Genomic DNA, 65,037 nt, shown 5'->3' on the forward strand with positions numbered 1-65,037 from the left:
TAGAAGAAGGCTTTAAGTAACCTACGCTTGGAATATCTTGTAGAGCAGGATATAGAATCAATGGAGACATGAAGGCATAAAGTGAATTTTGAAGTAGAACCAAACATAGACATGAGCTAAGCTAACTCAGAACACATGAAACTGATATTATTATTAAACCTGGACACAACGAAAAACTAAATCTGACCTGTAGTAAAGGATTAAGCATTATCCTGGAAAAATATAATACCTTCAAAAGTATAAACTGATTTTTGTACAAGTTCTGACGAGAAATACACTAAAAAATTTGAAAACTCAACATTTCATTGAGTTAGCAAGTCTATGTACAGATGTTGTATGAACATTATTGTGTAACAAAACTGAGTACTATCTAAATTTATAATGAGTTTCAAAGTATTGCCAAGCACTTTCTATTCTGAAGAGCAGAAAGCTGTGTAACTCTAATAAATACTACAGTAAGTTTGAGTGGTGATTCTGTTGGTGTTTTTAAAGAATTGAAATTAAGGGTTGATTTATGAGGTTACTTTGGAAAGTTTGTATAGTGTCATTGCTATAGCCAGTGCTGAAGCCTACAGAAAGATTTAAAGATATGTAATGTACGCTCTCTGCTTTTAAGGAAGAAGGTACACTGATGATCACTTCCTTACACTACTAAAAGACACAAGTCCTACATTCAACATTTTCTTCCAAAAGCTTTTCTCTTGCTAAGGAGCTAAATGTTGTATGGTTTGTACATATAAACTGTCTTCCAAATAAAAATCCGGCACCGTCTCTGATGGGAATGGAGCTGAACATTTAAAATTTTATCTGTAAAACATGAAAGAAACAAATAAAGACTGACAATGCATTTCTTCGACTCATTATACACACCACTCAAAACATGTTTTATACTGTGTAATATATTCCAAACAATTGGTGAAATATTTAGTAAAATATGTTTTGTTATGCACACTGAAAATGTACTGCTTTCTATAGAAACTAAATGGTATTCTGACACATATGAAAGGGAATGACAGAGAAAGTCTAATCAGTTCATTTTAATGTTAGGATATCTTCTAGAGCTTAGTATGATAGAGTGTTTAATATTAAGGGCTGAGTAAGAGAAATAACATTTCATTTCACTGCTAGGATACATCTGGGTTCATCTATATCTTTTGGTTATCTTTAATTTTATACAGGCTGGTATATGTTGACAATATACATACCTTTTGTTTGACAATGGTTCTTGGATAATGCACGTATCTGGAGCAAACTACTGTGTGAAATTTAAAAAATTTCACTAGCTTTACATTCGTGCACTTATAACGTTTCCTGTACATGTGCCATTAAGTAAGACTTTGCCGCTCATGTTAGCTAGACAACTGAAGGTACTTTTAAATTCGGGGATTGACTTCTGTTTTCCTTGGTGTCCTGTGACTCAATTTACATGACAAAGTGACTGTTACTTAAAGAATCTGATTTTATGTGAAACTCCAAGTGCTGGTATAACTGCAGTTCATAAAAGAAGCACTGTTAGGTTCAAAGTGTACTGTAAGGAAGCTAAGTGTAGATAATCATCCTGTGCAGAAAATAGAGTCAATGTAAACATGAAAGCCTAAAGTTAATTTTCAAGTAGAACCAAACATACACTTTAGCGAAAATATTTAGAACACTTAAAACTGATACTATTTAATCCCGGGTACAATGAAAACTGAATCTGACATGTAATAATGCATTAAACATCGTCCCCAAAGCTATAATATCCTCAGATGTAAGAACTGATCTATGTACAACTTCTAACGATAACTATATTCACAGTTATTTGAAATTTCTTCATTTCAATCAGTTAGAGAGGCTATGTTCAGAGGCTGTAGGTACATTACTGTGTAACAAAACTGAGTACTCTCTCAATTCCTATGAACATCAAATTATTTCCAAGTGCTGCTTTTTTTGAAGAGCAGACAAGTGTGTAACTCTAGTAAATACTACAGTAAATTTGGGTGTTGATTTTGTGGGTGTTTGTAAAGTACTGAAAGAAAGGGTTGATATGCATGGTCACCTTTGATGTAATGTATAGTGTGGTTATTGTATACTGTGCTGATACCTACAGAAGGGTTTAAAAATATTGTAAGTTTGTTCTGTTCTTTAATATAAGATGGGACACTGATGATCTGTTCTTTTTATTAGTAATACAGACGCAGGTCTTACCTGCAATGTTCCCTTCAAAACGCTGTTCATTTACTCAGGAGCAACATCTTGTATGGGTTGAACTTATACATTGCCACCCAAATTGCAACACGGCCCTGTTTCTAATAGGACCGTAGTTGAACATCTTGATTTCCATGTAAAAACATGAAAGGAACCATCTGATGAATATTGACAATGCATTTCAAAGACTCATTATACACATCACTCAAAGCATACTTTTTACTGTGTAATGTTTTCTAAGAATTTGCTGAAATTTTTGGCAAGGTATGTTTGCCAAACTGAAAGCATACTGCTTTCTATATGAACGAAGTGGTATTCTGACACTTCTAAAAGGGAATGACACAGAAAGTCTAATGTGTTCACATTAATGTCAGAATATCTTTTGGATCTTAGTATGATACATAGTTTAATATTAAGGGCTGAGTAACAGAAATTATAGAGAAACATTTCCATTCAGAGCTGGGATACATCTGGGTTCTTCTACATGTTCTAGTTATCTGGAATTTTATACAGGCTGTTATTACATGGCAATATACATAATGGTTGAGTGACAATAGTACTATGATATGCACGTATCTTGAGCATAGTAGTGTTTGAAATTGCAAAATAACTCTAGTTTTAAACTTTGTGCACTAGTAACGTTTCCTGTTAATGTGCAATTAAGTAGGACTTGCTGCACAGCACATGTTAGCTATATGGTTGAAGGTACTTTTAAATTCCGGGTTCACTTCTGTTTTCCTCAGGATTCTGTAACTCTATTTACACAATGAGTTCACTCTTACTTGAGGAATCTGATTTTATATTGAACTCAGTTTGCTGGTAAAATTGCAGTGCATAAATGAAGCACTGTTAGGTTAGAAGAAGACTTTCTGTAACCTAAGCTTGGAATATCTTCTAGAGCAGGATATAGAAACAATGGAGACATGAAGGCATAAAGTGAATTTTGAAGTAGAACCAAACATAAACAAGAGCGAAGCTAACTCAGAACACTTGAAACTGGATTTTAATAACCCGGATACAACGAAAAACTAAATTTGACCTGTATTAAAGGGTTAGGCATTATCCTGGAATGATATAATACCTTCACAAGTATGAACTGATCTCTGTACAAGTTCTGACTGGAAATATACTCAAAGATTTGAAATCTCACCATTGCATTGAGTTCGTGAGTCTATGTACAGATGGTGTATGGTGTATGAACATTACTGTGTAACAAAACTGAGTTCTATTGAAATTTCTAATGAGTTTCAAAGTATTGCCAAGCCCTGTGTATCCTTAAGAGCAGAAAGCTGTGTAAATCTAATAAATACTACAGAAAGTTTGAGTGGTGATTTTGTTGGTGCTTTTAAATAATTGAAATTAAGGGTTGATATATGCAATTATTTTGGAAAGTTTGTATAGTGTCATTGCTATAGACAGTGCTAAAGCCTACAGAAGGGTTTGAAGATATGTTATATATGCTCTCTGCTCTTATGGAAGAAGGTACACTGATGATCACTTCTTTCACTACTAAAAATTACAAGTCTTACCTGCAATATTTCCTTCCAAAAGCTCTTGTCGTACTAAGGATCTAATTCTTGTATGATATGGGTTGTACGTATAAATTGTCTTCCAAATGAAAACTCTGCACTGTCTTTGATAGGAATAGAGCTGAATGTTTTTCATTTTATCGGTAAAATATGAAAGAAACAATTAAATGAAGATTGACAATGCATTTCAACAACTCATTATACACATTACTCAAAGCATACTTTATACTATGTAATATATTCCAAACAATTGCTGGAATTTTTAGTAAGGTATGTTTTGTTATGCACACTGAAAATGTACTGCTTTTTATAGGAGCGGAATGGTATTCCGACACATACGAAACAGAATGACAAAGAAAGTCTAATGAGTTCACATTAATGTTAAGATATCTCCTAGAGCTTAGTATGATAGAGTGTTTAATATTATGAGAAACAACATTTCATTTCAGTGCTAGGATACATCTGGGTTCACAGACCATCTTTGAAATTCATCATTTGTAAATATAAATGTTTTAGGGAACCTAGTGCTTAATGCTTTGATTGAGTCATTGTTTTGCTTTACAAAAGTTAAATGACTCTATTAACAAGTGAGCTCAGTGGGGAGTTTAAGTCATACTAGCCATTAAACACTTGTTTGGTAAATTATAGATATTGACAACAAAATCCTAAGATCAATTATTTTGTACCCGATGTGTAGTGGCATGGTGGATAAAGCATTGACCTGGAATGCTGAGGTTGGTAGTTTGAAACCCCAGGCTTGCCTGGTCAAGTCACATATGAGAAGCAACTACTACGAGTTGATGCTTCCCACTCCTCTCCTCCATCTCTCTCTTCTCTCTCTAAAATTAATAAATAAAATCTTTTAAAAATTCAATAATTTTGTTCTAATTTTCTTTTCTCTCCTTGCCCACTAGATGGTGGAATGGAGCCACTCTAGACCCTGCTAGTTCAGAGGCAGCGCTTCTTACGTAGATTTTAAAAGGTCAAGCCACATTTTTGTTTTGGTTCCTTCCAGATTTTTCTCTCATATAATGTAAAAGAGCGGTAAACACTGTATATGCAAATTTTAGGATAACTTCTAGTATATTACCAGGGTCATTTTGACTGGGGAGCTGGAGCTGCCTTAAAGAAGCCTCTTGTTCGCTGCCTAAGGGCCTGAGCCTGGAGCTTTCTCCTCTTTCTCTGCAGGAACCCTGGGCAGTTCCACTGTGCTAACATGAGTGAAAGTACATGAGCCAGGTACTGTGCTAGGAGCTCCAACTCACTGAATTTGTACAAGGAGGCTTGTATAAAAGGTGTCACCTCCCTTTTGTCAAGTACCAGATGAAGAATTTAAGGCACGTTCAGAGTAGGTTATTTGTCCAAAAGGACAGATCTAGGCTTGTACATGGATCTCTAGAACCTCAAGCACTTTCACTTAGCCACTGTGCCACAGCCACCTAAACGACTGCTCTCTGGTGGGCATTAGACCACAGGGCTAATTTCTGCGGAATCTGTCCATAACAACCTAGATCTCGGGAAAGAAGTTTGCAAAGAACTGGATTCTGACTCTAACCACAGTTAACCTATCCTCAGTTGATCCTCAGATAATATCAGAACCCTGATCGATGACTTAATGGCAACTTTGTGAAACTCTGAAGAGGGCTTGGTGAATTTGACAGAACCTAGCTCCTGATGGGAAAATCTGGATACTTGGTCACTTGATGTCCCCTGGTTAGATGCTCAATCTCTACCAGGACCCAATAGCACATGAGAATATCTTTTCTAAATGATCTCTGCTACAGGTGGCACAGGTTTATGTCATTACCACAGGGCAGTGATTTTAAACCATAGATTTGTATCATTACCATAGGGCAGCAATTTTTTTTTTTTTTTTTTTTTTTTTTTTTTTTTTACAGAGGCAGAGATAGACAGGGACAGACAGACAGGAACAGAGAGAGATGAGAAGCATCAACCATCAGTTTCTCGTTGCGTGTTCTTAGTTGTTCATTGATTGCTTTCTCACATGTGCCTTGACCGCGGGCCTTCAGCAGACCGAGTAACCCCCTGCTGGAGCCAGCGACCTTGGGTCTAAGCTGGTGAGCTCTTTGCTCAAGCCAGATGAGCCCGCGCTCAAGCTGGCGACCTTGGGGTCTCGAACCTGGGTCCTTCCGCATCCCAGTCCGATGCTCTATCCACTGCGCCACCACCTGGTCAGGCTAGGGCAGCAATTTTGAACCAGTGTGCCACATGAATTTTTAAAACATGCACTACCTGACCATTTAGTCAAGGATACTGACCTCTTTCCTCTGAGGTTGTCAAATTAAAAAATGACAACAGCCAACACAACAATAGCCACCAGGTATGAGTGAATCAAAAGTATACCTATTTTTTTGTCAGATAAGCAAAAAAAAAAAATTGTTTTGGTGTGCTGCAGAATTTTAATAATTAGTTTATATGTGCCTCAAGATAAAAAAGGTTAAATATATCTGCCACAGGGGTTTGTGTTGTGATTCTGCTTTTCTCCACATGACATCTTTTCCCACCACAGACAACTCTAATACCATGGAGTCGCCTGGTTGTACAGCTCTGGTTGGATTGCCCAAGTGTCAGCAATCCTTGCAGCTCAGCCTAGATCAGGGGTCGGGAACCTTTTTGGCTGAGAGAGCCATGAATGCCACATATTTTAAAATGTAATTCCGAGAGAGCCATACAATATGTTTAACACTAAATACAAGTAAATATGTGCATTTTATTTAAGACCAACACTTTTTTTTTTTTTTGTATTTCTCTGAAGCCGGAAATGGGGAGAGACAGTGAGACAGACTCCCGCATGCGCCTGACCGGGATCCACCTGGCACGCCCACCAGGGGCGACGCTCTGCCTACCAGGGGGCAATGCTCTGCCGTGACCAGAACCACTCTAGAGCCTGGGGCAGAGGCCAAGGAGCCATCCTCAGCGCCCGGGCCATCTTTGCTCCAATGGAGCCTTGGCTGCGGGAGGGGAAGAGAGAGACAGAGAGGAAGGGGGGGTGGAGAAGTAAATGGGCGCTTCTCCTATGTGCCCTGGCCAGGAATCGAACCCGGGTCCCCCGCACGCCAGGCCGACGCTCTACCGCTGAGCCAACTGGCCAGGGCTGTAAGACCAACACTTTTAAAGTACAATAAGTCTCTGGATTCTTTTTAATAACGTTGTTATGCTGTTGCTAACCAATGATGAATAAAGTACTTCTTACCATTAATGCGACTTCTGGTGCTGCATGGTTTTGCTGATGGCTTTCTAGTCTGGTTGATATGTGGTGAGGTTAAGCTTCATGCAGGCATTGAGACTTCCATCCGTTAAATGTGATCATAGGTTGGTCTTAACGTTCTTTAGATGTGAGAAAGGCTGCTCACATGCGTACGTAGAACCAAACATTGTCAGTACAGCAATACTGACATGCTGCAGTGTGTGGTATGTGATGGGAAGTGTGTTCCAAGTTTTAACAATCAGCTGGTCCATGGATTGAAGTTTTTTCATTTCTCCCCACTTGTGTTTGCTCACCAACTCTGCTTGCTGTCGTGCAAGTCTTTCCAAATCTTCATTCAGTGACTTGAACTTATTCACCCACATGTCTGACGCCTTCAGGTCAGCAGCTTGTAGCTCAAAATCTCTGACAGAGACATCGGGGATGTAACTCAGGTTGGCTCTGTTCACTGCACACTCATGTGGATGGGTGATGAACTTAAAAAGACGAGTGCGCTCATGAAATTCTCCGAAGCGTGCTTTGAATGACTGCAGATTAGATGTGAAGCCCACTAGCTGCTGGAGATCAAGGTGTTGAACATGGTCACTTGCTGTGCATGCATCTTTAAACTCGCCCAGTTTTTCAAAGTGTAGTAAACAACCTGTTTCAATGTTGGTGATGAAGAGTTCCAGCTTGTTCTCAAATGCAAACACTGCTTGTTGAAGGGACAAGACTATTTCCAATGTCTTGCATTTTCACGTTGAGCTGGTTCAGATGTTCAGTCATGTCCATGAGATAGTAGAACTTCAGGAGCCACTCAGTGTTAGCTAAATCAGGATGCTAGATGTTTCTCATTTCAAGAAAAGTCCAGATTTTGCTCAGACAAGCTGCGAAACGGCTGAGCACCTTCCCTCTTGACAATCAACACACATTGCTGTGCAGAAGCAGATCAGGATAATATTCCCAACTTCATGCAGCAGTGTTTTAAACTGGCGATCATTTAAAGCTCAGGCAACAATAAAGTTGACCACCCGAATGACCAGCAACATCACGTCACCAAGCTGCTCGCCACACATCTGAGCACAAAGTGCCTCCTAATTAGGATGCAGTAGAAACTTAGGATGGGTCTCTTTTCATGTTCATGAAGAAGCACTATGAATCCTCTGTTTTTCCCCATCATGCACGGAGCACCATCAGTACACACCGAAATAAGTTTATCCATCAGTAGATTTTTTTTCTTTAGCAAACTCAGTGAAAGACTTGAATAAACCCTCCCCTCTTGTTGTCTCTTTCATAGGCAAAACAGCAAGACTTTCCTCACGTAGTGTGTCACCAACAGCATACCTTGCAATCATGCTGAACTGGGATAAATGGCTTACGTTTGTTGACTCATCCAAAGCGAGAGAAAAGAATGGTGCTGCATTTATGTCCTTCACTTGTTTTGCCTCAATTTGATTTGCCATCATGGTGGCACGATTGTGAACAGTTCTTGCCGACAGAGGCATGCATTTTATTCATTTGATTATCTTGTCTTAATCCGAAAAGTTGTCAAAAAGTTCATTGGCAACATCAAGCATGAATGTTTTGGCATACTCCCCATCTGTGAATGGCTTTCCATTTCTCACAATTGCTAAAGCATCAGAAAAGCTAGTGAATTCCAGTCACCTTGTTGGGTCCAAACACGGAGTTGCTGTTGACTAGCTTGCACTCTGCACAGTAGCTCTTGACATGCTTTCTTCCTGCTGTCCCCTGCTGGATATTTCAATGCAAATGTAGTATGGCATGTATTGAAGTGCTGCTTTATATTTGACCGTTTCATCGATGCAATTTTATCATTGCATAATAGACACACTGCAGAACCTGCTCTCTCCACAAAGGCGAATTCCTCTGTTCATTCCTGCTGAAAAGTACATTCCTCTTCACTTTTTTTTTTCTTTTAGCCATCTTCTTTGTCAAAGGGTTTCTGCAATTAGCTAGCTGACTACTTGATTAAAAGGAGGGAAGTTTACTTCCTGACCTCACAATGACCCGTGTATGTTACACATTATCCAATAAAAATTTGGTGTTGTCCCGGAGGACAGCTGTGATTGGCTCCAGCCACCCGCAACCATGAACATGAGCGGTAGGAAATGGATGGATTGTAATACATGAGAATGCTTTATATTTTTAACATTATTATTTTATTTATTAAAGATTTGTCTGCGAGCTACACCTGGCTCGCAAGCCATAGGTTTCCAACCCCTGGCCTAGATTGACTACATTAGTCTTTTCTGCTGACAGTTTTCCTTGTCATTCAGTAAATAAGTGAGAATAGTATTTCTAACTATAAAATATGGTTTCTCCAGAATCCACAAGGCCTGCCAGGCATTGTGCTTAGTTGGGTGAGATATGAGATAATATTGATAATTTGTCTGAATTAGGTGGGGATGGGAGAATATGTCTCAACTTGCCCCCCAGCCATTGAACCCCTGAGAACTTCACTGATGTGGTAGTCCCCTGAACCCTTATTTAGCCTTTTTTCTGCCCTCTGGAATGCATGTGTCTTACCCAGTCCTCCAATGTATTTGCCACTTCTTTTTCATATGACCATAAATTTAGTAGACCATGTGGTCTTCTGCAGAATATCTGGATGATCTGGGTCTTTAAGACTATACTATAGCAGAGAAAAGATTTAACCTAGTTCAGGAACAACAGTGAATGTAAATTGTGTCCTGTCCTATGTGAATTTAAACTACTTTGGTCCCCCTTCCTAATGAGGGTGGAAAATAATACATTTATCAGATTGATGGATACTATGTATCCAAAGCCATTTTAATCTGACTTAACAAAGATACCATACCTGCTTCACAGCTGCAATGGGGAGGCTACTACTTAGTTGAATTCACGGAAATATACTGTTACCTTCCAGAGTACATACAGTTTTTGTTAGGGCCATATTGGTGAATGAAGTAGGCATACGGTGAGAATGACCATTCCTGCCTACTTTAGGTATTTAAGGGTGACACTAATATTTATCATTCCCCTCCATATGGCATTGTTTTTGATTTACCATCTTGGCTGTGGAGGATAGGGTGGTTTTACAGGTTTCTTCTTGGCTTTCTCCATTATGATAACCCTTGGCCTGCAGGTCAAGGAACGAAAGAGTGTTCTGCCAATACCCTAAGTATGGCCATTCCTATTATTCATTAGGAACCAGGGAAATAACCAGAAGATGAGCTGTGGAGCCAGTGGACCTACCATGTGCCAGATTTGGACCAGAACTTTTTTATTACCCAAAACCTTATCTACCCACTCCAACAGGGAAATGCTTTGGTTCCCTGGATATCTCAAATTAAAACCTTTTATCCATCCAATAGACCTTGCAGGGTTTGTATTTCTCTCTCTTAATGAGTTAGTGGCTTTGGGGAAAAACTGAGGAAATCATTACCTTATACTTTTGCCATGATGTTTGCAGGGTCATTTGGTCATTTTTCATGAGAACCCAAACTTCACTACTCAATGAGATTTGTGTTGGAAAACTGGCTCAGATCTGAAAACTTAGAAAATAATCATGATCTTTTATTATTGAGGCTGAGATACGCCTCCCGATCATCACTGATTTATTTTGGTTGCATAGATTGAGCAACATACTTGTTAGATGCCTATCAAGCATGTCTTCAGGATGCTGTGCAATACTAAGCACTTTCTTAGCTCTCTGTGAGTCAGACCTCCCTGACTACCTCTGACTTTGCCACTCAGTGACAACTGTGCCTAGCTTGCTTTTCAGAGCTCAGCATTGCCATCTGGCTTCTATTACTTTGGAATTCTATTGTTCCCGTTGCTATCAGAAAACCCTGCTATGATCCAACATCTCCTACTAGCAGCCTTGGCCTATAGAGGACCATCCAACACTGAGTTTCTTAAAAATGCTGGAGACCCCTCATCAGCACATTCCTTAACACTTTGGACAAAACACTATATGCTGAGAGTTGGCTAATAGTTTTTTGGCCCTACTTCTCTGAGTCCTTTTATTTCCCACTTCTCTGAGTATTTTGACTTCTTCCTCCAATGTTTGCCACCATAGTTCTGACATTTTTACTTAATGTGGGCCATTGCTTTTTCCAAGCTTCCAAGGGCCAGCCAAACACTATCACCCAGAGTCTTTGCCAAGACATTAAATCCAGTGTCATTGGTCAATTTTCTCTTGTCCAATTTTATATTCTATCCCTGTTCATCCAGCATAGTCCTGGATATGCTCTTCTGCTTTGCCAGTTCATGTTGCGCAGCCCTGCAGTTCCTTCAGCATATATTCCTTTCCACCTTTTAGCCGACCCAGACTTTCTCCAGCTGCACTGTGACATAACCCTGGCTATCATTCTGGTGGAGAATGGGCGATAAGTGGAGATATGTATTGTCTTGGAACACAAAGACCTCTACATCATCAAGCTTAAACATACACCCCAAGAGACAATCATCCGCCTTTAACAGAAAAGAATGGGTTGCTTCTGTACATCAACAAGGTTCAGGGAAAAGGGGAAATTTAAGATTTTCAAATGCATTGATCCAGATAACCCAATTTTGAGCCTCAACATTTCTCCTCCCTCTTTTTCCCCAATCAGTGCTTTGACCTTGGCATAGCAGACTTGGTGGGGTTGAGAACTTAACCTTCTCTATAACTGACTTTCTTGTTCTCTGGCTACAGGATGTTTGAATCATTTTATATGCTGCCAAAGAGACCCTCTGGTTTCCACACTTGGATTAATACTGGCAATTAATCAACCTCAGTTTCACTGTCTTTAATGTATTCCTTTCTTTCTGAATTAATTAGTCCACCCCCCCCACCCCACCCCACACACACACACAAATGGCCATCCAATTCCAAAGTTCTTATAATTACTATTTCCTAAAACCCCTGAGATATTGCATTGGTTGGTGCTTTCCCTTCCACAGGCATCCCATTTTATTTTGCCACTGGTGAAAGCCTGAACAACTGCCATAGGTTCTGGTTACCAGCAGCTGGCAGGTGACCCAACTTTAAAATTTCATCTTAAGAATCTTTTTCTAGGACCATTTCTTGTACAAATCCTCATTGGTTGAATTCCTTAGGAGACAGATTCTGAGACTTTTGTGCAGGGTTTTTATTGGGTGGTACTCTCGGATGGGGTTATACTGTGATACAAGGGCAACAGAAATCTAGAGCCCACCGCACCTGTACATTATTACCAATCCTTTATTTTGTGTGTGTGTGAGAGACAGAGACAGACAGAGAGATAGGCACAGACACATGGGAAGGGGGAGAGATGAGAAGTATCAATTCTTTGTTGTGGCACATTAGTTGTTCATATTGATTGCTTTCTCATGTGCCTTGACTGTGGGACTACAGCAGACCAAGTGACCCCTTGCTCAAGCCAGCAATCTCGGACTCAAGGAAGCGACCATGGGGTCATGTTTATGATCCCATGCTCAAGCCAGCGACCCCGCGCTCAAGTTAGTGAGCCCCATTCAAGCCCAGGAGCTCAGGTTTTGAACCTGGGGTCCTCTGCGACCCAGTCCCAAGTGCCACTGCCAGGTCAGGCAGTCCTTTAACTTTCATTAACCATCTGCACCACCACATTTCAGAGCAGGGCAGGACTGTACTTGCATGACAAAGTCCTTCCTCTCACTGACGAGCAGACACTACAAGAGGCATAAGCCATGCACTCGAAAGGGGAAGGAAAGGCATTGCCTTCAGCCGCTTCTGCTCTTAACACGCTGCGACCACGAAGCCAAAGGAAGAATAGGTATCCTCAGAGCGTCCTCTCCTGGCAAAGATCGACCCCACCTTCCATTACCATTCTTGAGTCGAAGCAGGTTGAAAGCCGAATTGTGATCCTTCAGAAATGCCAGCGAGGCGCCCCACTGGTTTGAAGTTCACAGTGAAGTACAGGTTCTGCAGATTCAAACCCACTAAGGGAATGGGCCTTCTGAGACCTTTACTGGACCGCGGGGTTCCGGAGGCCTGCAAACCCCTCCCCCACCATCATCGCGGGCAAGAGGCCGCCGCGCCCTCCCCCCACGTTCGCCGAGCAGGCCGAGTGCGGGGTGCCCGCATCGCCTCGGTACGGTCGCGGCCATATACCCCTGCCCTGCAATCTGCAGTGGGAGGAATGCACGGGGTCAGGGTGGAACTATAGTTACACCTCCTCAGTCACTCCCGTTCAATCTACGCAGCCCTAAAAGCCTGTGTGTCTTCTCTCTTTAGATAAAGCACTACCGGGTTCCCTAACGGGGAGCGGGAGCGCGCGGCCCGGAAGTGACGCGCACGCACGCCGCGTACTCCCGCCCCGCCCTCCGCCTGCTGTTCCGTGGCGGGAACTGAGGCCGTGGTGTTGGTTACGTTGGCTCTTGTCAGCCTGTCGGATCGCTCGGGCTTCCCTGATTCTGGTATTTTCAGGTCGGGGAACTGAGCGAAGACTTCGATACCGCCTCGCCCTTGCACCGTTCCGGAAGCCCCAGGAACGAGCCGGCGGCGCGTCCTCGCTCCGGAGACAGCGGCCGAAAGGCCCCAGCAGTGTCCGGGAACGCGCGCGAGAAGCCGGGGATAACAGGTGACCAGCCGGAGAAGTTGCGAAGGTTGCTTTGCCTTCCTGTGCCGCTGCGCCCGGGCTGCCCCCGGGCTGTCCCCGCGCTGCCCCCGGGCTGTCCCCGCCCGCGTCGTGGCGCGCACCGGGCTGGACCCGCGCTCCGGCCTAGCTGCCTCCACCCCCTGGAGAAAGGGCCCAGTACCGCGGTTTTCGGAGCCCTGCCATGGCTCTGTAGTACTGTTTAGCAGCCTGTGGCAGGGGGTGTAATCCAACACGTTAAAAACCGTGGCAGTTTACAGGTGCTAACAGTTTCTTTTGTTTATTAAGTATTACACGGATGCCAAGCGGAGAACTATGTGTTTGCACAGTTCTTTTAGTTGCCTTAAAGAGTAGGCCTTGGAGCATCTAGCATGTACCAGTCAGGGCACTAGGCCTTGGGGTATAGCACTGAAAAACAGACTTGTCAGTAACGCTGGGAATGTTCAGACAAGCTCCTGATGCTTTTCTATCCCTGAAAACAGCCGTCTGTTTACCCGAGTGTTTAATAGTGGTTATCTTCTGGATGAGATTTTGTTTGAATTTTTAAGCTCAGACATTTCTTCAGTGTTTTGATTTTTTCCAAATGAGTAAAAACAGTTACATTCTTTTCTTTTTTAAATGTTTATTTTATTTTTATTTTTTATTTTTTTGCATTTTTCTGAGGCTGGAAACAGGGAGAGACAGTCAGACAGTTTCCCGCATGCGCCCGACCGGGATCCACCCGGCACGCCCACCAGGGGGCGATGCTCTGCCCCTCCGGGGTGTCGCCATGTTGCGACCAGAGCCACTCTAGTGCCTGGGGCAGAGGCCAAGGAGCCATCCCCAGCGCCCGGGCCATCTTTGCTCCAATGGAGCCTTGGCTGCGGGAGGGGAAGAGAGAGACAGAGAGGAAGGCCCGGCGGCGGGGTGGAGAAGCAAATGGGCGCTTCTCCTATGTGCCCTGGCCGGGAATCGAACCCGGGTCCTCCGCACGCCAGGCCGACGCTCTACCACTGAGCCAACCGGCCAGGGCTAAATGTTTATTTTATTGATTTGAGAGAGAGAGAGACAGGAACATCAGTCTGCTCCTGTACACGCCCTGACAGGAGATCAAACCAGCAACCTCTGCGTTTCCAAAGGATGCTCGAACCTACTAAGCTATGCGGTCAGGGCAACGGCTACTTTCATTTTAACAATAGAGCCCCTCTCCATACAGACTAGCCCCAGAAAAAAGCCTCTGAATTCAATAATTGGTTCTGCCAGTAAAACAGGCCCTTGAGTTGTGCTCTAGCCCTCCCACCCCCCCAAAAAATGGAGGTTCTCATTTGTGGTCCTAGCACTTCTAATGGTCGAGTCTGAGGAACACTTAATCCCGTAGCTCAAATGAAAGAGGCTGTAGAAGTCTGTGTAGAGCAGGGGTCGGGAACCTATGGCTCGTGAGCCAGATGTGGCTCTTTTTATGGCTGCATCTGGCCAGCAGACAAATCTTTAATAAAAAAAATAATGTTAAAAATCTAAAACAGTCTCATGTATTACAATCCATTCATTTCGTACCGCTCATGTTCATGGTTGCGGGTGGCTGGAGCCAATCACAGCTGTCCCCTGAGACAACACCTAATTTTTATTGGATAATGCGTAAGGTACACAGGTCGTTGTATGGCTCTCATGGAATTACATTTTAAAATATGTGGTGTTCATGGCTCTCTCAGCCAAAAAGGTTCCCGACCCCTGGAGAGTTTGACCATTAATGAGTTCATATTTATCAAAAAGTTTGGAACTCTTAATAAGTTATCAGACATAAGATTTATCTTTATTCTTTAACTCCCTCATTATAAATAGATTCTCAGTTCTTGAAACACTGTCTTGGCTGGTTGGCTCAGTGGTAGAGCGTCAGCCTGGCGTGCAGGAGTCCCGGGTTCGATGCCCGGCCAGGGCACACAGGAGAAGCGCCCATCTGCTTCTCCACCCCCCTCTCCTTCCTCTCTGTCTCTCTCTTCCCCTCCCGCAGCCAAGGCTCCATTGGAGCAAAGTTGGCCCGGGCGCTGGGGATGGCTCCTTGGCCTCTGCCTCAGGCGCTAGAGTGGCTCTGGTCGCGACAGAGCGACGCCCCAGATGGGCAGAGCATCGCCCCCTGGTGGGCGTGCCGGGTGGATCCCGGTCGGGCGCATGCGGGAGTCTGTCTGACTGCCTCCCCGTTTCCAGCTTCAAAAAAAAAAAAAAAAAGAAAGAAAGAAACACTGTCTTTTATGTCCTTGCAGCCTTCAGTTCATTGCATTTAGAGGGTGCTAGGTCATGGAGTGTTGTCCTTTATTTAGTAAGTGATTATTGAATATTTTTGCACGAGGTTAAGTGTGCTTTCAGTCTGTACTTTCCCATAATGGTTTCAAAAGAATTTTTCTTTTTTTGTCTTGCACTTGGTCAGGGTGAAGCAACAACCATGCAGGCATTTCTAAAAGGCACATCTATCAGTACCAAACCACCACTGACCAAGGATCGAGGGGTAGCTGCCACTGCTGGAAGCAGTGGAGAGAACAAGAAAGCCAAACCTGTTCCATGGGTGGAAAAATAGTAAGAATTCTGTTTTTGTTGAAATTGTTAACAAATTACATCTCTAATTTGTTCAGATCACTTTTTTTAACCTAAGCAGGATTGCTTTGCTTTTAGATCAGTGGTTCTCAAAGTGTGCGCCGGGGCGCACTGGTGCGCCCTGTGGTATTCCAGAGAAATATGTGCCTGTTGGGGACCAAAAATCCAACGGGGTTTTTGGAGTTTAGATTTTTGGGGGATAGAGGTGTGGGGAATTGGCTGTAAGCTGACAGTCTGCCCAACCCCCCACCTCACTTGCCTGATTAGGTTGCAAAAGGCTGTTAAACTGTGGTGCTGGATTGTTTACACTACCCCCCATGTTCCCCGGAAAGACTGGAGGCAAGTTTCTTCTATCCTTTGTTTGGTGTAAAGTTAAGAATGATATGTGTGGTGGGGGTTTTCTGCACTCAACACAAGAGTAAAAAGAGAGGAATTATTCAGTGTAATGATGAGGAAATGAGTTTCCCTTTCAAATATATGCCCGAACATTGAAGAAATCACTAGGACACATCAGGCTTGTGTTTCTCATAAACACAAGAATGAAAAAACACATTTGCACCAGGACCTGCCAAATTTATTAAATCTAACTAAGAATGTATCTGTATATATAAAAAGATAACTTTTTTGTCTTTTTTTTATTTTGTAATCCCTCTTTTTTACGAATCCTAAAAAGCATAACTCAAAAAATGTAACAAAAATGTTTTTTAATGTCAGAATAAATTTAATTTTGTCGTATTTATTTCATTTAATTGCCATAAAAGCACACTTGGACTTTTTTTTCTTCAATATTTGACTTAATTATTATAACGTATTTCTCAGAAATTTGTATATAGTGCGTCTACAATGATTTGAAGGATTTTAAATGTGCCCTGACATCAAAAAATTTGAGAAACACTGGTTTAGATGTTGAAAAGCTCCCAATTATGTAAGTCATAGAACCTTGGAGCTGAAAAAAGACCCTAGAATGATCTTGTTTAATTCCTTTATTTTATAGATGAACTAAGGTCTTCTCTATAACTCAGTTCTGTGGTTTTAGGGGCTGGGATATACATTGAAAAAAACAAAATTTTTATAAGCTGGCTCATGGTCAGGAATTCTACTTAAATCCAAATAATCAGTTCCCCTTGCACTACTGATAGGTTGAAATTGTTGAGTTTTTGTTTTTTAGACATTTTGGCAAAAATAACGAAGTGGCACTTAAATTTCAATTAGCTAAAATGGTATTATGACAAGTAGTAATTATAACACCAAGTATAGCCTCAGTTATTACTAATGGTTTGTAGATTACTTACTAAGGCCAAATAAGGCCCTCATGTTTTGTTTGGAATCAACAATTTTTTTTATTTTTTATTCTTTTCCAAGTGAAAGGAGGGGATATAGAGAGATAGACTCTCGCATGTGCCCAACCAGGATCCACCTGGCACCCCCCATCTGGGGCTGATGCTCTGCCTGTGTGGGCCCATGTTCACAATTGAGCTGTTTTTAGTGCCTGAGGCGGAGACTCCATGAATCATCCTCAGCACCTGGGGCCAACACGCTTGAACCAATTGAGCCATGGCTGTGGGAAGGGAAGAGAGATAGAGAAGGGGGAGGGGTGGAGAAGCAAATGGCTGTTTCTCCGGTGTTCTGTGACTGGGAATCAAACCTGGAATATCTGTCTGCACACCGGGCTGACATTCTCTACCACTGAGTCAACTAGCCAGGACCTACCAATCATTCTTTTAAGAATAGCAAGTTTCACATAAAAATCTAGGTTTTTTAAAATAAAAAGTGTATTATACAAGATGGGAAAATCTAGATTTTTCAGCTTCTCAGGAGATTAAGCAACACTAGATGCAAATTCTCACTTGACAAGAGTTAGATGGACTTGAATACTATTTCTCACTTTGGAAAGGTCTTATGTTCCTTAATTCACCATAGTCCCTGTTTTCTCTTGCCTTACACTCCATCTTCTTCATTCTTGTTCATCTGCTGGGCCTCTGCAGGTATTTGAATATGAAACTGGTTTATCATCTACTCTGGTTTTCCTAGAAAACATTCTCTGACATGAAATTCATGCCTGGCACTGACCCAGTTAATTAGAAAAATATGATTCAGAAAGAATTTTTGATGAGTTAACTAAGCACAAAGCCTCATTTTAGGGTTGGGAGTATAACTGTTCTAGCTTTCCTCTTTTGTTTTTTTATGACAGAGAGAGACAGAGAGAGGGACAGATAGGGGAAGACAGACAGGAAGGGAGAGATGAGAAGCATCAGTTCTTCATTGCTTCTCCTTAGTTGTTCATTGATTGCCTTGTCATATGTGCCCTGACGAGGGGCTACAGCAGAGCGAGTGACCCCTTGCTCAAGCCAGCAATCTTGGACTCAAGACAGCAGCGCCCATGAAGTCATGTCTATGATCCCACACTCAAGCCAGTGACACTGTGCTCAAGCTGGTGAGTCCAAAGGTCACTGGCTTGAAGCCCAAGGCACTGACTTGAGCAAGGGGTCACTGGCTCAGCTGGAGCCCTCTGGTCAAGGCACATATGAGAAAGCAATCAGTGAACAACTGAAGTGTGCCACAACTATAAGCTGATGCTCCTCATCTCTCCCTTCCTGTCTGACTGTCCCTCCTCTCTCTCTGTCTCTTATGCTAAAATAAAATAAAATCCTTTTGCTTAATTTTTGTGAGTATAACAGATGCAAACTGGAAAAGTGAAAAACACTCTTAGAATGTTTTTACTTAAGGTAAATACAAATGGGATTTCCACCTACTTCCAATTTTGACAGCTTCTCATTTTATTACCAGTATATGAGAATTGTTGGTATTTTAGCAAAAAGAATACTTGGAGACTTTTCTGTGGCTATTTATTATAATATACTAAATAACCTTTGGTTGTAACCTTTTTTTCCCAGTCGCCCAAAATGTGTGGATGAAGTCGCTTTCCAGGAAGAAGTGGTTGCAGTGCTGAAAAAGTCTTTAGATGGAGCTGATGTGAGTAGCAGATAATATTTAATGTCACTAGGAAATTTAAGACTTAATTTATTCACTCTTTTCCTTTATAACCTCCTGCCCCCATTAAACACTATACTATGTATACAGTAGGCTCTTGATAACTATTTATACAGTGGACAATTAGTTCAACAAATACAGGGTGGAACAAAAGTAGGTTTATAGTTGTTCGTGTGGAAAATAATACAATAATTAATAAATAATAATAAAAGAATAAATGCTGTGTTTCACTCTTTCACAGCTGTAAACCTACTCTTGCCCCACCCTGTTATTATGGAGCATCTCCTATGCTGTCCTATGACGTTGTTATATAGTACTTAAGTATAGACCATTGAGCAAGACATAATGGGTCCCATTGCTCCTGAGCTTTTATTTTGGTGGGGAATGACAGAATAAACATGTAAGCCAAATAAATAAAAGAATTCTAGATGACAATATGTGTTACAAAGAAGAATCAGAGAGCCCTGGCCATATAGTTCAGATGGTTAGAGTGTCATCCTGCAGCATAGAGGTTGCCAGTTCAATTCCCGGTCAGGGCACATAAAGGAACAGATTGATGTTTCTGTCTCTCTTTTCTTTCCCCTCTCTAAAATCAATAAAAGAAGCATGAAAAAATTTTAGAGAAGAGTCAGAGATTCTTTGAAAGTATAATTTCTCTAATAGTTACAAAATTGTCACAGGGATATAAAGTACATCATAGTGAATATAGTCAGTAATAATACTATGGTGCCATATGGGTTCTACACTTATGAGGGGGTGTATCACTTTATAAATTGTATAAATGTCTAATTACAATGCCATATACCTGAAACTAATATTAAATAATATTAAATGTCAACTATAATTGAAAAATGTAAAAAGTAATAAATTTTAAAAAGGTTTAATTTCTCACCTAATTGTAGGGTTTGATTTGAACTACAGTACAAAAAGAAATTGAGCATTTACTTCTGCTTTTAGCACTGTGTCTCCTGCTATGATGAGTGGAATAACATATCCTTAAGTGACATGCATTTTAGATTATTCAGAGACAAAATAAACCCATATAAAGAATTGGCCATTTAAAATTGTATATGATAAAGTGCTTTAAGAACTTAGTGAAGGAAGGGGAAAAGTTGCAGATGAAAGTTATAGTTGGTTTTTGCTTTATTCCCAAAATTTGCTTCTTTCCCTTAACCTAGCTGTTTTGAATGCGAGGTTCTTTTGTTTTTTTTGCTGCCATTGTTCTCTTCCTGGAATTACAGTACAACAACACATATTTTGAAAGAAGTTACATTTATAAAACTATTTAAAATCTTTTTACCAGTATTTGATGGATATGATCCACATATTTACCTTTTAATCATATACTAGTATATGATTCTAATTGCTTACTGATATTTATACATATTAAAGAACAGGTGTACTTTAATTGCTAGTGTTCTCAAGTCTAATCTAGTAGGATTATGCTTCAGTTCTTGACTTCATACCATTTAATTTACAAGGCTGAATTAAGAACTTAACCACTTTTTTACTATTTTGTGGGGTGTTTTTTTTTCAGACTAAATTGGTAAAACTTAAAGATGAGGTAATTTTTTTTAATTCTATAGAGTAAAGGAAAATAGTTAATTCCTCATTTACTTTAAAAGGTTTTAAAGTAGAATTATAATGAGTTTTTTTCCAGAAATCAATTTTAAGAACTGATACTCCACATAGAATTCTTTTCCCCCCATGTTTATACAGCATAACGATTTAACTTACATATATCTTGATATGATTACTATAAGTTTGGTTAGTATCCATCTTCTCATGTAGATATATATAAAAAAAATATTTTTCTCCTTGTGATGAGAACTTAGGATCTACTCTCAACAACTTTCATATATATTATACAGCAGTGCTAACTAGTCATGTTGTTCATTACATCCCTAGTACTTATTTTATAGTTGAAAGTTTATATACCATTTGACCACCTTTCTTCAGTTTCCTCTCCCCCAATCCTCTGCCACTTTTCTTTTTTTATTTTTTTAAGAGAGAGAGAGAGAGAGAGACAGAAAGAAAGGGAGAGAGATGAGAAGTATCAACTCGTAGTTATAGCACTTTAGTTGTTCATTGCTTCTCATATGTGCTTGACTAGGGGACTCCAGCCAAGCCAGTGACTGGCTGCTTCAAGCCAGTGATCATAGGCCATGTCAATGGTCCCACACTCAAGCCAACAACCTTTTGCTCAAGCTGGTGAGCTTGTGTTCAAGCTGGATGAACCCACACTCAAGCTGGCAACCTTGGAGTTTTGAACCTGGGATTTCAGCGTCCAGGTCGATGCTCTATCCACTGCACCACCACTGGTCAGACCTCTTTTCTTTATTAGTATTTTTTTTTGCATTCCACATTTAAGTGAGATCATACAGTATTTTTTCTTCTCTGACTTATTTCACTTAGCATGATTCCCTCAAGGTTAATCCATGTTGTCAAAAATGGCAGGATTTCCTAGTATTTTCTGGCTGAATAAAATTACATTGTGTATGTTAAATTTTAATTAAATTTATTGAGGTAACATTGATAACATCATATAAATTTCAGGTGTACAACATTATAATTCAATGTTTGTATACTTTGTTTTGTGCCTACCACCCAGTCTAGTTTTTTTCCATTACCATATATCTGATCCCCTTTACCCAATTTTTTGTTCCCCCAACACCCTTCCCCTCTGGTAATCACCATTCTGTTGTATGTATCTATGAGTTTGTTTTATTTGTTACTTTTTGTTTTATACTCCACATGGGTGAAATCGTACGGTTTTTGTTCTTTTAATCTAGCTTATTTAACTTAGTATAATACTTTCAAGATCCATCCATATCGCAAATGGCAGCATCTCATCTTTTTCTTTCTTTTTTTTATACCTAAGTATTTTGTTGTACACATATACCACATCTTTATCCAGTCATCTGTCAATAAACTCGTGGTTTTCATGTCTTGACTATTGTAGGTAGTGCTGCAGTGAACATAGGAGTGGCTGTATCTTTACAAATACATGTTTTTATATTTTCAGGGTAAATATCCAGAAGAATTGCTGGATCATGTGGTAGTTTTAAAATATTTTTTATTTACTTACTTTAGAGAGAGGAGAGAGAAAGAGAAGGGGAAGGAGGAGTGGGAAGCATCCACTCATAGTTGCTTCCTATATATACCTTGGCTGAGCAACCTCAGTATTCCAGGTCAATACTTTACACTGTGCCTCCACCAGAAGAATAATGAATAAGTTATTCTTAATTTTTTAAAGAACCACCATGCTGTTTCCCACAGTGGCTGTACCAATATACATTTCTACCAGCAGTGTATAAAGGCGCCACTTGTTATTTCTTATTTTTTATAGTAGCCATTCTAACAGATGTGAGGTGATCTCACTGTGGTTTTAATTTGTATTTCTCTAATAGCTAATAAGGCACATACAGTTCTTGAATGCACCATATATATCAGACTGTTATATAATGTATGGTTTAATCATTTTACCATGTTTTAAAGAATTTAAATTATATGATAGTTACCTGATGAAGCATTATAAGTATTGATTAAGGTATGCACATATCAAAGTAATAGTTATAACTTGGCCTGGGCTAAGTGGCTCAATGGATAAAACAGTGACCCAGTGTGCCAAAGGTCAGGGGTTTGACCCCCCAGTAAGGGCATGTATAAGAAGCAATCAATGAGTACACAACTAAATGGAACTAAGTGAAACAGTGAGTTGATACTTTCTCTCTTTCCTTCTCTCAAATCAATGGAAAAATTAATAAAAGAGTAATTAACTTTAAAAACAAAGGAGCCTAAGAATGTTTTCTTACTTTGTTTTTTTTAACTATTGGTTACCATTTTAATAGTAACAGTCTTCTAGTATATTTGTCTACATATGGCCATACCACCCTGAATGTGCCCGATTTTGTCTAATTAATATATCTATATGTTGATTTATTTATTTGGCATATATTGAGTACTGTACAAGATGCTGAGAATACAGATGTGAAAAGAACAAATGTGGTTCTTGACCTTAAGCATCTAGTAAGGTAGACAGGTATTTCACAATTAAACTCAACAGTTAAGTAAATAATAACTAATTGCTAACTGCATCTAGTACAATAAAGACTGAGGAGAAATTAACAGAGGAGACCCACTTTAGATTGAGTGGTCAGGGAAGGCTTCTGACACAAAATGCAGTAGGAGTTGCCTGGGCAGAATAAAGGAGTCAGACGCTATCTTGTGGGGGACAGCCTATGTGCTGGCCATAAAGTGCTTAGGTATTGGGAGGTCATGGTAAATGGGAGCCAGCCTAGAAGGTAAGAGAAATGGTGAGCAGATCATGGATGTCCTTGTAGGTTATGGTAAGCAGTTGATTTGTCTGTCTTTGTTTTTCCACAGAGTATGGCACCAGCTAATAGTTTTAAGTAGCAAGCAGAGTGACAATGATTTGGGTGAAGAGTGAATGGATGAAAAGGGGTGAAAGGTGGGGGTTAGGCAGGAGTGGAAGCAAATAAACTACTCTCTAATTTCCTATGTGCAATTATTTTCCTACATTAAAAGACTTAATGAATGTACAGTTTTGTAAGGGAGGTATTTAGGATTTAGTACATTTATTAACCTATACTACAAATCATTTGCCTGCTTGATAAGGAGCCAAACTAGCTGGACTTAAAGTGTAGAAGAGGATAACTAGTAATTTATTCTTATCCTTTCTTTAATGAATTCTCAAAATATGCAGGCATCCTACAGGGCACATGATCATTATGTGGAGTTCTACTTGGCATTAAGAGATGTTTAGTTTTTTTTAAATGTTTCCATTCTTCAGCTCATTCAAAGCCCTATTAGGTCTTTTCACTCCTTTTTCTCAGTAATGACCAAATTCAGTTACTCCTGTGTTCTGTTTCCTCTTTGAAACAATTGCTAATCTTTATAAAATATAGAATCTTATCCAATCCTGAGCAAAGGGGTGGGTTAGGGAACTGACAGAAGTCTGGATTCCCTTCAGAAATAAAAGGTTTCTAGTTCAGCTTTGAAAACTTCATCTAAACAGATTAAGTATAGAGCAATCATAAATATATAATTAAGCTTAAGATATTAGAAAGACATGTTGGGGGAAAAGTCACTAGTTGTGAAAAAAGCAAGAGTTAGAGCTATTAATATTATGATACCAGTTATATTAAGTCTGTGTCTTAACATATATGTACCCTCTCTATTGGGGAAATTATTACATTGTTCCATAGACATTTTCAGTCATTTTCATGTATTTGTGCCAAAAGTATAATTTTAAAAAAATGAAATTTAACTTCTACAGCTCCCTAATCTCCTGTTTTATGGGCCACCTGGAACTGGAAAAACATCCACTATTTTGGCAGCAGCTAGGGAACTCTTTGGGTAAGTTGAAATCTCTCTTTTTAGACATGGCACTGAAAATCTCTGCTCCTGCTTTTCTTTATTTAAAAATTTGCACTGGAAAAAAGATTTGCATTTGGTTTCTCTGTGAAATTGCTTTTGTTTCTGAACTTTTTATTAATCCAGTGGTTCTATTTCCAGTCCCTCCCCTTCAATAAATTAGCTTGCCTGCATGTTTTTAACCTTTATTCTGAACTTTATTCAAATATTTTAATGTACTAGACACAGGGAGTCTCGTGATTCTTTTATTTTTAATCACTTTTTTAAATTATGGTTTTGGACCCAGAGAACTCAGCCTGTAGTCATGTCTCCAGTCATGTTAATAGTTTCATCCCACTTTCTTAATGATTTCATTCACATCTGTGTCGTGTGATCGAATCTGTTGTGTCTGATGCTACTGACTTGGACCACCTCTTCTAGAGTTCTTTCTTGCACTGGCTTTCCTAGGCCGTGCCTCTGGAGTGGCAGGCCAGCTCCTTGCCTTCAGGCATCTTAAGTGCAAGCAGTATGTGGTAGCTGATGAAGTATGATTCCGGGTACAGCAGAAAATCTCTATGAGCCGCCTTACTAGAGTCCACTTCCTAGATTCTGTCTTGGCTTAGCCAACCATACTCTAGGAGCCCTTAACTAGGAAAAAATATAAGACTGGGTTGATACCCAAGCAACATGCTCCAGTATAGCAAAGGTATCTTGAATTTATCCAGAATTTTTATATTAGGGTATGACCAAAGGGTACATCGGAAATCTTACAAATGAAAGTAATTAGATAGATGCCTATGGAACCACTGAATATGTGAAAAAAATCAAAAGTCTTATCTTCTGTGAACTTAATATTGTATTTATTTGAGAGCAACTTTCGTTTCTTAAGAAAATTATAAAAGTTTTTTTACAATTCTACAACTCCTCAGATCCAAACTGAACCAGCCTTAGCAATGTACTCATAATGAAATTAAGTAGTTTATTATTATTCTAGAGTAGGTCAGTCTAAATTATATAACTCTTAAAATATCCCTTAGACAAGAATACATGTCCTTATAGAACTAAAATAACTTATTTTAACTATAAATTTCACATTTAATAATATATGTGGTTTTAAAATAGAAAATATATACACAGAGCTTCCTAAATGTTTATGCCCCTAGAAAATAATAAAGCCTGACCAGGTGGTGGTTTAATGGATAGAGGGTCAGCCTGGGACGCTGAGGACCCAGGTTCGAAACCCTGAGGTTGCTGGCTTGAGCGCAGGCTCACCAGCTTGACCGCAGGGTCACTGACTTGAGTGTGGGACCATAGACATAACCTCATGGTCCCTAGCTTGAGTCCAAAGGTCACTGGCTTGGCTAAAGCTCTCCTGTCAAGGCATGCATGAGAAAGCAATCAACGAACTACTAAAGTGCCACAGTTATTAGTTGATGCTTCTCTTCTCTCTCCCTTCCTGTCTTGTCTGTCCCTGTTTCTGTTTCTCTCTCTCTCTCTTTCTCTCAAGAAAAATATATAGAGAGAAAATAATAAATACATATCTAAATCTTGCTTTTTTGCCCTGGCTAGTTGGCTCAGTGGTAGAGCGTCGGCCTGGCGTGTGGAAGTCCTCAGTTCAATTCCTGGTCAGGGCACCCAGGAGAAGCACCCATTTGCTTCTCCACCCCTCCCCCTCTCCTTCCTCACTGTCTCTCTCTTCCCCTCCCACAGCCAAGGCTCCATGGGAGCAAAGTTGGCCCAGGCACTAAGGACGGCTTCATGGCCTCCGCCTCAGGCGCTAGAATGGCTCTGTTGCAACAGAGCAACACCTCTCATGGGCAGAGCATCGCCCTCTGGTAGGCATGCCATGCTGGGTGGATCCCGGTCAGGCGCATGCAGGAATCTGTCTGACTGCCTCCTAACTTCAGAAAAATACAAAAAATAATAATAATAATAAATCTTGGGTTTTTTTTTTTAGTTTAAAAATATGTATAAATATGTAGGGAAATGGAAGTTTTCAAAATAGTGCTTTGGGTGTGCCAGTTTTAATTATTTTTTGATTTCCCTACAGTGAGCTACTTTTAATAATTTTCTTTAAAACCCACTTTAAAAAAAAATCTTCATGTTTTAATCTAGTAATTTTCCTTATGGCAAGGTACCCTATGGAAATAATTCAGAATATGCTATATTGACGTATTATTTAAAATTGTAACATACTTAAAACTATCTAAATGTCTAACAACGGAAGGATGTTAAATAAATTAAGTAAATGATGGTACAGTAGTAGTGTGGAATGTCATATAGCTATTAAAATGGTATTTCTGGAGGTTCTGATGACATAGCAAGATGATTAAGATACAATATTAAGTGGAAAATTGATTTAAAATTTTATACATTATATAATATCATCTACCTTTTTTTTTTTAAAGCATGATAAAAAGCCAAAATGTTAATTGCATGTCTCTGCAAAAAAAAATACAGAAATGATTGTGTACCTTCTGTCCATATTGTTTAGTTTGTGGATTTTAAACAACTGCAAAGCATGCAAATGTAAAATGTGGTTAAACCTATTATTGATATGCTCTGTGATGTTTCATATTTGCTTTATTTTGGTATAGGCATGAACTTTATCGATTAAGAGTTCTTGAGTTAAATGCATCTGATGAACGTGGAATACAAGTAGTCAGAGAGAAAGTGAAGAATTTTGCTCAATTAACTGTATCAGGAAGTCGTTCAGAGTAAGTAAGCTACCTTTACTTCTGCATACCATGTCATTGTATTTGTGTAAAATACATATTTCTGCAAAGTTCACAACTTTTTTCATGTTAGATCTTATTTTTATCTAAATTATTTAAAGCCAGAAATGGCCCTGGCTGGTTGGCTCAACAGTATAGTGTTGGCCCGGTGTGTGGAAGTCCTAGGTTCAATTCCCAGTCAGGGCACACAGGAAAAGTGCCCATCTGCTTCTCCACTTCTCCTACTTCTCTTTCTCTCTCTCTCTCTCCTCCCGTGGTTTAAGCAAATTGGCCCTGGATTCTAAGGATGGCTCCATAGCCTTGGTCTCAGGTGCTAAAATAGCTCAGTTGCCAAGCAATGGAGCAGCAGCCTCAGATGGACAGAGCATCGGCCTGTAGGGGCCTTGCTGGGTGAATCCTGGTCGGGGAGCATGTGTGAGTCTGCCTCTGCCTCCCCCCGCCTCTCACTTATTTAAAAAAAAAATACAAAACAAAACAAAAAAAGGCAAAAATTATCTTTCCATTGTAACTAATTTTGTTGAGCTGTAAAGGGTTTTCCACTGATCTTTTGTGTATGGAGTATTAATTAACCAAATTGATAATTTATTGGTATATACATAAAAAAAATCTTGACTTCTGCAGTTGTGTTTTTTTTAAATCAGGTATTTTTAAGCTTCGTTGTATATTTCATAATTAGGGTGATTGTATAAGTTCTTATATAGAATGGGATGCTTTTAGAGTGAAAGAGAAGGTATTATTATTTATAACTAAATAGGATTGTCCTGAGTTAAACAGGGATGTTTAGTCAACTACTTATACTCCTAAGGTGGCAAAGTTTCAAGATTAAATATTTGGTACGTAGCATATACACTGCTCCCAAAAATTATTGGATCAGGAAACATGCAAATAGTCCATCCAGTACTTTCAGCCTTTTGTATAGTGCATTTTCACCAATGAAATAAAAGTTGGTTTTACATCTCATTTGCATAATTGAACAACTTTATTTGACTTGTCGTTTGCTTTTCTGATGATGTTTAATAAAATCAAATGCTTTTTTTATTGCTGCATATTCATTTCGAAATATCCCCTAATTTTTGTGAGTAGTATATTTAAATTTATATCAGAACACACATTAAGAATTTGTAGAAAGTGAATGAGCCTGACCAGGCGATGGTGCAGTGGATAGAGCGTCGGATTGGGATGCGGAAGACCCAGGTTCAAGACCCCGAGGTCGCCAGCTTGAGCGCGGGCTCATCTGGTTTGAGCAAAGCTCACCAGCTTGGACCCAAGGTCACTGGCTTGAGCAAGGGTACTCGGTCTGCTGTAGCCCTACAGTCAAGGCACATATGAGAAAGCAATCAATGAACAACTAAGGTGTCACAACGAAAAACTGATTAATTGATGCTTCTCATCTCTCTCCGTTCCTGTCTGTCCCTATCTATCCCTCTCTCTCTCTGTCTCTGTTAAAAAAAAAAGAAAAGTGAATGACTAATTTCTTTATCCACCATGCATTGACAGTGCATATAAATCATTTCTGAGAAGGCACTTAGATTAAGAATGTATAAAGAGCCTGCTGAGGCAGTGGCGCAGTGGATAGAGCATCGAACTGGGACGCAGAGGACCCAGGTTTGAAACCCCAAGTTCAAAAGCCTGAGCATGGGCTCACCAGCTTGAGCGCGGAGTTGCTGGCTTGAAGATGGGATCATAGACATCACCCCATGGTCGCTGGCTTGAGCCCAAGGTCATTGGCTTGAGCAAGGGGTCATTCACTCTGCCATAGCCCCCCAGTCAAGGCACATATGAGAAAGCAATCAGTGAACAACTAAGGTGCCACAACAAAAAACTGATGCTTCTCATCTCTCTTCCTGTTTGTCCCTATCTGTCTGTCTATCTGTCTCTCTCACACAAAAAACATGTATAAAGAACTGTTACAACTCAATAATAAGACAACCCAATTGTAAAAATGGGCAAAGTATGTGAATAGACATTACTTCAAAGAAGACACAAATGGTCAATAAAACATGAAAATATACTTATCATTAGCTATAAGAGAAATGCAGATCAAAACCACCATGAGATATCACTTTACACTCACTAGGATGGCTATAATAAAAAAATACAATAATAGCCAAATATGTGGCGATAGAAAGTAGATATTTGTGATTTCCTATGGCTAGGAGAGTTGGGAGAGAAGAAGAATAACTCCTGATGGGCATGTGGTTCCTTTTTGGGATGAAGAGTATACTCTAAAATTAGACGGTGATGACGATATGTGAATTACAACTCCCTATATATTTCTCTGAATCAGTGGGAAGCCATGTCCTCCTTTTAAGATTGTGATTCTGGATGAAGCAGATTCTATGACCTCAGCTGCTCAGGCAGCTTTAAGACGTACTATGGAGAAAGAGTCTAAAACTACACGATTCTGTCTCATCTGTAACTATGTCAGTCGGTATGTATATTGCACTGAAGATAGATGTTATTATGCAGCCTTATTTGATAACTCCCAGTAAGGAGGAAGAAAAATTGTTTCAAGGGTACATTAATAGATTAATACTTTAGTATCCTCTATCACAGGGGTCGGGAACCTTTTTGGCTGAGAGAGCCATAAACGCCCCATATTTTAAAATGTAATTCCATGAGAGCCATACAGCGACCCATGTACCTTACGCATTATCCAATAAAAATTTGGTGGTGTCCTGGAAGACAGCTGTGATTGGCTCCAGCCACCCGCAACCATAAACATGAGCGGTAGGAAATGAATGGATTGTTTTATATTTTTAACATTTTTTTTATTAAAGATTTGTCTGTGAGCCAGATGCAGCCATCAAAAGAGCCACATCTGGCTCGTGAGCCATAGGTTCCCGACCCCTGCTCTATCAAATCTTGATAAAAGTGAGTTTTTTGGGAGAAATCCTTCTTTAGACACTGACTTGTTTTTACCAATATTTTACAGAATAATTGAACCTCTGACCTCTAGATGTTCTAAATTCCGCTTCAAACCTCTGTCTGATAAAATTCAAAAGCAGCGATTACTAGACATTGCTGATAAAGAACATGTCAAAATTAGCAATGAGGTAATTACCAATTATTATTATTAGTTATTAATTATAATGACTGCATTTGAAGAGGCCCTGAAAGTAGTCGTGTATTGCTTTGATTTCTGATGTCAATTCTTCAGGCAGTTAGGCTACCATATTTCCCCATGTGTAAGATGCTCCCACATATAAGATGCACCTTAATTTTGGGTCCTGAAATTTGAAAAAAAATGTATTACATAAAATTATTGAACTCAAGTTTTATTCATCATAAAATTCATACAACTCCTCATCACTATCAAAACTCCCATCAATTAGCTTGTCCTCATCTGTGTTTGACGACAAATCACTGTTTTCAGCAATGAATGCAAAACCAAGTGCGAAAAAGCGTGAAATGCAAGTAAAAAATCTATAACCACTGTATAAGACGCACCCAGTTTTTAGACCCCAAATTTTTTGAAAAAATGTGCATCTTATACATGGGGAAATACGGTAAATGAATAACAGTTGCAATGTTAGAGAATTATGGAGTTAGTCTTTCTGTTGCTATTAGAAGTTTATTATCAGTATTTTAGAGACCCCAAACTGGGACAGATTTTATGTATCTAATGCAAATTCTGCAACAACTAATCTGCATGATGACAAGATTTTAAAGTCTTCTAGCTAATAACTACTTCGAAAAGTGATTTGGTATGATGAAATTCTGGTACCGTGATAGATATATAGGCCTATTTATTATAATAGAATTTAACCATAATTCGAACTTTCTTTGCTGTGTGTGATCAAGAAAATGGGTAAGTATGGAACATCTCTGTCTACATATTTCTTTAAAAGGCAGATCTTTTATCTTACCATTGGACTGAGGCTGTCTTCATGAATTCTGCTGCTATAGGACTGATAATATTCCCTCAAAAATGAAAATGAATTTCATTTTTCTCAACTCTAGGCTAAAATATAATGCTTTTTTACTTTATTAAAATCAAAAAGCCTTAATATGTCATCATAAGTAAAAAATACACAAAAATCTTTTTATCCCTTTAGGCAGTGTCTTGTCTTGTTAAAGTATCAGAAGGAGACTTAAGAAAGGCCATTACATTTCTTCAAAGTGCTACTCGATTAACAGGTGGGAAGGAGGTCACAGAGAGAGTGATCACGGACATTGCTGGGGTAAGAGCACCAGTTATCCTAAAATTGTTGTAGGTGGCTTTTAGAAAATTTTCATCCAACAAGTATATACAGAATGCTTATTATGTGCTATCTTAGTCCATTCAGGCTGCTCTAACAAAATACCATAGGCTGAGTGGCTTACAAACAACAGAAATTCATTCAGTAGTTCTGGAGTCTGGGACGTCCAGGATCAAGGAGCCCACAGATTCAGTGCAGTGAGGACTCACTTCTTAGTTCATGGACTCCTCTAATTCGTAGATGGCCTGCATCTTTCTGTTTTAGAAGCGAGCTGTCTGGACCCTCTTTTACTATAAGGACACTAATGCCATTCATGAGGAGTCAACCCTTGTGAACCAAACATCTCCTGAAGGCCCACCTCCAAATACCATCACTTTAGGGAATTTTTTTTTAAGTGAGAAGTGAGGAGGCAGAGAGACAAGACACTGGTATGCCCCAGGACCAGGATCCGCCTGGCAAGCCCCTACCCAGGGATGTTCTGCCCATCTGGGGCGTTGCTTCGTTGCTCAGCAACCAAGCTACATATTTTAGCAATTGAGATGAGGCCATGGAGCCTTCCTCAGCACCAGGGGCCAACTTTCTCTAACCATTCAAGCTGAGGCTATAGGCCAGGATGAGAGAGAAGAGGGGGAGGGGTAGAAAAGCAGATAGTCACTTGTCCTGTGCGCACTGACTGGAAATTGAACCCGAGACATCCATTCCCCAGGCTGACACTACCACTATGCCAACTGGCCAGGGATAGATTTTTATTTTAAACATAATTTGGGAGATGTCCCATTTAATCTATAGCAGTGTTTTTTATCCGTTGGTTCGTGGACCAGCCTGCCAAAAATTTTGTGCCTGTCCTTGAAAATTAACCACCTGATGTTTGTACAAAGGGTATACACCCAGTGATCTTAGTCAAATTTCCTTATGCTCAGGGTGATTTCTGCCTTACCTGTCCCCAAAATAATTGTTTTCACCAGTCCTAGTGTAAAAAGGTTGAAAACCACTGATCTGTAACATGTGCCAAGTACGATTCTGGGAACAGAATACTAAGTGAATAATCTGGGAGTATCGGAATGGTTTAGGGATATAGCAGTTAAAAATTTAAGATACCTATTTTCTTAGAATCTAATCTGATGGCCATATAATAAACAAGGGGCATACGTCTTCAACTTACAGAAATATTTTATTGAAGAAAATGGAATGCCACACCTGTGTTTGGATACTTGGTGGCAGGCTTTCTGTCTCAGCATTTGCACTATGTTGAAACACAGCATTAGTTTAGTCCCCATTCTCTAATAGGGGCTTTTAAAACACACCAATCTCATTAGAAGCCTCTACTTGGAGAAAGGGCATTTCCTCTTACTTTTCAAAGTACTTGATTTTTTTTTTTTTTTTAGATTTTCTTTTTATTTATTCATTATAGAGAGGAGAGAGAGAGAGAGAAAGGGGGAGGAGCAGGAAGCATCAACTCCCATATGCGCCTTGACCAGGGAAGCCCAGGGTTTCGAACTGGCAACCTGTGTTTCCAGGTTGATGCTTTATCCACTGCGCCACCACAGGTCAGGCAGTACTTGATTTTAATCACTGCTCTCCAAGAGAATGTTTATTTTGTATAATTCAAGAACCATTCAAGGACTTGAAAGCAAAAAATACATCACCCTTATTGCATAGTAGTGAGTGGTGACTGGACTAATTTAATATATTGCTTTAGCATTCTGGAGAGCTTATTTCAATTTCGGGTCCAAGAGCTTTCTAGGTCACCTCTAGAGTTAAGGATTGAGCATAAGGTCCTGTGCTAGGACTTGATGCACACAACTAACCAAACATGTAAGATGGCAATTGGCATGGCCTTTGCAGTTATGCCCAAACTGTCTTCATCCCAAAAATTCCTTTTCAGGTAATACCAACTGAGACAATTGATGGAATATTTGCTGCATGTCAGAGTGGCTCTTTTGACAGACTAGAAGCTGTGGTAAAGGTAAAGTTAAAAATACTTCAGTAACTTTTGGTAAGAGAAAATTAAATGCTGAAAGCAAATTTTTTTTCACAGGAATTAATAGATGAGGGTCATGCAGCAACTCAGCTTATAAATCAACTTCATGATGTAATTGTAGAAAATGATCATCTTTCTGATAAACAAAAGTCTATTATTACAGAAAAACTTGCAGTAAGTACACACTCTTGCACATTTTAGCAAAATATGTATTTGTACCTGAAAGGGAAGTTTATTTACTTTTTCTTTTCCTTGTAGGAAGTAGATAAATGCTTAGCAGATGGTGCTGATGAACATCTACAATTGATTAGCCTCTGTGCTACTGTGATGCAGCAGTTAACTCAAAATTGTTAAGCCCATGTTCAATTATTTTAAAAAAAATAAATGACCAAAGTATTTTTAAAGTGAATATACAATTTATTTAACATTCAAACTTCATTAAGACATGTGCAATATATGGCAATTTTACTGGGGACTTAACCCTACTTAGGATGATTGCTTGCTGGGGCTTAGCAACAGGGTCCAGTTCACACTTAGCACTAATTAAATACTTTATTGAATAAATACAATACCAAACAAAATGCATTCAAATGTTTTCTTTAAAAAAAAAAATCAATTTTAAAAGCCTTCTATTCAGGCTAATGACAAACACAATAAAGGCAGATAAGCTAGTTTAACATAATTGGCTGATTTTATACAGCACTTATATCTTTTAGTCCACAAGTATATTATTAAATGATAGAGAACATCTAATACAACCATTTCTACAGAACTAGGAAATAAATTTCTAAGAAAGAAAGATTTTACAGACCCCATCTTTTATACCCAACCCCAACAGTCTAACTCTAAAGAGGATAAAGCCAATGACTTTCCTCGCAAGAGCTCACGACTCAAGTCGCTTTGCTATCAAAATCTGTATTTGTGATCCGTTATGAGCATTGAGACAAGATTCAAATATTCCCAAAGAAAGAAGCACAATGCACGTTGTGATCGCCTACTCAGCAACAGCGAGCACTGCATTCAAAACTCTCATCTCAGGAATTAAATAAGGTCAGCCACATTCATTGGCATTTCCTCCACTGTAGTATTGTAGAAAGTCTCAATGTCACGAAGAATCCTCTTGTCTTCTTCAGTAACAAAGTTTATAGCCACACCTTTCCTCCCAAATCGACCCCCTCTGCCAATTCTGTGTAAGAAAAGAAATTAGCAATTAGAATGTTTTCTTCTAACAATGCATGAACTACTGAACATGATGATCCACTTGTTAACCACCAGCTGCTGTTTACATATCAAGGTTATATAGTTCGTCCTTCTAATTGGAGCACTATCTGCTAATCAATATCTAGAGAAAAAAAATCTTCCTTTGCAGATTCAAGGCTTGTCTGGCTGCAAAATGAGATTTTATCAGGTGTCTTGAGCATTATTATTTTTAAAGCAGATGACAGTATTATGTTTGGGGTAGTGAAATTAAAAAGCCCATACCAAAGTGGGCCAGCCAAGAGCAGAAGTCAGCCTGGGACAGATGTAAGCACACCAGTGATAAAAACAAAAAGAAGTTATGTAATCCATATCGACGCAGTTCTGGAACTGTAAACTGTAAATACAAATGCTACAAGGTTAACTATTGTCTAAAACTTACAACTTTTTCCAGTGGGAAAACAAGTATTTGGTATGGTGTCCCAAACTCATCACTGCTTTTTTGCTCAGTTTCACACGTTATACTCATTACTCAAACGTGTTTACCTCCAAAACAACTTTCTACACCTTTCTGATATGAACCAGATAACACAAACCACCTAATATACAAAAATGCCTTGGCTGGAACAACTTAAAAATATCAAATAATCATGACAAAAGAAAAACAAGTATAAATACCGACTCGCTCTTTATTCAAACAGTGTGCTGTTTCGCTTATGATTCCACGTCCTAAATTACGTCAACGCCGTTTCTGAGTGCCATCTCGTCATCAACTGCTGCTATCGACTCCTGTATTTTTTAAAAAGTCTTTTTTTACATCATATAACAAAGTACAATTCAATTTATCTAGGGATAAAGCCACTATAACTAAACCAGGGACTGCTCAAATTGCTACCAGATGACACCAAGAAAATCCCAACTATAATCACCAAGAAAGCACATAGACACACAAGAGCATCACTAAAAATAAACTAAAACCAACAGATCAAAAACAATCTAATCCATATGTATGAAAGCCCACAATCTGGGCACTGTTTACAATTGTTTTCCCACTGTGAAATGACCAATCTTCCCAAATACAATTTTAATTACATCTTACCACATTCCTGTCTTTTGACAAGTCCCTGAATTGAGGCTACCTTTCAGACAAATCCGTCAGTAGAAAAGCAATACGTGAACTCATTTTACCAAGTAAGCCAAGGTGCCATCTACTCACCTGTGAATATAGTTTTCACGATTGGTAGGTAGATCGTAGTTTATAACCAATGATACTTGTTGCACATCAATCCCACGAGCCTGAAATACAATAGTACGATACTCAAATTCTAATTAAAAACTGGACACCTAATGTAATGTAGGCCACAAAATAGTAGCGAACTATATGTTTAGTGATATAGCTCACTGTGGAGTGTGGTCTTCTTTATTCTCCCAAATAGCTCAAGTTGGTAAAGGTTATTAAAGAAACCTTCCCCCACAAAAAACTTTTGGTACATTAAAAACAGCAGTAAGACTAACTCACCAACAGGTCAGTAGTGATCAGAACACGGCTTGACCCTGATCGGAATTCCCTCATGATAACATCTCTTTCCTTCTGATCCATGTCACCATGCTGCAAATCAACAAACCTTAATTCAAAAATCACCAGTCAAATCAATAATTTCAATCACATGTATGAGACCAAGCGTACCTGGCTGCTAAAGAGTATAGCAGACAGGTATAGTGAAGAAACAACTTTATTTTGAGCAGGGGGAACGACAACACAGCACTTAACAGCTATATTGTAGTCTGAATCCTGCTATAATGAATCAACATCATTTTAAATTACTGTATTAGATTAGAACACCTCTTACCAAAGCAGAAACTGTGAAGTCCCTGGCATGCATTTTCTCAGTGAGCCAGTCCACCTTGCGCCTTGTATTGAGGAAAATAACAGCCTGTGTAATCGTCAGTGTCTCATACAAGTCACAAAGTGTATCCAACTTCCATTCCTACAGTATTTCAAAGAGAAAGTCAAGTCATTAAAACAGTTTCGTTTCCAATTAACAATCAAGAAATTCACTATTAGACTGGTCTAAAAACATATTGCACCAAATCTTAAGACAAAGGATACTGGACATTAAGAAAGAGGTCCACCCCAGTCTTTACAATCTAGTGCATTTACTTTTCTTCTTGTGTGTACTCTGCTAGCATTATTACAAAAACCAAGATGTGATCCCAGTTTCTGCAATTTTAGCACAGTGCTTATACAAGAAGGCCAAAAACCTGGCTATGTTTTTATTTAATAATTAGACAAGTTACCTCTCTTTCAACATTAATATAAAACTGTTTGATTCCTTCAAGAGTCAATTCTTCCTTTTTCACCAGAATTCGAATCGGATCTCTCATGAATTTTTTGGTCACTTCCAACACATCAGTTGGCATCGTGGCAGAAAGCAACACAACCTTTAAAAAGATGATGGTGTCACACAAGTAGCACAACTTTCACAATACTCAAAAAAAAATGTTTGAGACCAAGCGTCTCTGTCTTGCTATGAAATTGAGCTAGACAGAGATAGTTATGCATCAATTACTTTAAGCAGGGGGAACGACAATAAAACACTTCAGTTGTATTGTAACAGTTCCTGCATTAAACCTCAACTTAAGCTATATGAGGGGGTGAAATAAAGCTCACCTGAATACTTGTATTTAATTTTTGGAAAATCTCATAGATTTGATCTTTAAATCCTCGGCTCAACATTTCATCTGCTTCATCCAAAACAAACATTTTGATCCATTTTGGAGCTGTTAAAAAGTCATACTATCATTTCTATATTCTCAGGGATATTTGAATTTTTTATAGTAAAAAAATTTTCACTCAACAGCAATACTTACAAAGATATCTTCTGTTTAACATATCAAACACTCTCCCTGGTGTACCAACAACAATATGTGGTGCTTCAGCCTGCAGTTTTTGCATTTCATTGCGAACATTGGTTCCACCAATGCAGGCATGACAAGTTGCTCCCATGTAGTCTCCAAGTGCCAGAATTACCTTTTGGATCTAAAAGTCAAGAGCCTTAATTATTATCCAAGAAAATTACAGGCTGTGACTAAACTTCCAAAGCATAATGGCAACTATCTGGTCTGCAAATAGCTTTTATGCATGCATAGCACTTAACTATCTTATCTCCAAGCTTGAAATGCAGACTGATCTAACTGCTTCAAGGTAAAATTCCTTTGAAATGTCTTCTTGTGCTTTGGCCAACTTGGGAACCTATTGCCCCAGGTACCAACTTGATTAAGAACTAAAAACCTGTCCTTTATTTTTCATTGTGTAGGGAGATGTAAATAGTGGACCAATCTCTGCAATTACATCTAAGCTCATTTTTCCCCACAGGGCAGTGACAATCTTGACCTCAATAAAGCCTACACTTTTACTAGCAATGTGTACTTCTAAGCCTGTATTACCAGTGAGCTTTGAAAACATATCATGCAACAGATGCATCATAACTAATGACAACATGTCATTGCAGTTTTCATGTTGCACAACTACATTCAAACTTAAAAATGAAAACAGATATAGTCCACCCTAAACAGTAAACTTTTTGGTTTTTCTCCATCTGTTATAAAACCCTGCAAACCATACTTGCACACCCGGTTCCTATATAACTTTCAACAGAACTCCCTGCATGCATGGACAGTTAAAAGGAGGGCTCTGATAGGACCAGTTTATACTGCTTTATGCTTTAAATTCTTCAGTTGTGAAACCTGAAACCTATGCAACACGCAAGCAGTTTTTTTGAACTACACTATCAATACCTGTTGTGCCAGTTCTCTGGTGGGGGCCAATACTAGTGCTTGGGTCTCCTTGAACTCAATCTCCAACTGTTGCAGGATGGAAATAGCAAATGTGGCTGTCTTGCCAGTACCTGACTGAGCTTGAGCAATCACATCATACCCTAAAAAAAGTAGGATACATATTTACCGATCCCACATCAAACCGTCACTTCTAGTTTACACTATGTATTCCATTTGGCACATGAATTATGCCCAAATAATCAAGTGATCAGCAATGAGTATTCTGTTCATTTCAGGTCAGTCCCGAAAGATGATTGCCATCATTTCACTTTAAGGAATACAAGTAGGTACTAGTCCCCCATAAGTTATTTTCCCTTTTATGGTCGAGGTCTATGTAAAACAATGATTTCATTTTTACAAAGTGCCAACGAGTTCTTTTACCTTTAATACAAGGGATAATAGCTCTCTGCTGAATAGCTGAAGGCTTCTCAAAACCGTAAGCATAGATGCCTCGAAGGAGAGACTCCTTTAAATTCATATCGTCAAAGTTATCAACAATCTCATTCCAGTTGCTCTATAAGTTAAAAAAAAAAAAAAAGGAATAAATAGGATGAACAAACTCACCATTCCAGAGTTTCAAAATCCACACACATTTCTTACCTCGATGACACCATCGGGGTCCATTCCCTCTGGGCCGCCATGTTCTCTGCAGACAAGACGACTGCAATTAGAAAACATCCCTTTCCCAAGCCACTCAAATTCACATTAGGGAGACGGCCCTTTACAATCTGTCACAACGGGCTGCCCTCCCCCGTACGTGTTCACTTCCTACTAAAAGAGCAAAGGAAGCTGGTGAAGCTAGGCACATGATTTATCGGCTGTGCGCCCGTCAAAAGGTTGAGAACCCAGGGCGGACGGAAAAGCCCCACAGTCGCCGGCCCTTCCCCCAAGCCCGGCGCTCCCATCTCGCGAGAGCTTCACACAATGCCCCGCCCCTAACAATGCGCAAGCCGGCTGATTGACGCGGGCATAGGCCTGGCGAGGGCTATGCCAACGGCCCGCCCGGACCCCGTCGCCGGTCCAGTCCCACTGCTTCTTCGGGCCGTGGCGAGTGGGAGCCGCTGTCACCTTCTCCCACCCCCACCAAAAAAAGTAGCACTCAACTCGCCGCTGGCCGCAATTAAAGCTTCGGACCCGGTTACACTGTACCGAATAGAATTAGGCCTGTGTCACGGCTTTAACTAAATGTCAGCTCCATATGGGCACGGGGAGAAGACATCACACCATTTAATTTTCGTGCCCTTGTCTTCTCCTAGTCCAGGGCCCTACCCATCATGGAAGCTTCTCGAAGGACACAGGGGTACCATACCCCAAAGAAACACCTATGAACCTGGAGTTCGCTGCCTCCACAACAGCTACTACAATCTCCCACGGCGCTACACGACCTTCCCCACAATCGAGCCCCAGGAAAAAGAACCTTACCTGTTATAATCCGCGGAGCCACCAGACATGTTACGAAAAACCACTCTGCGCCCGACTGAAAAGACAGGAGACCACGCCGCCCGTTTTTTATAGGCTCGTGGCCGGAACCCGTTTTCTGCGGAGGAATTTCCTCGTCGCTCTCCGGTTAGCAACAAAATTGTGATCGTGGGGTCCTTATCTCTGAAAATGTCCTAAACAAGTCAGTGGGGAAATCCAGGTTGGTTATTTCAAGATACTATAAGGTCGCTGGGAATCCCAGGACCCAGGAGTGAGGTTGGGACTCTTTGCTTCGTGGCGGAAGAATATTGCAGCATGCAGTAGACAAATCGAGTTCCCCTCCCACCCTGCTCCTACGGGGTTTCCGCGTCCCTGAAGCAGAGGCGGCCCGGAGAGCGGGGCCGGAGGCGGGACCCTGAAGCGTGGTGTCTGCTGGTGGCCCGGCTTCCCCGAGGCAAAAGGGGTTGAGCTCGTCGTTTGCGGTCGGCGCTCGGTGGCGGCCAGACAGGCACCTCCACGTTCTGCACTGGAGGGGGATCGGGTTATTCTGCTCGATTAAATAGAAGTGGGAAAAGGCTATTTAACAGTAAAGAGCCGCCTGGCCTTTAGCCCGAGCGTTTAACATCCATTCAGATCTTAAAAGTATGAAACTCTTGCTAGGGAAATGTCGGCCACCCAGCACATCCCAGAAAACCCGGTTCACCAAACATTGAGCAGGGCGAAAAAAAACGTGTAGCGGAATTTGCAAATGTCTCTTCTTCCCGTTTTGCCTCCGGTCTTCACTAGCTCTCTTCAAAATAATGCAAATAATTTTAACCGGTGTGAGGAATGCCTGATAAAATCATTGTAAACTTTTGCAAGCATAGAACAACTAAGTCATTTTCCTTGTAATGAAGGAATTTAAATGGGTGCTTATGACATACGCTGTTTGGGGACTAGATAGGTTTTGATTCTGGGCTATAGTGGGTTTTTTTTAAAGACTGAGTTTTAATCACTCATACATAATGAATGTTGACTTATTGAAAGTGAGAGCAATACAGCATTTGCTGTTTGAATAATCTGCATGATTCTTTAAGCTCTAAAGGTCTTCAACTGTAACCTTAACTCAGGCCCATTGGTAAAAACAAAAATCAATGTATTTACTCATTTAACTTTAAAATACACTTCTACCCATACTGCAAGATATCATGAATAATCAGGAAAACATTTTCTCATTACTTCAGAAAGCCAGTGTTTTTCAAAGTCTGAGAACTGAAAAAAGAGATTCTTAATTTTCTATATTTGTATATCATATTTGATATGATATTTGGTTCTAAATACCACATGTATTTTTAACTCACTTATTTATTGATTTGAAAATTATTATTATGCCAGGAACTGTCACAAAAGCGAATACCAAGATAACAAAGTGGACTGGGCCCTCAGTCTAGTGATGTTTCTATCCATACACCTGTAATGTTCAAATTCAGATTTGAAGTAATGCCAAACATTTTCTGAGTATAGAAGTCAGAGATCCTTATTGTCTCATCTAAAACCTACTAAAAATCTCCTAGGATCTAAGAAACTTAAAAAAATACTAAATCAGAAAAGTGACCAACTTGTATTTAGTTTCACTTGAGTCTTTAGGGTAAAATCAATCAACAATTAACACCTAATTGTTGAGTGTTTTCTTTAGGTTTAGCGGGATTTCCAGGGTTTCTTAAGAGGAAATAATCAAGGGCTAAATTGGTTTAGGTCAGCAATTGCTGAAATGGTTTTAAGATTGAAAAGCTTCATAATCCAAAATTCAATAAAAATACAGAGACCTCCCATTGCCTGCAATCCTATTATGTATTTCTAATTGATGCTATGCCCACCACATTTGCATATGCTTACTAAATAGCATTAATAATAAATGAGTTAATGATCTAAAACACACAAGTTTTACATATCAACATAGAAGCACGTTCTTGTGATTGAGAAAAAAAACTTCTACTTACTTGCTATCCAAAATTAGCCTCAAAGTAAACTGCAAATGCTTCTTTGCTAACCTGGAGCATGTGAGACCATTTATACTGCAAATGATGCTAAAAATCAGATTCATTCTTTGTGTAAGCCACCTAGTTTAGTTTTGCTCTTCAGTAGCCTCAGCTGACAACTCTAAACCCATCTAGCAATTATAAGCCGATGTTCACCAGAGGAATCAAGGAATTAGTACAGATTTGTCAGTACAACATGGAAAGAGAGTAACAAAACCTTCAAAGAATATGCTTTAAGTTGGAAGTGATCTCTTCCTATAGAAAGTACCCTGTATTCTCATCATTCAGGGAGTGTTGTGTGCTACCTTAAGGTTCTCACATTATTTTAAGTCCATCAGTTGATAACTATGCATTTAAAAGCAGTATCTTGATAAGCTATTGATATGCAAAAGTATGTTAAGGTATGTGTTTTAGAGCTCTAACTCATTTATTACTTACTAATATCATTTATTATTTAGTAAACACACACTATAATACATGCTGTCCCTCTACTTATAAGTGTTTAAAAAGAATTGCCTTGAGCTGGATAGAAACAGTAGTGCAGTTGCAGGAGAAAATTAGAGACTATATTGTGCTTGAATATATGCAGTGTTCACTGAAGCAATTTGGAGGGTGGCACTCACTGCCGCATTCTTTACAGTAACGTTTAAAGGCACTTACATGAAGATAAAGATAATAATAGAGTTGAAGAAAATTCAGGAGGACCATGGAAGGGTCTGTTGAGCTATGTAAGAACTGGGTTTAAATCCATTAATCCAAGATTATTTAACTGTTGTGTAAGCAAGATATGGAGGTTATTCTAGTTCTACCCTTATAAAAACTAACATAAAAATGTATTTTTGTACTTCAGTTTATTACATCTATAACTGGTATGCATAAAAACCAACGGGAAGATCTACTTGAAATGCAGATACATGTGGACTCTGCCCTCTCACCCAGATTCAGTAAATCTGATCTGATGTGGGGCCAGCTTTTTATTTTGAAAAATTCTAAACTTAAAAATTTCAAAAATAAAGCAATGGACACTCCATGGTCATGTTGCTCAGTGGATAGAGCATCATCCTGGCACGGCAAGGTCATGGGTTTGATCCCCAGTCAGGGCACATATGAGAAGCACCAATGAGTGCACAACCAAATGAAACAATTAAATGGAAGAAGGAGTTGATTTCCTCCCTACCCCCACCTTCCTCCTCCTTCCCCCCTTCCTCTCTCTCTCTCAAATAAATGGGAAAATTTTTTTTAAAGAATAAAGCAGTAGCCCTGGCCGGTTGGCTCAGTGGTAGAGTGTCAGCCTGGAGTGCAGGAGTTCTGGGTTCGATTCCCGGCCAGGGCACACAGGAGAAGCGCCCATCTGCTTCTCCACCCCTCCCCCTCTCCTTCCTCTCTGTCTCTCTCTTCCCCTCCCGCAGCCAAGGCTCCATTGGAGCAAAGTTGGCCCGGGCGCTGAGGATGGCTCTGTGGCCTCTGCCTCAGGCGCTAGAATGGCTCTGGATGCAACAGAGCGACGCCCCAGATGGGCAGAGCATCGCCCCATGGTGGGCATGCCGGGTGGATCCCGGTCGGGCGCATGCGAGAGTCTGTCTGACTGCCTCCCCGTTTCCAGCTTCAGAAAAATGCAAAAAATAAATAAATAAATAAATAAATAAATAAATAAAAGAATAAAGCAGTAAGCACCAAATGTTTGTCCCACTTACCGACTGTTAATAGTCTACTACATTTTTTCTCTCTCGTACTTACCTATGACTTTTTCCTGAACTTTCTGAAAGTCACAGATGTAGTAGTGTCACTTCACACTTAATAGTTCAGCACTATACCCTAAACACAAAGATATTCTCCTTCCATAAAACTAAACAATTCTATTAAAACATGAGCAGAATACATGAAAAGATACTTCACTGAAAAGAATATACAGATGGCAAATGAACACATGAAAAGATGTTTAACATCATTAGCCATTTGAGAAATGAAATAAAAATCACAATGAGATATCACTATACCTTTACTAAAATGACTAAAATAAAAAATAATGACAACACCACATTCTGGCAAGGATGGGGAGAAACTATATCTTTCATGCATTGCTGGTAGAATGTAAAATGGTACAGCCACTCTAGACAACAGTTTGGCAGTTTCTTCAAAAAATGAATGTTCAACTACCATATGATGCAGCAATTTTACTCTTGGGCCTTGATCTGAGAAATGAGAACTTATGCTCACACAAAGACTTGTGCACAAATAGTCACGGCAGCTTTATTTACAATAGCCAAAAGCTGGGAACAATTCCGATGTCTTTCGGTGGGTGAATGGTTAAGCTGTACTACATCTATATCATGAAATACTACTCAAGAACAAAAAGGAAAGGATTATGTTAAGTGAAATAAGCCAGGCAGAAAAAGAAAAATATCATATGACCTCACTCATTTGAGGAATCCAATGAACAATGTGAACTGAGGAGGGGAATTGAGACAGAGGAGAGATCAAAGGGACCAGGGGAAAAGTGAACAGAGGGAAAGGGGGTGATAGGATGGGATAAAGAGGGGGGAGGGTGCTATGGAGATGGGGCAAGAGAGATACTGAGGGGAATACAGGGGAGGGCGGATGCATTTGGGGCAACACTAGAATCTATGTAAATACAATACATTAAAATCAATAAAAAAAAAGTTAAAAGGAAGGATCAGTTTATTGACACACACACAACCTGGATGAATCACTAGACTAATATGCTGAGTGGAAAAAAAAGCCAATTTCAAAAGGTTACATACTATAGGATTCCATTTATATAACATTCTTTTGTGTGTGTGTGTGTGTGTGTGTGTGTGTGTGTGTGTGTGTGTGTGTGTGTGACAGAGAGAGAGAGGGACAGATAGGGACAGACAGAAAGGGAGAGAGATGAGAAACATCAATTCTTCATTGCAGCACCTTAGTTGTTCATTGATTGTTTTCTCATATGTGCCTTGACTTGGGGGCTACAGCAGAGCAAGTGACCCCTTGCTCAAGCCAGCGACCTTGAGCTTCAAGCCAGTGACCTTTGGACTCAAGCCAGCAACCATGGGGTCCTGTCTATGATCCCAATCTCAAGCCAGCAACTCCATGCTCAAACTGGTGAGCCCGCACTCAAGCTTGCAACCTAGGAGCTTCGAACCTGAGTCCTCTGCATCCCAGTCAGACACTCTATCCACTGCGCCACCACCTGGTCAGGCTATACTATAATATTCTTGAAAAGACAAAATTTTAGAAATGGAGAACAGGTTAGTGGTTTCAAGTAGTTAAGGAGTGAGTAGGGACAGAGAGAAGTGAGGGTGGCTATAAAAGGGGCACAAGAGAGATCTTTGTAGTGATGGAAGTGTTCATATCTTGACTGTGTCACTGTCAGTATCCACGCTGTGATGAACTATAGTTTTTCAAGATGTTACTTCCTTACCATTGAGGGAAACTGGGGAAAGAGTACATATATGATCTTACAACTGCATGTGAGTCTACAATTATCTCATATAAAAATGAAAACTTTAATTAAAAAATAAGAGAATGGGGCCCTGGCTGGGTAGCTCAATTGGTTAGGACATTGTCCTGATATACCAAAGTTGCGGGTTCGAGCACTGGTCAGAGCACATGCTAGAATCAACTGATGAGTGCATAAATAAATGGAACTGCAAATTGATGTTTCTTTCTTTCTCTCAAAAATCAATCAACAAAAATTTAAAAAAATAAGATAGAATAATTGCTAAAGGTAACATGGTATTCTGATTGGATCCTGACAATAAAATGTTTAGGTTGCTAGATATACATGAACCAATATGGAAAGAAGTTCAAGGTACATGGTAAATGGAACACTCATTGAAAAACATCATGTAAAGTCCTATTTGTGTTAAAAATGCATAGACACACAGTTTTATGCAGAGAACCATGTTGTCTTAGTCTGTTTGGGTTGCCATAACAAAGTACCATAGAGTGGGTGGCTTAACCAACAGGAATTTATTTCTCACAATTCTGGAGACTAGGGGTCAAAGATCACAGTGCCAGCAGGGTCTGCGTCTGGTGAGAGCTCTTTCCTTGGGTCGCAGATAGCAGCTTTCTCACTGTGTCCTCACATGGCTTTTCCTCGGTGTGTTTGGGAGGAGAAAGAGAGAGAGGGTGGAGGGGGAAGGAAAGAAGCTCTCTGTGTCTTCTTTTTTTTTTAACAGCTAACACCTACCAGGCTTTTTTTTTTTTTCTTTTCTTTCCAGAGACAGAGAGTCAGAGAGAGGGATAGACAGGGACAGACAGACAGGAATGGAGAGATGAGAAGCATCAATCATTAGTTTTTCGTTGCATGTTGCAACACCTTAGTTGTTCACTGATTGCTTTCTCATATGTGCCTTGAACCATGGGCCTTCAGCAGACTGAGTAACCCCTTGCTCGAGCCAGAGACCTTGGGCTCAAGCTGGTGAGCTTTTTTGCTCAAACCAGATGAGCCTGCACTCAAAATGGCGACCTTAGGGTCTCAAACCTGGGTCTTTCACATCCCAGTCCGACGCTCTATCCACTGTGCCACCGGCCAGGGCTACATCCATAATTTTTAAAATAATAATTACAATGCAATATGGACTGAACTATGTTCCCCCAAAATCCTATGTTGAAGCCCTAACCCCCAATTGGAAATTGTATTTCCAATTACATGACTGTAATTAGAAATAGTACCTTTAAAGAGGAAGGACCTCTTAAATGAGGTCATAAAGATAGGGTTCTAATCCATTAGAACATGTGTCCTTTTTTATGTGTGTGTGAGAGAGGGAGAGAGGAGACAGAAAAGGAGAGAGATGATAAGCATCAACTTGTAATTGCATAGTTGCAGCACTTTAGTTGTTCACTGATTGCTTCTCATATGTGCCTTGACTGAGTGGCTCCAGCCAAGCCAGTGATCCCTTGCTCAAGCCAGTGACCTTGGGCTCAAGCCAGTAGCCTTGGACTTCAATCCAGCAATGTTAGGCTCAAGCCAGTAACCATGGATCATGTTGATGATCTCATGCTAAGCCAGTGACCCCAGGCTCAACCTTATGACCTTGGTGTTTCAAACTTGGGACCTCCGCATCCCAGGTCAATGTCCAATGCACCACCACTAGTCAGACAAAACTTGCGCCCTTATAAGAAGAGTAAGAGACACTAGGGATATGCAAGCACAGAGGAAAGGCCATGTGAGAACACAGGAAGAAGGTATCTATCTGCAAACGTAGGAAAGAGGCCTTAGGAATAACCAAACCTATAGACTCTTTGCACTTCCAGCCTCTTAAACTGTGAGAAAATAAATGTCTCTTGTTTAAGGCACCCAGTCTGTGGTACTCTATCATAGAAGCTCTGGAAGACTAATGGGTGTCATTCTTCAGGATTAAGCAAACCTAACCACATCCTGTGTAATATAAAAAGATATGTTAGAGCATGGCTATTTTTTATTATAGGAGTGTTCTTTTCTCAAATAACTAATACTAAGTTTGTTTTAAAATAATGTATTATGTGATTTAATTTGTAAAGACTATGCCACTTTTTCCATCCCTTTTATCTCTTGAAATTTACTTATTTTCTTAGGATCAGCTCAAAAGTCTTTTGTTTACCCCAGAAACAAAGTGATTTCTTTCCTTGGGTTTCCATAGCCGTTCTGTTGTACCCCTCTTACAATATTCATTATTTTCTAGCTTATAGTTTAGTACAGTATATGGGTTTCATCTCTGCAATTGTAAGCATCTTGAGAGGAAAGATTATGTTTTATTTATCTCTGTATCTCCCACAACATGACGCCCAGTGGTTTGATGCCTATATCTATTGTTCCTGTAACTAATAGCCACAAATGTAATAACTTAAAACAACACAAATTTATTAACTTACAGTCCTGGAGGTCAGAATCTGAAATGGATCTTGCAAGGCTTGAAAGGGGTCAGTAGAGCTGTGTTCCTTCTGGAAGCTCTAAGGACGAATTTATCTGTCCCTCAACTTCCCCATCTACTAGAGGCTTCCATATTCCTTGGCTCCTGTTTATATCATTCTGCTTTCATTATGGTCACATCTTCTCCCATTCTGACCCTCTTCCTTTTCTCTTATAAGGACTTTGTAGTAGTTACACTGGGCCCCTCTAGATAATCTGGAATAATTTCTCTGCCTCCAGATTTTGAATTTAATTACATTTAATCTGTAAAATCATTTTTGCATGTAAAATAACATATTCACAGGTTTGGAGGATTAGAATGTGAACAACTTTGGGGGACATTATTTTGCCTGCCACAATGCCCAATCAATTTTGTTGAGTAGTGTATAAAATAATGATAATAAGAAAAACTGAGGGGATACAGTAAAGAAACTATTAGAATAGAATAGAGTTGATCCAGAAAAGCTTCTAAGAAATTGTAACTTTTTATCCAAAAGTGACAAAATGATTTTTTTTTGCTTTTATTCATAGGTCAAATGAACTGATGAGAAGATTTTTCCACTTCTGGTGGCAATTTTTTACACGAATAAGCCTCAAATATTTCTGAATGGATAAGTGAATAGGTAACTAGAAGAATGAAGGAGTATTATATATTTCCTACAGTGATTTGTGTGTTGATTTTGTTTTAAATTTTCTTAAAAGAGTCTATTATTCCTTGCAATTCATAGTCAGAAAGAACACATTCTGATGTTCCTTACAGCTTATATGACCATTTTTTATTCCCTGGACTTGTGGGCCTTCATTTACTTGATGATTTTTATAAAGATGCTTTCAACAAGGAGCTGTTTTATACAGTCTGAACTATAAAACGAATTGCAGTTCTACTGAATAATGTCTATCTTATTTTTCTTATTGTACAAGCAATACTTTAAAAATATGGAGGACATTTAAAAATAAAATTTCTCTTAACACTACTACATTTGGGAACAAAACTCAGTGTTGCAGAACATTTCCTGCTCTTCACTGCCCCATTAGTTGCTATGGTGGTGTTACTTCTGCTGATGTTATTTGTGAATTCTGTATTGTGACTGTGTGCAAATCCGTATTGTGACTGTGGGAGGCCTGGAGCATCATCTGGGGGGTGGTGCTCCTTCAATCCAGTCCTTGCATCTGAAGCTAAGGTCCAGGAGACAGAAGTAATGCAGCAATTTACAAACCTTATTTCATCGATAGAAATCTAGCCATTCTTCAATTATCCAGGCTTCATAATTTTTGCCACACTTGAGTACCATCGGAATTACTTACCTAATCATTTAACAAGTCAATTTGCATTTACTTTGCTTGAGTGAAATCAGGTTTAATTTGTTGTATTTTTCAAATACTGATTAAAACAATTACCTATCAAAATAAATACTGTGTTAGTATATTTCTTTTTTTTTTTGTATTTTTCTGAAGCTGGAAACGGGGAGAGACAGTCAGACAGACTCCCGCATGCGGCCGACCAGGATCCACCCGGCACACCCACCAGGGGCGATACTCTGCCCACCAGGGGGCGATGCTCTGCCCCTCCAGGGCGTCACTCTGCCGCGACCAGAGCCACTCTAGCGCCTGGGGCAGAGGCCAAGGAGCCATCCCCAGCACCAGGGCCATCTTTGCTCCAATGGAGCCTCGGCTGCGGGAGGGGAAGAGAGAGACAGAGAGGAAGGAGGGGGGGGGGTAGAGAAGCAAATGGGCGCTTCTCCAATGTGCCCTGGCCGGGAATCGAACCCGGGTCCCCCGCACACCAGGCCGATGCTCTACCGCTGAGCCAACCAGCCAGGGCCTGTGTTAGTATATTTCACCTGAAATTTCTAACCATTTGGAATCCACTGGTACGGAGAGATTATAGGCCTACCAAAATCTGTAGTCATTACCCAGACCAGTGGTAGTCAACCTGGTCCCTACTGCCCACTAGTGGGCATTCCAGCTTTCATGGTAGGCGGTAGCGGAGCAACCAAAGTATAAATAAAAAGATAGATTTAACTATAGTAAGTTGTTTTATAAAGATTTATTCTGCCAAACTTAGTGAAAATCTGACATAAAGTACTTGGTAAGTAATTATTATTATATGCTTTAACTCTGCTTTATAAATTTTATAAAGTAAAGTTACTTCCTTACTTTATAAATCACCATTACTGTGGAACCGGTGGGCGGTTAGAAAATTTTACTACTAACAGAGATCCAAAAGTGAGCGATAGGTATAAAAAGGTTGACTACCCCTGACCCAGACCATGGCAGAGGCAAATTAGATCTTGTTTTCAGTTTTGACTCCTGAGTAATAGGACCCAAGTCTGTGACTAGCCAGATAAGTATGGTCAGTTGCTCCTGGTGAAAACTATTTCTGATTCTATCAGTAAGACTTCAATAACAAAAACCACCTGGAACTGCCACCCTGCCGTGCTCCCGAGTCCCGTGGAAAGGCTGAGGGTGCACGCTGAGGTCTGTGCTGGGGAGGCCTTTGAATCTTCCCTGAGGGGAGAAGATAGTCACGGAGCAGTGCCCCTTGCCAAAGGCTTTTCTTTTTCTTTTCCTTTAAGATCCTTTTGAAAAGTAATTTTAAAAATTTCATACTTACACTTGAAATAAAGAAGTTATATATGTTACAAAGTCACTTAATAGGTGTTAGGGGAAGAAACCTGTATGTCAGGCGCTTGAAAATTTCAAAGTATTAGGCAGGTCATTGTCCTCCACATCAGGTTAAGGACAATCTGGTGATATCAGGAATAAGAAGATCAGACTGGTGGAGAGAAGGTCTTATTTTATTGTACCTTCCAAGGCTCTGTCTCTGGTAAGGTTCAATAAGAAACACCAAAAGTTTTCCTGAGATGTTCAATGCTACTTACATGTTTTTCCTGGACTGTTCATTCATATTTACTAATCTCCCTTCTATTGCAAAGCAAATACAATTTTGCAGTGTTTCTTCAATTTACAGAAAGTGTTTATAGTGGAAAATGGAGTCCTGGCTGGATGGCTCGCTTGGCTGGAGCATTGTCTTGCAATGCAGAGGTGGCTGGTTCAGTCCTTGGCTGGGGCACATACAGAAACAGATCGATGCTTCTGTCTCCCCCTTACCCCCCTTCCTCTCTCTGGATTCAATAAAAATAAAAAATTTTAAAAATAGAGAAAAATAAAGACAAAAAAAAGGCAACAGAAAATGGAATTTGTTTGCTTAAATTGTAGTTGAACCATGATATTCTTTATTCATGATATAATTTATCTTTCTGTGTGATCTGATGTCTCTTGACCAGTCAATTAAAAAATCTTCAGACCCGCCTGACCAGGTGGTGGTGCAGTGGATAGAGCGTCGGACTGGGATATGGAAGGACCCAGGTTCAAGACCCCGAGGTCGCCAGCTTGAGCGCGGCCTCATCTGGCTTGAGCAAAGAGCTCACCAGCTTGGACCCAAGGTCGCTGGCCCCAGCAGGGGGTTACTCGGTCTGCTGAAGGCCCGCGGTCAAGGCACATGTGAGAAAGCAATCAATGAACAACTAAGAAGTCGCAATGCGCAACGAGAAACTGATGATTGATGCTTCTCATCTCTCTTCGTTCCTGTCTGTCTGTCCCTGTCTATCTCTGACTCTGTAAAAAAAAAAAAAAAAAAAAAAAATCTTCAGACCCTGTGTGTCTAGCTGTCCTTTTGCCAGCTGGGCAAGTAAAATAAAACGGTGATTCTAACAGATTTCATTCCAAACACTTCAAAACCTGGTTCTCAGACAAAGTGGTGCTGTGGTGAACTCAGCTGTCACACTGCCCCAGAGGCTCTGGGCTGAACTGCCTGCCTGCCAGAGGAAGAGAAGGGAGGAAGATCCTTGGGGAAGCCACGATGGAAAGCTTCCCGTTTCTCCTGCCTGCCTCTAATTTGTAATTAACTGCTGAATATGTTAGAATCATCAAAGTAAATAATGAGAAGAGAAATCTGTCACATGAGCTAGCTAAATGAAGCTCTCATTTTAAAAAGTAGAGTTAGTATATTCATTTCTTTTTTTTTCTTTTACTTTTTGTGACAGAGACAGAGAGAGACAGAGGGACAGATAGGGAGAGACAGACAGGAAGGGAGATGAGAAGCATCAAGTCTTCGTTGCGGCACCTTAGTTGTTCATTGATTGCTTTCTATTATGTGCCTTGAACGGGGGGGGGGGGGGGCTACAGCAGACCGAGTGACCCCTTACTCAAGCCAGCAACCTTGGGTCCAAACTGGTGAGCCTTGCTCAAGCCAGATGAGCCCATGCTCAAACTTGCGACCTTGCGGTTTCAAACCTGGGTCCTCCACATCCCAGTCCAATGCTCTATGCACTGCATCACCACCTGGTCAGGCAGTATACTCATTTCTATATTAATATGATGGAGGTATGTATACTTGTGGGCAGTGGGAATCACTGAGGAATAGACAACAACAGGGTACATACTGAGGCATAATTACTAAATTTTTCTTTGGGACATATTTTCTAACTTTGGTCACTCTCCTTTGCACTGACGCTGGCTCCTAAAGGTAAATAACAAAAACAAACAACCCCCCTCCCCAGTGTGGAAGGGGTTGGATTGTACAGAAATTAAATAATGTATTGCAAGATGCTTTTTTTTTTTTAATGCTTTTCTTGAATGAACAGAGATGAAAGATGAGAGTTTCCTGGGCGATCCCTTAGGCTAACTGGTGGGAATTGAGGTTCTCAGACTTCCCAGGGAACGCTGAGTCGTTTGGGGGGCTGTAAGTGGTTTCTTTAGGCTCCTGGAGGCAGAAATGACCCCACCTTTGCTCAACCCTGCCCTACCCCTTCAAATGGGGATTTTTGCCCCTATATATTAAAGTCTTGATTTTTGGTTAAAGTTACAAGCTTGATATTTAACCACTGCCCTTTCTTGAAAACTCACTAAAATAATAGTCAAAGAATTGTCAAGAAGATTGAAAACACCAAATAAAATTAGAAAACAGAAAACAGCTCACAAAGCCAATGGGGAAATGACAAAATGAACAGATGGGAGAAAGCTTAGTCCTAAAGTAGAGTGGGTAAAACTGATAACCTCATTTATACTGTAGGACCAAAAGACTCAGGAATTGGTAGCACTACGTTTCTTTGGACATGGCATGTGGGAGTAAAACAGGGACACTAGTAGGAAATCTGTGAAAAAGCAATTAGATCTTGCCAGAGCAGAGAGGAGCTAACACAATTTTACACACTTGGGTATCTCCAGGCCCTGATGAAGTCCAGAGGGACAGAGCAATTGCTACCTCTCTGCCTGCCATGGCTTAGAACCCTGTGGCTGCAGAGAAAACTCAGGTATAAAAAAGGAGAAGGTGATATTCCAGGTCGAAACTATTATCAACCCCCAGGAAATAAAGGAGGAAAAATAATCCCAGGGGTGAGAAAAGCCCACAAGCCAATTAATTAAACCTTAGGAGAGTAGGAGATCCTATATGTTTTCTACAGGAATGAGAATTCCTTGACTGTGAAGAGGTGAAGAAAAAGAATTGTCACAGAAAAGGGACCAGGACTGAGGTGGGTCTGCTCCAGCATAGTCTGGAATGTGTGGGTTCTTGACTTCATGCATGAAAGGTTTCACAACATGAGTCCAGGTGATTATGAGAGTACATTTATTAAAACCGGGAACAGTGAAACAATGGAGGGCTTAAGATAGAAGAAGCAAGATCATGGTAACAGGAGTGAGCCTGTGGGGAGATGCGTGACCTTCTGGAAACGTGAGGAGGGGTCAAGCCTAGAGGAGGCTGCCTTGGCCCTTAAGAAAGCAAGCCACAGAAGCAGAAGTGAGCCAGCTGGGCTGCATGGACTTGGGACACAAGTTACACAGGCAAAAGGAGGCCCCTTTGAGACAGGTTCAGAGGATTAGCCCAGGACCAGCTATCACTGCTTGCTGCTCCCCTGTTTGCAAGTCTCATTTGTGTGGACCCTTAGAGTGTAGGAGAAAGAAAGCAAAAATACTCACCTAAGGAAAGCAAGGGGAGAAGTTGCAGGCATGCTCCAGGGAAAACATGCATTGGGTCCTTTGTCTTAAGAGTTTTTATCTGTTTTATAAAGGGAGGAATTTTAGAGGAGATCTCTGGGGAGGCTCCCAGCAGAATATTTGTCAGCTTTCCAGGTGTGTCCTTTAATAAGCTGATTCATCAAAATGAGCATATAGAATCAGGGTCATTCTCTGGTCAGTTTCACCTTCAAAGAATGTCACCAAAGACAGATCAGGACCAAGGTGGGTCTGCCCTGGCACAGTCTGGAATGTGTAAACCACTTGTTCCTAAGAGTCCTTGGTTAGGGAAGATAAGACCTTGTTATTTATTATCTGGCTATAAATTGCTTGGCCGTTTAATTATCTGTCTCAGTTTCCCCATTCCACCTGCCCAGGAATTTTCCTAGCTTCTTATTAACCTGACTCAGAATCATGTATGGTCAAAAGCAATTGCCCAGGGTCTCAAACAGAAAGGAAGAAGGGAGAATGGCAACAATATCTACAGATGTTCATACATTTGTAGGGTTTATACCCTACTAATAAAGAGGTCAACCAGAGGCCAACGAGCAAACCCTGGCCCTGTCTTTATGGACAGGCCCTTCTCAGGATCCTAGGATAAAGAGGAGAGGATAGTGTCTTCTCAGGTCCTCCCTGTGCACGAGCAGCCAGCCTGCCATCCTCTAAGTACCAGCCGCAGGTCACTGATCACATTCTCTCTGGGGAGCTGCTGTGGGCTCCCGCCCCCCACCTCTCTCTCTCTCTCTCTCTCTCTCTCTCTCTCTCTCTCTCTCTCTCTCCATGAAGGATCCTCAGGTAACTGGATGGGAGCCCTGGGACATAAGCCCTCTAAGGTAAGGTATATTCCTGTTTCCTGCCTTTTTCCTTTGCAGCCTACAGCTCCCAGCAGTGGGTGGCCTCCTCTGATTCTGATTCAGATCCTTAAAGAAAATTAGAATCTAGATCTCAAATCTGTCTGATAGACAGTGGAATAGTGTGATCCTATACATAATGTGATTTTATATATGACTCTTTTCTTTCCCAGCCCAATGTAATGAGAAGGAATGTGAAATTAAATGAGAAAAAATAGGAAAGGGTTAGTTTCAACAATTCCTTCCCCATTCCATGTAGTTAGGCCTCTTTCCCTCCCTCACTCTGGCTAGTTTCAAGACCTTTTCTCCAAAGACAGTAAAATAGTAGGTCTTTGAACTGAGACTCCTCATGAAGTTGTCCTTAATTGATGGTCTACATAGAGAACTATGGTCTTACCATCTCATACTTGGGGAAGGGCCATGTTCACACTCAAAGGTCTGCCTACTGCCCCATAAAGAGGATTTTGCTGTGCCACAGTGATTTATTACCTGTTCTCTTTGCTGTTACAACGCAGGCCTGACTAAGGCCCAACACAGGCATATACTGAGCAATCTATTCTGTTACTGTTGGCACCACGTGGAAAGTTCTGTTTGGGTCATACTAAGTTTGCCATTTAAGCAGGGATGTGGGATGGGCAGTTGTGTATATGAGTCTGCAGTCCCGCAGGGCAGGGGGAAGAAATCCGGTGGTAAGACATCAATTAAGGAATCACTGGTGTACGTAGACTTTTAAAATCATTGAACTGTATGGTATCACCTAGAGAGTGAGTATAGAATTGTAAGAGCCTGGTGTCAGACTCTGTCCAGAGGCATTTAACATTTAAAGGTCAGCAAAGGAATAAGTCCACAAAGAAGTCTAAAGAGGTCAATGGAAGATGACTATAAAGAGGAGCGTGTGACAAACCAAAAGAATAAAGGAGTTCAAAGAAGGTGTGCTCAACTCTTCAAATGATAATGAAAGGCTGAGTATAAGACTACCAAAAATTGACCCACTGAGTTTGCAAGATGAATGTGTGGTTGAGTGGAGCACTTTCAGTGGTAGAGATGAAAGTTTGATCGGTGTGGAGTAAAGAGAAAATGGGGAATTAAGTTCCCATGTGTAGTCACTGATACGATCTGGAAATCTGCCTGCAGTAACTCCCAGGAATGCTAGAGAAATCATAACAAAAATTATTTTAAATTCTTAGCTGAACTTATAAGACTTATTGCAGATATCCAAAATGAAGACAGAAATGAAAATAGAGCCAGTAAGTGTACAAGCTGACACTGGCTACCTAAAAGTTTAATTGGTTTTAGTAATCTAGGGGCTTCATTTTTTGAAAATCAATTTTTTTTTATTTGGGAATAATTTTAGGTTTGCAGAAAAGTTACAAAGATAGTACACAGGTTTCCTGCATACAACCCTTACCCAGTTTCCACTGTTGTTAACATCTTAAGGGTCTAGTTTCTCACATAGTTTGGAGTTTGAATTTATTTTACAATGAAGTCCTCTGAACCCCAAGCTGAGAACTTAACATGAAAATGTGTCCAAGCGCAGTTGATGGAAGTCAACAGAGAGTGGGTCTACCAGGAGGACTTTTTCACTGGATACAATGGGTTCCCTCAGGAAAAAGCAGGCACTGCTACAGATGAGCTCATAATCAAAACATACATGGAAACAATTCACCACACATGAGAATCAGTACTTAAAACAAAGAGCAGAATTCAGTGGCCATGAGCTTCAGATAACAGAAAGACTATCTGAAAGAGAACATAAAATAAGAACATTTAAAATAACAAAGACATAGAAGAATGAATCTGTAAGAAAAGAATAGACACTATACAAAGAACAGTCTGGAGGAGGGGGTGGGTGGTGGGTGAGTGAACAGAGCTCCTCCTCCTCTTCTCCAGTCTTTGTTCTTTGTATCCCCTTAGCTCCCCTCCCAATCCTCTTCTCTTCCTCCTCCCCTTCCTTCCTTTTAACCATGATAAACATAGGAGAAGAGCCAAAAATCCTTTTCTAGCTTAATAAAGAAAATACACAAGTATTTATATCTTTTAGAAAAAAGAGACAATAATTTAAATATTATTACCAGACGAGTAACAAATTATGATAACCACCAAAAAATTAAACTTTAAAAGATAAAGACAACTTCTGCAAGACACATTTTGAACTTATGATACAAGTTTTCAGTCCCTAATTCCCCCAGTTTAACAATCCACTCATATAATAGATCCCAGGACCCAGGGGAATACAATTTGACAAATGATTTTTGCTTACAAGATTTTATCCTTTGTGATGTAATGTTATGAAATATCTCTAAGGTGTTCTTTAATGTGAAGGTTTTTGCAGGGATCTCTTCCCCTGGGGCAGCTTCCCCTTTTGTGTCACAACCACCTTCCTCACTTATGTTGGTAAATTCATCCTCACAAAATTCCTCTGGCTGCATACCTAGTCTCTAGAACTGCAGCTTTATCAACATTCCACCACATCCAATTTCACTTCTAGCAATATCACTTCAACTTTCTTTGCTGCACTTTCATCTTTATTGGACAATTCCTTCTTTCAATCATCCACTTTTATAAAATGTCACGTGAGTTTGTCACTGGGAGACAAAGAAACAACTCCATACTTTGCTAGACTGCGGAAACTGAATAACATGCAAAGAGACTTTGAAAGAATTCATATAATTGGCCACCAATCATGGGGCACATCTGTTATTTTCCTAGTGCTTTGAAGACAGTGAAGTTTGTCCAATGTAATCGCTCACAGGTAGTCTACTGCAGTAACTAAAATCTGCACCGTGTTGTTCAGAGACGTCTTAATTTAACGAGACTGAAATTTAGGCATATCAGAACTCTGCAAAGCCAGGATTGCCTATACTCATTTCCTGATTGGTTTCTAGCAGAAAGGTGATCAATATAGAAGTTTTACATTAATCATTTTGTAGTCTTTGGAACCAATTCACTCAGGTCAAAGGAGGCCAAGGTGAAATTTTGATATATGCAAAAGTAAGTCTGTACTTAGGACAAAAAAATATGTAATCTAATTTCTAAGAAACAAATAAGTAATCAGAAACAAGACCTTCCTCTTAGGAAACAGGCAATTTGAATGTCCAGTTGGGAATTTCTCTTGCTCTGAGTCCCTCACAGCTCAGACCCCCTCCCTTTAGTCATCAAAACAATTTTTTAAATCGGAGATCCTTAAAATTTAGCCTTCAGAATCAGCCAAAGCTTGCTAAAACATGGATTGCTGCAAATTTGCATTTCTAACAATGGACTGAAGTTAATGCTGTTTGACTAAGGATCATCCTTTGAGAACCACTGCTTTGGATGGTGAACTCAGGAATGGAATTGAAATCTTTACAATTAAATGGGTAATTTGCAAATTTTTTGACCATTAAAACTTTGTGATCAAGTGATGAAACAGATAACACCTCCCTCAGGCCATAATTTAAATATCCGGTAAGACAATTCTACAATTCTACAGCATGCCATTTTTTGCGATATAAATTCAGTCTCCTTTACTGTACACATATATGAAAATTTAAAAATCTTCAGAATACTGCCCAACCAGGTGGTAGTGCAGTAGATAGAGCGATGACCTGGGAAACTAAAGTTCCAGGTTCGAAAGAAACCCCGAGGTTACTGGTTTGAGCCTGAGCTCAGGCTCTCTAGCTTGAGTGCAGGGTTGTCAGCTTGAGTGCAGGCTCATCAACATGATCCCAAGGTCACTGTTGAGCCCAAAGGTCACTGGCTTGAAGCCCAAGGTCACTGGCTTGAGCAAGGGGTCACTGGCTCTGCTTGAGCCCACCCTCCATCAAGGCACATATGAGAAGCAATCAACAAACAACTAAAGCAATGAAACTATAAGTTGATGCTTCTCATCTTTTTTTCCCTGTCTGTCTGTCACACACACACACACACACACACACACACACACACACACACACACACACGCAGAGGCAATGATTAATTTGTTCTGGACTATCTTTCAAAGCTGTTTGTACAAAGAATAGCCCTGGCAGATAGAGACTGTGACTCCCTACAGAGCAAAGGGCACTTTTCCTTGCTGTCCATTGTAATAGTGTCTCCTTCCAGCACAAGGGTCGGGTGGTCTTACTGCTCATTACAAAATATTTGTGTTCTTTCAACTCAGGGTTCCCTTCCTGTAATGCAATCCACTGTGTGTGCAATGCAGATGCCATCTGACTTCTTTGGGACACCTTGTGGCATTGGGACATGAGGAACTGTAAAATGTTGGTATTGCTGTGAGGAATATTGTCTCTGACCCAGCAGTCCTGTGTCTTCTGCCAGTGTCCGTGAAACTGTGGAAGATTAACTTGTTGCTTGAAATTAGAGTACAACCTTAGATTCTTCACAGGTTTTGCCACAATTTAAGACTGTTTAAAGTCCCCAGCTAAATATGACTATTAATTAAGTATCTCAGTAATCTATTTGTCCAAAATTCCAAAGACAATTTGGGCTTTTAGAAAAATATAGTAAGTTGCCATTAAAGTTCAATATAATGCTGTTTTAAAACTTTTAAAAACTTTTTTATTGATTGATTTTTGAGAGAGAGAGGAAAGGAGAGAGGAAGAGAGATACATCTATTGTTGTTCCACTTATTTATGCATTATTAGTTGATTCTTATATGTGCCCTGACCAGGGATCAAACCCACAACCCTGGGGTATCGGGACAATGCTCTAACCAAATGAGCTAACCAGTCAGGACTCACATAAAACTGTTTTTGAGAGTGTTTATATTTTTAAAAAATAGACATACCATACCATTTAGATTTTTATTAATAATTTAGTTATCTTTACATTATAATGTACATGTTAAATTTTATTTTGGTCAGATATAATTTTAACTCTCATCTAAACTTAAACTTTTATACTCAGAAGTCCCCTATTTCTTTTTTTTTTTTTTGATCTTTATTTTTTTATTCCTCTTTGTACAAATACAAAATCTTTTATTATTTTATCCCTGATTTTTGAAATGTCACAGTAATACCTTGGTGTGCATCCTTTTTTTAAATTTTTTTTATTTTTTAATTTTTTTTAATTATAATTTTATTTTTTTAATGGGGCGACATCAATAAATCAGGTTACATATATTCAACAAGTCCAGGTTATCTTGTCTTTCAATTATGTTGCATACCCATCACCCAAAGTCAGATTGTCCTCTGTCACCTTCTATCTAGTTTTCTTTGTGCCCCTCCCCCTCCCCCTTTCCCTCTCCCTTTCCCCCCTCCCCCCGTAACCACCACACTCTTATCAATGTCTCTTAGTTTCACTTTTATGTCCCACCTACGTATGGAATAATGCAGTTCCTGGTTTTTTCTGATTTACTTATTTCACTTCGTATAATGTTATCAAGATCCCACCATTTTGCTGTAAATGATCCGATGTCATCATTTCTTATGGCTGAGTAGTATTCCATAGTGTATATGTGCCACATCTTCTTTATCCAGTCATCTATTGACGGGCTTTTTGGTTGTTTCCATGTCCTGGCCACTGTGAATAATGCTGCAATGAACATGGGGCTGCATGTGTCTTTACGTATCAATGTTTCTGAGTTTTGGGGGTATATACCCAGTAGAGGGATTGCTGGGTCATAAGGTAGTTCTATTTTCAGTTTTTTGAGGAACCACCATACTTTCTTCCATAATGGTTGTACTACTTTACATTCCCACCAACAGTGGATGAGGGTTCCTTTTTCTCCACAGCCTCTCCAACATTTGCTATTACCTGTCTTGTTAATAATAGCTAATCTAACAGGTGTGAGGTGGTATCTCATTGCAGTTTTGATTTGCATTTCTCTAATAACTAAAGAAGATGAGCATCTTTTCATATATCTGTTGGCCATTTGTACTTCCTCCTGGGAGAAGTGTCTGTTCATGTCCTCTTCCCATTTTTTTATTGGATTGTTTGTTTGTTTGTTGTTGAGTTTTATGAGTTCTTTGTATATTTTGTATATTAGGCCCTTATCTGAGCTGTTGTTTGAAAATATTATTTCCCATTTAGTTGGCTTTCTGTTTATTTTGTTATCAGTTTCTCTTGCTGAGCAAAAACTTCTTAGTCTGATGTAGTCCCATTCATTAATTTTTGTCTTCACTTCTCTTGCCATTGGAGTCAAATCCATAAAATGTTCTTTAAAACCCAGGTCCATGAGTTTAGTACCTATGTCTTCTTCTATGTACTTTATTGTTTCAGGTCTTATGTTTAGATCTTTGATCCATTTTGAGTTAATTTTAGTACAGGGGGACAAACTGTAGTCCAGTTTCATTCTTTTGCATGTGGCTTTCCAGTTTTCCCAGCACCATTTATTGAAGAGGCTTTCTTTTCTCCATTGTATGTTCTTGGCCCCTTTATCAAAAATTATTTCACTATATATATGTGGTTTTATTTCTGGACTTTCTATTCTGTTCCATTGGTTTGAGTGTCTATTTTTTTGCCAATACCATGCTGTTTTGATTGTTGTGGCCCTGTAATATAGTTTGAAGTCAGGTATTGTAATGCCCCCAGCTTCATTCTTTTTCTTTAGGATTGCTTTGGCTATTCGGGTGTTTTTATAGTTCCATATAAATCTGATGATTTTTTGCTCTATTTCTTTAAAAAATGTCATTGGAATTTTGATGGGAATTGCATTAAATTTGTATATTGCTTTGGGTAATATAGCCATCTTGATTATATTTATTCTTCCTAACCAAGAACAAGGAATATTCTTTCATCTCATTATATCTTTCTCGATTTCTCTTAACAATGGTTTATAGTTTTCATTATATAAGTCCTTTACATTCTTTGTTATGTTTATTCCTAAGTATTTTATTTTTTTTGCTGCAATTGTGAAGGGGATTATTCTTTTGAGTTCATTCTCAGTTGTTTCATTGTTGGCATATAGAAAGGCTATTGACTTCTGTATGTTAATTTTGTATCCTGCTACCTTACTGTATTGGCTTATTGTTTCTAGTAGACTTTTTGTGGATTCTTTGGGGTTTTTGATGTATAGGATCATATCATCTGCAAAAAGTGATACCTTTACTTCTTCTTTTCCGATATGGATACCTTTTATCTCTTTGTCTTGTCTGATTGCTCTGGCTAGAACCTCTAGTACCACATTCAATAACAGTGGAGAGAGTGGAAAACCCTGTCTTGTTCCTGATTTAAGGGGGAAAGCCTTCAGTTTAGTGCCATTTAATATGATGTTAGCTGATGGTTTATCATATATGGCCTTTATCATATTGAGATATTTTCCTTCTATACCCATTTTGTTGAGAGTCTTAAACATAAAATTGTGTTGTATTTTATCAAAAGCCTTTTCTGCATCTATTGATAAGATCATGTGGTTTTTGTTCTTTGTTTTGTTGATATGGTGTATTACGTTAACCGTTTTACGTATGTTGAACCATCCTTGAGATTCTGGGATGAATCTCATTTGATCATGATGTGTTATTTTTTTAATATGTTGTTGTATTCGATTTGTTAGTATTCTGTTTAGTATTTTAGCATCTGTATTCATTAGAGATATTGGTCTGTAGTTTTCTTTTTTTGTGCCATCCTTGCCTGGTTTTGGTATGAGGGTTATGTTGGCCTCATAAAACGTGTTTGGAAGTATTGCTTCTTCTTCAATTTTTTGGAAGACTTTGAGTAGAATAGGAACCAAGTCTTCTTTGAATGTTTGGTAAAATTCGCTGGTATAGCCGTCAGGGCCTGGACTTTTATTTTTGGGGAGGTTTTTAATGTTTTTTTCTATTTCTTCTCTACTAATAGGTCTGTTTAGGCTTTCTGCTTCTTCTTGACTCAGTCTAGGAAGGTTGTATTGTTCTAGGAATTTATCCATTTCTTCTAGATTGTTGAATTTAGTGGCATAAAGTTTTTCATAGTATTCTACAATAATTCTTTGTATATCTACGGTGTCCGTGGTGATTTCTCCTCTTTCATTTTGGATTTTGTTTATATGAGTTCTTTCTCTTTTTTCCTTGGTAAGTCTTGCCAAGGGTTTGTCAATTTTATTGATCTTTTCAAAGAACCAGCTCTTTGTTCTATTAATTTTTTCTATAGTTTTACTGTTCTCTATTTCATTTATTTCTGCTCTGATTTTTATTATCTCCTTTCTTCGGCTGGTTTTGGGTTGTCTTTGTTCTTCTTTTTCTAGTTCCTTAAGGTGTGAAGTTAAGTGGTTCACTTGGGCTCTCTTTTGTTTGTTCATATATGCCTGAAGTGATATGAACTTCCCTCTTATAACTGCTTTTGCTGCATCCCATAGATTCTGATATGTCGTATTGTCATTTTCATTAGTCTGTATATATCTTTTGATCTTTGCACTTATTTCTTCTTTGACCCATTCATTTTTTAAAAGTATGTTGTTTAGTTTCCACATTTTTGTGGGATTTTTTTCCTCCTTTTTGCAGTTAGTTGAATTCTAGTTTCAAGGCTTTATGATCAGAAAATATGCTTGGTACAACTTCGATTTTTCTGAATTTGCTGATGTTGTTTTTGTGGCCCAACATATGGTCAATTCTTGAGAATGATCCATGTACACTGGAGAAAAATGTATACTCAGTCACTTTGGGATGAAATGTCCTGTAGATGTCTATCATATCCAGGTGCTCTAGTGTTTTGTTTAAGGCCACTATATCTTTGTTGATTCTCTGTTTGGATGACCGATCTAGAGCCGTCAGCAGTGTATTGAGGTCTCCAAGTATGATTGTATTTTTGTCAGTTTTTGTTTTAAGGTCAATAAGTAGCTGTCTTATATATTTTGGTGCTCCTTGGTTTGGTGCATATATATTAAGAATTGTTATGTCTTCTTGATTTAGTGTCCCCTTAGCCATTATGAAATGGCCATTTTTGTCTCTGAGTACTTTTGTTGTCTTGTAGTCAGCATTATCAGATATGAGTATTGCTACACCTGCTTTTTTTTGGATGTTATTTGCTTGGAGTATTGTTTTCCAGCCTTTCACTTTGAATTTGCTTTTATCCTTGTTACTTAGATGAGTTTCCTGGAGGCAGCATACAGTTGGATTTTCTTTTTTAATCCATTCTGCTACTCTGTGTCTTTTTATTGGTGAGTTTAATCCGTTTACATTTAGTGTAATTATTGACACTTGTGAGTTCCCTATTGCCATTTTATAGATTGCTTTCTGTTAGTTTTGTGTCTTGTTTGATCCTTCTCTTTCGTTTTTCTATCTTTTGTTTTTATTTGGTTGTATTCCATACATCTTTCCACTGTTGCTATCTTTTTTATCTCATGTGCTTCTGTGGTAGTTTTTTCAATGGTGGTTACCTTTAGGTAATGAAAAGGGTTCCTACCCTGTTCATTGTAGCGAACTATTTTGTGAGTACTTTTGCACTCCATCGTCCTTTGCTACTGTTAATCTCCATCTTCTCCCCCCTTTCTTTTTGTTGTTGTCACAGTTTAAATTTGGTTTTATTGTGTTCTTCTTGGAGCTTTTACTTGTGGCTTTATTTTTTTTTGTTCTTTGTATCTGATTGGAGAACCCCCTTTAGTAATTCCTGGAGTGGGGGTTTTCTGATGATAAATTCCCTCATCTTTTCTGTATCTGTGAATGTTTTTATTTCTCCTTCATATTTGAAGGATAGCTTTGATGGGTATAGTATTCATGGCTGAAAGTTCCTCTCTTTCAGGACTTTAAATATTGGGGTCCACTCTCTTCTAGCTTGTAGAGTTCCCGCTGAAAAATCTGATGATAATCTAATGGGCCTTCCTTTATATGTTGTATTCTTCTTTTCCCTGGCTGCCTTGAGAATTTTTTCTTTGCCGTTGGTTTGTGCCAATTTCATTATGATGTGCCTTGGAGTAGGTTTGTTGGGGTTAAGAAAACTTGGAGTTCTGTTTGCTTCATGAATTTGAGGCTTTAGTTCTTTACACAGGCTTGGGAAGTTCTCATCTATTATTTGTTTGAGTTTGTTCTCCATTCCATTTTCTCTCTCTTCTCCCTCTGATATACCTATTATTCTTATGTTATTCTTTCTGATGGAGTCAGATAATTCTTGTAGGGCTATCTCATTTTTTTTAATTTTTGAGTCTCTTTCTTCCTCTCTCTGTTGTGCCTCAAGTTGCTTGTCTTCTATTTCACTAATCCTCTCTTCTATCTGGCCTGTTCTATTAGCCAAGCTTGTTACCTCATTTTTCAGCTCGTGAATTGAGTTTTTCATCTCTGTTTGATTTGTTTTTATAGTTTCAATTTCCTTAGACATATATTCTTTGTGTTCATTGAGTTGTTTTCTGAGCTCCCTAAATTGCCTTTCTGTGTTTTCTTGTATATCTCTGAGTATTTTTAGGATTTCTATCTTGAATTCTCTGTCATTTAACTCCAAGGTTTCCAATATATTAAATTTTTTCTCCATAGATTTTTCCTCATCTATCTGTGTTACCTCTCTTTCTTTTGTATCCATGATATTCGATTTTCTCTTCCTTAATGGCATCTGAGGGTGGTTTTGTTGATA

The 65,037-nt window shown here is 39.5% G+C and overlaps 2 protein-coding genes and 5 non-coding genes across 8 annotated transcripts; 1 reads left to right on the top strand and 6 right to left on the bottom strand.

Moving 5' to 3' along the window:
* The first annotated feature begins 13,231 nt into the window (after nt 1-13,231).
* Nucleotides 13,232-33,750, top strand: RFC4 (replication factor C subunit 4). The gene is made up of 11 exons (XM_066346800.1): nt 13,232-13,487; nt 15,904-16,049; nt 18,962-19,040; nt 24,358-24,437; nt 27,032-27,151; nt 29,457-29,600; nt 30,105-30,225; nt 31,228-31,353; nt 33,257-33,337; nt 33,410-33,526; nt 33,611-33,750. Exons 2-11 carry the CDS (start codon nt 15,919-15,921, stop codon nt 33,704-33,706), a joined length of 1,095 nt encoding a protein of 364 aa, XP_066202897.1. The 5' UTR covers nt 13,232-13,487; nt 15,904-15,918; the 3' UTR covers nt 33,707-33,750.
* Nucleotides 33,751-33,955: 205 nt separating this feature from the next.
* EIF4A2 (eukaryotic translation initiation factor 4A2) lies at nt 33,956-39,944 on the bottom strand. 2 transcript variants are annotated; one of them, XR_010746773.1, is made up of 12 exons: nt 39,809-39,944; nt 38,987-39,032; nt 38,768-38,900; nt 38,348-38,487; nt 37,421-37,589; nt 37,221-37,330; nt 36,848-36,991; nt 36,400-36,537; nt 36,069-36,158; nt 35,766-35,845; nt 35,228-35,338; nt 34,402-34,538 (listed from the first exon to the last, which is right to left on the bottom strand). XR_010746773.1 is itself a non-coding variant. In XM_066346801.1 (11 exons), the coding sequence occupies exons 1-11, from the start codon at nt 39,835-39,837 to the stop codon at nt 34,394-34,396; spliced, it is 1,224 nt and encodes a 407-aa protein (XP_066202898.1). In that variant the 5' UTR covers nt 39,838-39,941; the 3' UTR covers nt 33,956-34,393. The 2 variants fall into 2 exon arrangements, 1 of the variants encoding a protein (XP_066202898.1); XM_066346801.1 differs by lacking the exon at nt 35,228-35,338 and having other exon boundaries at nt 33,956-34,538; nt 39,809-39,941.
* On the bottom strand, nt 35,901-36,040 carry LOC136380242 (small nucleolar RNA SNORA4). Its single transcript, XR_010746916.1, has one exon. It is a non-coding gene; the product is annotated as a small nucleolar RNA SNORA4 (small nucleolar RNA).
* Nucleotides 36,217-36,347, bottom strand: LOC136380226 (small nucleolar RNA SNORA63). Its single transcript, XR_010746902.1, has one exon. It is a non-coding gene; the product is annotated as a small nucleolar RNA SNORA63 (small nucleolar RNA).
* On the bottom strand, nt 36,627-36,804 carry LOC136380269 (small nucleolar RNA SNORA81). The gene has a single exon (XR_010746936.1). It is a non-coding gene; the product is annotated as a small nucleolar RNA SNORA81 (small nucleolar RNA).
* LOC136380227 (small nucleolar RNA SNORA63) lies at nt 37,050-37,176 on the bottom strand. The gene has a single exon (XR_010746903.1). It is a non-coding gene; the product is annotated as a small nucleolar RNA SNORA63 (small nucleolar RNA).
* Nucleotides 38,589-38,657, bottom strand: LOC136380275 (small nucleolar RNA SNORD2). Its single transcript, XR_010746941.1, has one exon. It is a non-coding gene; the product is annotated as a small nucleolar RNA SNORD2 (small nucleolar RNA).
* Nucleotides 39,945-65,037: the final 25,093 nt, after the last annotated feature.

This window comes from Saccopteryx leptura, chromosome 8 (assembly GCF_036850995.1).
Source record: "Saccopteryx leptura isolate mSacLep1 chromosome 8, mSacLep1_pri_phased_curated, whole genome shotgun sequence".
Taxonomy (NCBI): Eukaryota; Metazoa; Chordata; class Mammalia; order Chiroptera; family Emballonuridae; genus Saccopteryx; species Saccopteryx leptura.

What these genes read in the sequence shown, in the direction of transcription:
- RFC4 (XM_066346800.1), top strand. Translation starts at nt 15,919, where the DNA reads ATGCAGGCATTTCTAAAAGGCACATCTATCAGTACCAAACCACCACTG. An exon ending in GTATCAGGAAGTCGTTCAGA is followed by an intron (nt 27,152 to 29,456) that starts GTAAGTAAGCTA and finishes TCTCTGAATCAG; the next exon opens with TGGGAAGCCATGTCCTCCTT. An exon ending in ATCTGTAACTATGTCAGTCG is followed by an intron (nt 29,601 to 30,104) that starts GTATGTATATTG and finishes AATATTTTACAG; the next exon opens with AATAATTGAACCTCTGACCT.
- EIF4A2 (XM_066346801.1), bottom strand. Translation starts at nt 39,837, where the DNA reads ATGTCTGGTGGCTCCGCGGATTATAACAG. An exon ending in CCAGAGAACTGGCACAACAG is followed by an intron (nt 37,590 to 38,347) that starts GTATTGATAGTG and finishes CTTGACTTTTAG; the next exon opens with ATCCAAAAGGTAATTCTGGC. An exon ending in CGTGAAAACTATATTCACAG is followed by an intron (nt 34,539 to 35,765) that starts GTGAGTAGATGG and finishes TTTCTTACACAG; the next exon opens with AATTGGCAGAGGGGGTCGAT.